At 35.3% G+C, this 56,714-nt stretch overlaps 1 long non-coding RNA gene across 1 annotated transcript; it reads left to right on the top strand.

Moving 5' to 3' along the window:
* The first annotated feature begins 20,057 nt into the window (after positions 1-20,057).
* On the top strand, positions 20,058-51,984 carry LOC138347218 (uncharacterized). The gene is made up of 2 exons (XR_011219976.1): positions 20,058-20,242; positions 51,361-51,984. It is a non-coding gene; the product is annotated as an uncharacterized lncRNA (long non-coding RNA).
* Positions 51,985-56,714: the final 4,730 nt, after the last annotated feature.

The raw sequence follows: 56,714 nt of genomic DNA, 5'->3' as shown, positions 1-56,714 counted from the left end.
AGGAGTTTATAGCATCAAAAGAAGAGCATCACATATTTGGGAACCTATCTTACCTCGGAGGTACAATGGTACAACTTGTGATTCAGACATCACATGCTAATCATCCGCAACAACTATTATTGGGATTGATAAGACCACCACTGAGGTGAGAATTGCGTGCACTGATACCGAACTACAGGTTGTCTCTTAGAGTTTGGATGCCCCGATAGGAGGAGAGGCCACATAGACATGATTTCTTTTCACCTTCCTTCTTTTTTGATTTTATTTTATTTTTTATACTAATACTCGCATTTGAGGACAAACACTTGTATTTGGTGGGGTGAGACCCAATCTTGTTTTGTCGTGCTGGATATTTATGTGTTTTGATATATGTTTGGGTTGTCTCTTTAAGCTATGGTTGTAAAATTGGTTTTGCATATGTTTGAGATTATGGCTCTCTTTTTGGGTCCTAATTTCATAATTATTTTTAACCATCCGAAAGATTTTTATATTTGAAAATTTCACCACCTTTTGTGTTGAAAGTGGCTGCTCTTGTACAAATTTAAGTCTCGGTATCGATAAATATCGATGACTTGAAAAGTTCTCTCAATCAAACAAACATGAATGTGCGGCTACAATGAGAACGAATGAAGTTACACAGGCAATATGTGAAATCTTTGCATCTAATTGTGATTAGCCATATCAAATGGGTTTCTTTCGGACACCCACTCGTCTAAACTAACTAGCCTATGCCTTACCCACACCCTAACCATTCGATAGAGGGTGATTGGATATTGTACTAGGGCTCACCCTCTCGGGCTGAATCTCGTGTTGGTCAACTCCTTAGGCCATCAGTCTAGTGGTTAGAGTTTCATGACCTTCCTCTCAAGCAAGGCGAAAACACATGGGTGATTTTGTATTTGCAACTACAAACCTATTAAATTAAACCACAACCACTAGGTGAAATCAACATTAAAATGCATCTAATCCTATCAGCAAGCAAGACCTAACAATTATATCAACACATATTTGCTAAATCACACCCCAAGTATTGGGATTTAGCCACACATCAAGCAATAATTAAATATACTTAAAATGATAAATGAATCAAATGGGTATAAGAGATTAAACCTTAAAAATGGAAATGGAATGTAAATGTAGAAGACCCACTTCCAAGATTGGAAGAAGAATTTTCTTCTTCAAGCTTCCTCAAAACCCTCTCCAAACTTGAGAGAAAAATGAAGAACATAGTTTCTAATATAAAATATTAAGTGTCTAATGTTTCACTCTATAAAATTTCTCTCCAAAAATCTCCTCCTCTAAATAATAAAAGAGTTTAGTATTTATAGGCTTTGAATTTAGTGCTGGTGGATCCATTCGGAGTTTTAGTCGTGAATCGCCGAGTAATTCGATGATTCACCTCTTTCTGGTTCATCGCCTTTTGTGCGTTGACTTTATATCCATGCATGCTGTAACATTGAGCAGAATAACTCTTGCTTCGTGGAATTATTCGGCGAAGAGTCCACTGCTTCTTTTCAATTCCTTTTGATCCTCTTATTCCAAGGATCACTTGTTGTAACATAAGGTGGAATTATGCTATACGACTTATCGTCAAGTGTGTTGGCGATGCACACTTTGAATCTTTAACTCCTTTCTTCTATTTTGCTGCCATTTTGAGCCTAAGTGTCCATGCTCCTACCAAATCCTCAAAATACTATAACTTAGAAGTTTTATTAGATATCGAGATAAAATACACAATCGAGGATACTATTTTCATTAAAATAAGGCCCTAGATGATTCCAGTTTGAGGACTTATCATGTATCTAGAGATAATGGAGTTCTTGAGGCACCACAATTTCAAAATCTTCACCAAAACCCGTGGTCTGTATATTCCAAGCTGGATCAAAGAATTTTATAGTGCAATGGTACCTCAGAGGAAGAGACTAGTAGCATCTTTCAAATCAGTTGACTACGTGGTTGTTAGAGGGAAGAAGTTAGATTGCGACAGTGATGTTATCAACACAATCTTGGGCATGTCCACTAAGATCAATGATCACTTCCAGCACTTGATCAGAACAAAGATGTTGGATATGATGAAAAAGTGGTTAACCCCGCTAATCGTAGATGATGCTCCATAGTGGCTAGCAGAAGGAGTTCCAATTAAAAAAAAGATCTGAACGTCACTGCCAGATACTAGTTTGTGTTTATCAATAACGCAATCATGCCATCCCAAAATGAATCAATCATTCTCCTTGCTTATGCAACTTATCTGGGGTGAATCATAGAGAAAACTAGAATAAATTTGGGGATGATCATTGCTTCGCACATCTATATGTGTGCAAAGCAGAGTCATACCTCTTTCTCTTTCCAAGTATTGATCACTGAGATATGCAAAAGGATCGGGTAACTAGAGATGCAAAAAAAGGATGTGAAAGTGTTTTTCACCTCCTCCACCGATATCCAAAGGATCGAAGATGAGTATATTAAGGATTAGGCGGAGAAGAAGCAGAAGGAAGTTGTGTCCACTATATCCATACTTGCAGGGACATCTTTGCATACTTTAACCCTATGGTCTTCAGGTACATCTATTCCCACTAGCACTCTTGCTGACACTCCAGGTTCTTCTATTGCCGCGGTACCGCCTAGACCTACTACTACTTTTGCCTCTTGTGCTCTGATCACTCAGGAATCTTTGATTAGGAAAGGAAAACTTGATTAATTTGGTGATTTCCGGGATGCCAAGCTTGAAACGTCCATTCCAAACATGATTCAGACTGCCTTCGCTGATGCCGTGACACCACTGAGTACTAACATTGATTCCCTAGCAATCAGGATAGCGGTGTATGAGCGTGACCAAGGAGCCATATAAAAGGTGAAATCTTTAAAAGCCTCCATTGCTGAGCTTAGAAAAGATGTGGACTATCTGAAGTCCACCGACATATCCATGGTCTTTGGAATAGTGGAGATTCTACATGTGCCCGAAATGCCTCTGACTACAACCAGACATAAGGATAAAATTAAGAAGGCCACTGATCCTGAATCAGATGCAGATACAAATGAAGAGATGTTTGAGGAGACCGAGGTAACTGTGGATGAGGACCTAATTGCGACTGAGGCAGTCATGATAGATGCCGATGTGCAGGATTTCTTGGCAAATGCACCTGATCCTGGATCCGGTGGTGGAGCTGGTCGTTCTGAAGTCACTTCGAGCACTGAGGCCCAAGTCCAGGCTATGCACCGAGAACTGAGGCCCCGACAGATAGAGAGGCTCCATAAACATGATCTTTTGTTTACATCCTTCTCTATCTTATTTTGACTCACTTCTTGGATACTTTTATATCATTTGCATTTGACGGCAAATAACTTTTATTTGTGGTGCGGTGAGCCTCAAATTTTATGTGTTATTTGTGTCTCGTGTTTTGTGTATATGTTTTTGGTTGTTTTGTTTTAAATTGTGTTTTATACTATTTTTGTGGATGTTTGAGCTTGTGACTCCTTTTAGTTAAATTGCAAATATTTTGACTCGTCCGAAAAATTATCTTCTTTCCACCTCTTACATCTACTTGAATGTGGTTGTTCTTAGGCAAATTTGAGTCTCGGTTTGATCAATACCTGTGACTTGAATAATGATTACAACCAAAAAGAACATGAATGTGCGGCTACAACGAGGTTAAATGAAGTTGCATAGACAATATGCGAACTCTTTGCATCTCGTTGTGATAAGACAATTGTCAAATCGAGTTTCTTGCAATGAACATTGCATGCTTGCAAAAGTGTGGAGTCTTGTTTGACTTGTGTGTCGATGCCTTGTGTGCTAAGCTTACTATGAACCGTACATGATGATACCTAGAATTTTCCCCATTAGTCTGGTCGACTAAGTGCGTGAACTCACGATATGATCTTAGGCACCTTTGAAAGAGTGTGAACTAATTCGACATATACGTCATTTGTATCTATGTTGTGAGAGTGTGAACCTCTTTTGAACACCCCTTGAAGCTTACCTTTCTTTGCATGAGACTTTATGAAAATAATCACTTCTCTCAATACTCTTGAATTTAGGGTTAATTGAATAGCCAACTTAGGCCAAAAACCAAAGTTGGGGGTGTGGTGGAAAGAGAATGAAAGTAATGAGTGCAAAAATATTCTCCCTTAACCCATGGTATTGATAAAAATGGAACCACTCCATACAAAAAAAAGAAAGAGAAAAAGAGAAGAAAAGAACGAAAAAGAGGAAGTTATGAAATAAAGTTATGAAAATACAAAAAGAAATGGGGTTTTCCAAATAATTCATGGAAAGTGAATAAAAGGGATGACTTATGAGCACTATATTTAAGAATGAAGGAAGGAGAAAGAAAGTTGTTATGAGCACCACATCTCATTAGGATAAAAGTCACTGTGCCTAAATGACCCTACCTATGCACTCATCCCCATTACGAGCCTAGAAAAGACTTTTTGATCTTAAGTGAGGTGAAGCAAAAGTCGATAGAAAAATACAAGCAAACCTATGAGTTAATTCACGTATTTTATTCATCTTTGTGAATGTGAGCGATGAAATTGATTTCAGAACTTCAAAATTGTGTACAATTGCGTGTCAATATGAAATCATTCTTTATGTGAGGGCATTTGATCACTTTGGGTGATCTTAAACTTGCATTTTAAGCAAGTATTGTGAGATTGAAAATCTTTGATAATAGTGTGTCATAACTTGAGTCTTTGAGTGCACATTTGATTCTTGCTTGAGTAAATTGAGTTTTATTGTGTGCATTCATGATTTAACCTTATGTAGCATTGTTTGACATCCCTTTTGAACTGCTGAACTTCAATTTACTTGAGGACAAGTAAAAGTTTAAGTTGGGGGTGTTGATGAGTCTACAATTTGGACCAATTTAGGGCTCTATTTTGATAGGTTTAGTGTCATTAAATTCATATTTTGTCTTGAAAACTGTTAAAATACCTTAAGATTCAGGTATATACACTTGGAGACAAATCATGGACACAATTGAGCTAAAAGGAACAAAGGCAGATGAAAGGATGAAGAAGTGAAGGCCTGAGGATTGCCAAACCCATGCTGGCATATCGTTAAAATATCCAATCCTCACCTTTTGTTGTAGTGAGCTGTGTTCTGAAGGAAAGAATCAAATCGGCGGAGTAGAGAAAAAGTTGGTGTGCTGCCAAGTAGTTTCGCGAAGCAGTACTGTGTCGCTTATGATCCAAAACATGAAGATGTTACAGGCTAGCACAAGATGGGATGAAGATACCAAAGAGCCGATCTCCGAGTGGATTGGCGATCCTGACTAACTATTCCAAGTGGTCCTTCGCAGCACAACTTTTTGAAAACTATAAATACTTGTTATTATTTTTAGCTTAATATTGTTTTTCATAGTATTGAACAATAATTTCAAACTTCGCTTTTTTTAGCCTTAAGTTTGAAGAGGGTTTTGAAGAACTTAGAGATTCAAAGGCTTTCATTTCCAAGAATTTGGGATTAGGTCTCTTGGATTTGGGATTAGGTCTCTTGGATTAATACATTGTGATATCACCGCTGCAATTGGTAGAGTTCAAAATGTTTATTACAATGATAAATCTAGACCTAGAAGGAGGAAACACAGTAATGTAAGATCATATTTGAAATGTGGTACCATTAATGGTTATTGTAATTCTTCTGATAATCTTGCAGATCCTTTTACTGAGGTCTTAACAAGAGAAAAGGTTTGGAGTACATCAAGGGGGTGGCATTGAAGCCTACAAATCCTTGATTCATATATGAGGAAACCCAACCTGGGACTAGAGATCCTATAACCAGGTTCAAAGGGAAAAACTAATCATATGATGCCTTATTGTGAAAAATGCACTATCTCTTTATTCACTTCCTATGATGTGAGTGTATTGTTTTGTGTAGTTTGTGAATGTTGAGTTGATGAAAATCTTAATGAATATTTGTAGCCATTATGGGTGGAGTGTTAAGCTTACAGGAGAACTCTCGATAGATTTCACCTCTGTGATATATGGAAATAGGTTGCTCCTATGAGAATTGGGCTTATTCTCAAAAGCACTTATGAAACCAGGATAGCACATGGACATAACATGTTGGCTTTAAAGCTCATGTCACCACCTTTATTATTGTGCGTGAGAAGTAATATTTTATTTCCTTTTAGCAATCATAGTTCAAGTCTTAGACCACTACAACATTGGAGTAAAAGTTACTGTTTCACTAAGTGGAGGTTCAATGTAGAACACAACTTCATTATGCATAGCTATCTTTCTTCAGCTGATATACTCTCTTAATTAATATTAATATGAGTGGGGTATTGTTAGTGTAGGGGCATTTTAATATTAATAGAAATATTACATTTTTCTGCATTGCCACACCGACCGTTTGCCTCTAAGTTGTTACTTCCTCTATTCATTATTGCATTAAAATAATGCATTGGTTGTCTTTGCATTTGTTGCTTCCATTTGAACGTTAAAATTGGTGCATTACTCCATATAGTAATAAAATATTACTAATTCATTGGTGCAACTGCAGAAGGTGCAAACCGTTGGTGGTTCTTTACATTGTATCTCATTTACTTTTTTCTCTTTATTCCTCCATTATACCTTGTAACATATGTAACTCCTAAGGTCATTATCTTCACTATTTACTACACCATTATCTTCCTATTCATTGTTAGGAAGATTTCTTCTTATATAAATAGTGGTGGTCTTCATTTGGTTTAGAAATACAATACACAGGAGAAAATATAGAGTGATAAAGTTTTTCAAAAAGGGAGTTCTTATTAGTTGAAGGGAGGTGTTCTTTTGTGGAGATTTAGACTTAACTGTTGTCCAGAGTTGTTGAGTTATCTTTTTGTGAATAAGTTGTTGTATCCTTGAGGGAACAAGTCAAATAGGACTACTGCTGGACCAGTGAAAATATTTGCTGCAGTGGGCTTAAATCTACTTAAAGAGAGCGAGATATCCGCTCCTCAGCCTAAAGAGATTTATTTCTTCATTGTATTTTCAATTGTAATCTTGCACTTTTATTTTATTTTAAGATTTTCAGTAACACTTAGTGATTTCATTTGGGGTAAGCTCCATTTTCCTACTCTTCATTGATTCCTTCAAGTTATAACGTACAAAAAACTCTTCTAAGCCTTTATTTTGAAGTGGATTTTTGGGTTCTTTCACTAAAATTTGTGATACAGTATTTTGATTATTTGGGACCCATTTCTTAATAGATTTTAATGGGATTTCAATCACAATTTTCTTTTAGCCTATGGAAAGTGTATTTCAACTAAAAATATTATTTCATTCCATTGAGTTTCGAAGTGATATTTGGATTATTTTACTCCCCCCTCCCCTCTCCGATTTCAAAACCCTGAAATATGGGTATCACAACACTTCTTTTAAACAACTTTTTACATTATTGAAGATTGGGGATCATTCAATTAGCGTGTAGTTGAGGATTTGCTCTGGTAGAGTTTTCATGTAAAGTTTTGACCTTTAGGTAGGTTTGATTATCCCTTTTAGATTGAGATGAGTAATTAACCCGTTTTTAGGAAGTTAACTATGGAATGAGTAGTTCTATATGCCTTAGAAGTGGGTAAGTGTTGATATCCCCATTTTATTTCATTTGATGTTTCATGTGATATTCAACATGCGTGGAGGCTTATGTGATATTTTTAAGTATCGTGGGAAGTCTTTGATACTAGAGAGATTGCTCAAGTTAGGGGATTGAGTTTGCTTATGAAAATCTTTAAATGAAAGAAAAGCATGTGAGTGGAGAAGATAGATTTTGAATGAACTCCTCTACTATCCCTATCATTGAGAGTACACTTCATGACTTGTTGAGTTGGAAACTTGATACTATTTCAACTCTCACTGATATGCTTATATCTTGTATTGTATGTGTTGTCAAACATTCATTCTCATGCAACATATCATGGTTCATGGAAATATGAGAAAGTAGAGGAATATTATCTTCTTGAGAAAGAAAATGTGACACCTTACTTATATCCTTGATCACGTTGAGCTGGAAAGTTGATGAGATATTGAGATATTAAGATTAGTATATGCATTGTGAGTCCCCATTAGGTCGTTGACTAGAAATTTGAGGCTCGACAAGGTGTATACAATAGGTTGTGCGATAACATTGGTACCACCACATGATTCAATCATTTTATTATCTCATTGCATCATTGATCAATATTTTGTCTTGTGTGACTTGTTTATGTATTGAGGCACTATTTTATGTTATTTATTTACCCACACCATTCTATATAAATTGACCACACTGATGTCAAAATGAGACTTTATTATGTGTAGGTGGAAGCTTTCTCAGTGATTCCTTAAGTTTTTTTAATTGCTTATACTCAGGAGGTCTAACCAATTGAGTATTTTGGTTTATACTCATCCTCTACCTCTGTTATCCCTTTGTTGCAGATCCTAGTCAGGGTGAACCTCGTAATGGCCAATTGGATTCCAACAGAGTTTCTTTTTTCGAAGTTGTGGTGAGGCCCAACTTTTCGTATCACCATTAGTCCCCCTCTTTTGTTCGAAGTCTTTAAGTTACTTCCCAAAACTTGTGATGTATATTAGATTTAAGGTTGTATTAGACTCTTTATACTTATGCTACCAGGTTTTGGGACATTATTTGTTACTTTCTATCTATTTTGTCCTGAATTATCTTCGAAATTATCGTGTGTGTATTTCTTTAGGCTTATACCCCTTTCTTTGGGGTTCTCAGGGTGTGTGCCATCATGACCTTGGCCTTTGGGTTGTGAAAAATTGATATCAGAGCGCTAGCTTTACCGATTCCATAAGTTAAAGAGAAGGATGTCTAGTAAAGTCTTATGGATCGGTATGTAGACGTTTGTACTTATCTTCGAGAGTCTATAAGATACCTAGTAGAAGAAATTTCTGTCCGTTGATTCTTTTTGTTCAAGTTGTTCATACAGAGTATTACATACCTCTAATTTATTTCTCTACACATATATCAAAGACTAGAGCCAGTGCTTTAAAGGGAGAGGTTGTACTAGGTGCCAAAGCCCCAGTTTGTGGGTGATGTATGGGATGCAATGGAGTCAGGGGGCCTTGGTCATGCGACAGGGGTACAACCTACTAGGACAACCTAAAGAGGCATCACCTGAGCACGTAGTTGAGCCGGATGATGTTATTGAGCAGCAGACTAAGGTAAGGGACCATCCTAACCTCCTTTGGTTCCCGACAGAACCCCTATTCTTAAGGAGTTGATCGTCCATTTACTGACTAGATTGGATAGCACCCCTACTTCTAGTAGTCGTCCAAGTACGTATTTCCTGAGTTAGGGGCTTGAGTTGACTCCTAAAAATAAAAATAATGCTTTCTAGTAGTGGTAAAGACTGATTTCAATTGAATTCCTCTATTATTCTTATAATTGAGAGTACATTTCATGACTTTTTTACTTGGGAACTTGATGCTATTTTCAACGTTACATTATCTGATTATATCTTATGTTGTATGTGTTGTAAAACATTCATCCTCATGCAGCGTATCATGGTTCATGAAAAAATACTATCTTTTTTTGAGAAAGAAAATGTGATGTCTTACTTATATCCTTGACCAAGTTGAGGTGGCAAGTTTAAGACATATTGAGATTGGTATATGAATTGTGAGTTCCTTGTGGGTCCTTTCTAGAATTAGAGGCTTAGCAAGGTGTATACGACAGATTTTGCAATGACATTGGTACCACCAGATCATTTCATAATCTCATTACATCATTGGCCAGTCTTGTTGTATTGTATGACTTATTTACGAGTTAAGTTGATGTTTGTGTAATCAAGACACAACTTCCAATGCAAGTGTCTACCATCGTACTATAGTAATGTAACTCAAACAAGGGTTAGGATCATTTCCATATGGAGTGGTTTTGAGAATTAATAGAAAACTTTTTAGTTCTAATTAGTTATAGCTCTAAACATTATCGAAACTAAACATTCTAGTGTAAAGGGGTGACTCAAGCGTTAATTATCAGGGGGGTTTGCATTAAAAATTTATAGCTAAAAATAGTAAAAATAATAAGAGATGATAATGGGAAATGAGATTTTTGGGATGTGATAGGAATACAGGATATACTTAGCTATTGTGTACATGATTTTGACGATAAGGTTTTTGAACATTTGTGAAAATGCTAGACTATAGTGGGGGTAAATTCTATCTCGAGCAACTTACCCCAAATAAAATGGGTTTTCTCTCAAACATCCATTTGTTGCATTAAGCACAAACTCTGTCTTATCTCACTCACTCTCTTGAACTGGTGGGTGGAAAAGGAGAAGGTTTCACTCTCTCGAGTTGAACCCCATTCCGACCTGATACCATCGACTATCAATTTAGTAGTCTTAGTTTTACGACCTCTCTCTCTCGCAAGCCAAAAATACAGAGGTGAAATTATATTTCAAACTACAACCCCATTAATTTCATACAAAAATACTAAAAAAAATCACATTCAAACAACAAATATAACATCAACAAGCAAGAGCCAATAGATAATCTAACCCATATTTACAAACTCACACCACCAAGAATTGGGGTTTAAGCTAGACATGTATAAGAGATGGAAATTTATACCAAAATGAGTTTGCATTCAAATAGATATGAAGATTTAAGTTTTCAACAATAAATATCTCAACCAATTTGCTTCCTCACTAGCCGAAGCTAAAGCAATCAGTTAAGCCTCCATGGTAGAGTTAGCAATTATAGTTTTCTTTTTTTGATTTCCAACAAACAATACCACCACCTAAAGTAAAGACATAACCAATGGTAAAACAGGAATCACCTGATAAAGTGTTCCAATCTGCATCACAAAAGCCTTCAAGTACAATAGGTTACCTCTTAAATAACAAACCACAATTTTCCGTTCCAATTAAATATCTCATACCTATAGTTACAACATGCCAATGTTCATTACCTAACTTGCTTGTAAGCCTGCCAAGTTGTCACATTCCGAAACCACACCCTAGAAGTTAGGGTCAATCTTGGATTGCAACCGACGTACTTGACCTCTGGGAGGTCTTTTACAAGCCCTTACATATCATTCATAACATATACATAATGAAAAGTAGTGCGGAATAAAACTTTTCACAAAACATTTCATTGTCTTCAAAAACTCTTTCATATAAAATCATAGGAAATACTAAGTCTCAGTCTCATCAAACTTAAGACACAAGAATACTTTTGTGACATAGCCCATACACAATGCTAATATAGAAATACTTAGTCTATCACAATACTTTGAAATAAAATACATAAAAGACATCTATATATGCCCTCGAGTCTATTGAGGACGTACTTCAACTTCACTTGAATAATGCTAAGATCCGAGTCTTGCTCCCCAAATTCTCCTCACCTACCAACAACTATAGAAATAGATAAAAGCATGGATTAGTACAATCTCATGTACTAAGTATGACATAATGCATGAAAATCATGAAAACGAACATTTATTAGAAATATGCATATTTTCATTTAAAAATCATATCATAATCATAAGAAAAATATTTAACAACTTAAAAACACATAAGGTAACATTTAAGAAATTAGTCATATTTTTGAGGTAACATTACAGTAAGCTATATTCACTGTGCAATGAATTTGCTTCACTACTATAGTGAAGTGCTTTCTTATTCCTTTTTAACATTTTCTAGCATGTAGTCTTCTCACTAAAAGCTATCCTAAGACTCACTTAAGCAATACAAAGAGAGACTGCCCATACAATAATCCTTAAGACTACCTAAGTTTAGATCATGTCTACATATTCAACCATTTTCCTTAATTAGAGTCATTCTTAAGACTCATCTAGGTAAGATACGAAGTGACCATTCCTATGCCCCCTTCACACCTTAAGTAGACAACCCTTAACTACTCTACATAAGTACTTATTCATTTAACATACTTTCTTAACTTAAGACATTACTTTCACTAGTTCATTTAGGAGACATTCAACTTATAAAGGACATTCAAGTAATGTTCTTGGACAAGACCTAGGAACTCCAACTAAAACTTTCAAAGTCTATTGTGAAATGTCTAGATAGAGTCCCATGCCACCACCTAAACTTCATAAAACTTATTTAATGCTAGTAGGTATCCCATATGATGAGAATAGGCAATTACCGACATAGACCATAATAGCAAAGCATGGAAAACGAAGTTTTAATCTACTGCAATGAGGGTGTTCTACTTGCCAACGAGATAACTTAGACACATCCCATGTAGGCACATAGTTAAGGAATATGAAGGGAATGCTTTGTAATCTAGTCTCATTCTTTAACTAGAACTACTTCCTCTGCCATACTCGCTCGGTGTAGCCTTTGTTCTCATAGAGTAATTTACACCTAAGGACTATATCAAGTTCATAACCCAATCATATTTACCCTACCAAAGAAAGGTCCACTAGGGCTACCTCACAATGGCGACAAGAAGCTCATTATGACTTTCCTAAGGATTAATATGAGGTCGTTCCAGCAAATTAACCTTAAGTCTATCATTCTTTTACTTGAAGAATACCATTACGACTTTCAACTTCAACATTTATAACCTTACCACTAGGTTCAAGGTTTCACATAAAGGACCCTCTTAACTTTATTTAAGGTCTCATGTCATTCATACATACAAGACTAAGAGAATTTAGCATTCTAAGTCAAGATATTTCATATTCACATTCATACATGCATCAAGTAAGGGACACAAGTCAAGTGAGACAACACAACATACTTCACCTTAACACATATTACATGTCATTCTAGAAACATAGAAATAATCCTTATCATCTTTAAGTCACCCTATATACTATCATATCATCATCAATATGACCATCATAGACTCATATAGTCAAGTAGGAATAACATACATCAACCCTAATACTATACACATAAAGCCAAAGTCATAGTCTAACATAATTACCTACATATCATCAATAGAATAGCACATATACTTTCATATTAATTATCTTGTATATAGACATTGTGATAATTCAAATAATCATCATAAAACTTCAAGTAGTTGCCAACAAGGACATGATCATTATATTACTTAAAATAAGCCGACAAGGCCACATCAATTGCAAGTAAAGCACATAACACCGCCACCATAAGTGGACCATACCAATCAAAACATAATTGAAGTCTAATTAACATAAAAATAAGGAAAATAGGGCAGTATACCACTACTCCATTCTCAACACCTTTATCCAATGCCAAATCACCCAATTCAATATCATAAGGCCCTTACCAATGCCATGAACAATAATTCAATACAATTATAAAAATAATCAATGAAACTAGGTCAATTCACTACATATTCATCAATATAATACAACCTATATATCAATTTACTACAATTATTACATAAATCAATAGCCCATAGAAAACTGCACTAGAATTTATAAACTTTAAGTCAATATCAAGTAACCCATAACTTAGTAAAAAATTAGGGTTCATCAAATTCATGGGTTCATAGGTTAATTGAGTTAAAATAACATAATTAATAAAATTTAATCCATAATCAATGTTTAAAAACCATTAATGCAAGAACCCATGTATAGATCATGAAATTTGACAATTCATCTTTGGAAACTTCAGAAAACATCTTAGAAAGTTGGGCTCCTTGATGAAGAGAGTTTAAAGGATCAAAATACATACCTCAATGAATATAATTCTTTAATTTGATGAAGAATCTCCAATCAATTCTTCAATCCAAGCCCTTCCTTGAGTTTTGGCTCCAATGGAGTTCTAGAGAAATTTCTAAAGGATTTGGGTTTTTGATTTTCGAAGAATGAAATCTTCTTAGTGTTTTAGGATTAAAACACATTTAAATAACCAAAAGAACCCGAATGAACCGCATATACTCTTATTTTGAGGTGAGGTGAATTTACAAGTTCACCCATTAACTTAACAGTGGCCTGCGCGCAGGGACAAACCCATCGACGATTTCCCATCAACGGCCCTTCCTGTTGGTCTATGGTATGGGACTGAGGCTTTTCCTTGGCTTCCTCTCCCCCACTCCTAAGTGTCCATCGACTATTCACCACCAACGAGGCGTCTACTGACCCACTGAGCGTCGATTCCCATCTGTTGGTTGGGCTGTCTTTGACAGTCTTGGCACTAACTTTGGGTCCTTCCTCAGGGACCCTTGGATGGTCCTTATGGATTTTTTCCCGGACTTTTCCAAACTAAACATGATATTATACGAGTTTAGCACCCCTCACATGAATATCATCAAAAACGAACATGTAAAACTTGACGAAACATGCCTAGACACATAAGGTTGTTTCAAGGCAAACCTTTCGAACGTCATGGACGTTCTTGGTCGTTTGACCTCCAAACTTCACGAAACTTTACCGACTGCCTATATATACCATAATAACTCATTTAAAAACCTTATAAACTCATGAATCACACATAAAAACATAGAACCACATATGAGGCACATAGGTGACTTAGTCGTTGAACGTCTTAGTCGTCCATTGACGTTTCACTTTCAAATAACCTAAACTCTTAGACACTGCCTCAATACCATATTTTAGACCAATTTAGGACCTTATTCCATCATGAAAACCATGTTAGGATCTATTTCACCTAAGTCATTATCGGGATCTTACACAAGTACTCCTACTGCATATGCAATATCAGGCCTAGTGCAATCATTCACATATCTCAAACTTCCGATTATACTAGCATATTCCTTTTGATTTATTACATAATTTCCACTTTCAACAGGAAATAAGTGATCAGTTGAATCAAAAGAAGTAGGGACATGCTTGTAATAACGAAAGGAAATAAGTGAACACTTGAATCAAAAGGAATAGCAACATGCTTGCAATCATGAAAGTTATATTTTTTCAAATTTTTCTCAAAAAAATGTAACTTGTCAAGGAAAATTACCTCACATGTTCTTGTTATTTTTATTCCAAGAATAAAATTTGCGTCACCAAGATCTTCCATATCAAAATGGATTCTAAGAACATTTTTAGCTTCATCAGTATCATTCATGTTAGAGCCAAAGATCAACAAATCATCAAAATATAGACAAATAATACATGTGAATTATTCCAAGACTTATGATATATGCACTTATCACATTCATTTGTCTTAAAACCATTTTCAATCATACAGGAATCAAAATTTTCATGTCATTGCTTTGGTTCCTGTTTCAAGCCATATATGGATTTAGTTAGTTTACATACTTTTCTTTCTTGGCCTACTTCAACAAAACACTCGGGTTGATCTATATAAATTTATTCATTTAGGACTCCATTTAGAACGACAGTTTTTACATCCATTTGATGAATTTGCAAATAAAAAATGCAGCCATAACAATTAAAAGTCTTATGGATGTAATTCTTGTTACTGGAGAAAAAGTGTTAAAAAAATTCTAGACCTTCTAGTTGTTTAAAACGTTTTGCAACTAGCCTAGCCTTATATTTATCAATAGATCCATCCGGTTTCAACTTTTTTCATAAGACCCATTTACAACCAAAAGTTTTACAACCAGGTGCTAAATTGACTAACTTTCAAATTTTATTAGAAATTAGAGATTCCATTTCATCATTTACAGCCTCTTTCCAAAAAATAGAATCATGTGAAGATAATGCTTCTTTCAAAGTTAGAGGGTCATCTTCAATATTAAACACATAAAAATCAGGACCAAGATCTTTTTCTACCCTAGATTTTTTACTTTTTCGTAACTCAAAATCATCAACTTCTTTATTTTTTAAAGTAGAAGTACAAGAACTAGATACTGACAAAATATTTTGTTCAATCCTTTGACCTTCACTATTTTTAGAATCAAAAGGAAATTTATTTTCATGAAAAATAGAATAACCAAATTCTATCACAATATTATCTTCAAGATTAAAAAATGTATAAGCTATACTATTTAAAGCATAACAAAGAAAAGCACAAACAGTAACTTTCTTACCCAATTTTGTAATCTTGGGATCCATTAGCCTCACAAAGGCTACACAACCCCAAACTCTTAGATATCCCAAACTTGGTTTGTAACCACTCCACAATTCAAAAAGTGTCAATTTAGACTTTTTATGAGGCACTCGATTAAACATATAACAAGAAGTTAAAAAGCTTCACCCCAAAAATTTAAAGGTGCATGTGACTCAATCAGCATGACATTAGTCAATTCAACCAAAGTTCTATTTTTTTCTACCAAATTGATTTTCAACTTCATGGAGATAATTTTTGAAATTTCAAAAGCTTCACTTTTATTTTTAACCAAATAAACATATTCTAACTTAGAAAAATCATCAATGTAAGTGATAAAATATCTATTACCTCCAAGAGTTAGAGTTCCACCAAATTCACAGATGTCAGTTTGAACTAATTCTAACAAATCATTTTTTCTTTCAACTTGAAAATGAGACCTTTAAGTGATCTTGACTTCACTACAAGCCTAACACTTTTCAATTTTTTTAATCATTGGATTTAATCTTAAACTACTCATGATTCCAACATAACAATCATTAATATAACACAAACGAGCATGCCAAAAATTGGTAGAAGGAAGCATATAAACACGTAGAAGTTCTATTCATTTCAACATTCAACTTAAACATCCCATCACATGCATACCCATTCCCCCAAAAAATTCCCTTCTTCACTATTACATATTAATAAGATTCAATAATTTTTTTAAAGACTTCTTTATTAAAAAGAAAACTAGACATCAAATTTTTTCTCAGAGGAGTATAAAGTACATCTTTCAAAGTTAATACCCTTCTCGAAGTAAAACACAATTCGACATCTTCCTTTTCAAGAACTTAAGTAGTGTGATCATCCCCAAGCATGATGGTTTTGGACTTGTCAAAATGAGTATATTTTTTAAGCCAGTCTTTGTCATAACAGACATGACAGTTTGCACCAGAATCAGCCCACCATCCATCAACATTTTCAACCATGTTTATGTCAGTAATCACTGCAACAAAAGGTTCTTTGTTAACATTTTTCTGAGGGTTAGGACCATATTTCTGAAATCTATAAAATTGAGCAATATGCATACTCTTACAACAAACAAAGAATGGTCTATTTTCTTGAACTTGCTGATTTTGTGCTTGGTTATTTTCACCATTATTTTTCTTGGGAGGTCTACCATTGTTTTTCTTGAATTTTTTTTCTTAGACTTTAAAGAAGTATTTTTGTGAGTTTCAAGAGTAGCATTAATTAAATTTACATCCGATATGATGTTGTCCTCTTCTGTTTATAAAACTGCATCTTGGCCCCTTACTTCTTCTTCCATGCAGATTTTCATTATCATGGTTTCAAGAGAGGTTTCCTTTTGTTTGCGACGAATAGTTTTTTTTTGAAATTCCTTTCTTGAAGGTGGAATTTTATCTACCATGTCACAAACAATAAGGTTATCTCCAATTTTAACCTCTTCGAACCTAAGCCTCAAACAATCATGATAAAGTTTTGAGCTTGGTCTACCACTAATTTATCGTCTAACAGTTGGAAACCAAAAAATCTACTAACCGAATATTTTTTCACTCCCGCTCTTCGGTATCGTACATACTCTGTAATGCTTTTCAAATTTCTTTGCACTAGAGTAAGTTCTATCATAATAATCATAAAAATTATCAGAAAGACAATTAAGAATATAATACCGACACTTATAAGAATCTCCCTCGTACTTTTTCCCTTTCTCTAGATGAGAGATAGTTTCATAATCACTCATAGAGGTGATGTCTACTTTATTCATATTTTCTTCTTAGTTAACACATAAGAAACATTGAGAAGACTTAATTAGAAAATTACTTTACCCTTCCATCTCTTGAAATAGTTACCATTGAATCGAAATGGTTTGTTCAGGTCTCCCTCTTGACATCCGCAGTTTTCTCAATTGTAGCCATAATGAATCTCCTTAAATTGTAAGTGAAAAACTTAAAATCTAATAAAATTACAAGATTACATTTGAAAATAAAATGAAGAAATAGCTGAAACACGGATTTCTCGCTCTCTTTAAGGAGATTCAAGCCCAATGTAGCAAATGTTTTCATTGATCCAACAGTAGTCCTCTTTGACTTGTCTCCTCCAGGATACAAAAACCTATTCACAAAAAGATAACTCAACAACTCTGGAAAAGAGTTGAGTTTAAAGCTCCAGAAAAGAACACCTCCCTTCAACTAATAAGAACTCTCTTTTTGACAAACTTTATCACTCTATATTGTCTCTTGTGTATTGTATTTCTAAACCAAATGAAGACCGCCACTATTTATACTAGAAGAAATCTTCCTAGCAATGAATAAGAAGATAATGGTGTAGTAAACCGTGAAGATAATGACCTTAGGAGTTACATGTATTACAAGGATTAATGTAGAATAACGAGATATAAGTAAACGAGATACAATGAAAACAACCACCAACGATTGCACCTTCTGCAGTTGCACCAATGAATTAGTAATATTTTATTACTATATGGAGTAGTGCACCAATTTTAACATCCAAATGGCAGCAAAAAATGCAAAGTCAACCTATGCATTATTTTCATGCAATAATGAATAGAGGAACTAATAACTTAGATGCAAACGGTCAGTGTGGCAATGCAGAAAAATGTAATATTTCTATTAATATTAAAATTACCCTACACTAACACTAAGAAATACGCAAGAATCACCTCCCAAAGCTCCAAGGGTCTAGAAATGTGATTTTTGGGAGAAATCCCGAATTTGAGTTCTGTCCAGGTGAATCTCACTTATCGCGATCACGAGCCACTAATTTTTGCAATTGCAAAAAGTCACGGAAGAAATATCGTTATCATGAGACACTTTGTCCAGGATTCTGAAGTCTTAGAGAAAAGGGAGCTCATCGTGAACGTCATCCTATGGACCGCGATAACAAAGGACATAAAGAAGACACATCGTGATCGTGACATAGAGGATTGTGATAATAAAGATAAAATATTACATGCACCAGAAGTTGAAAGTCAACAACTCCATTTCAAATAAAAAGTCTTTGACTAGACCCTCGAGAATCGTTTGGGGTCCAATAAAAATAACAAAATTACCCTCATGGACCACTCTTAAGAATGAAACTCAAAGTTCCTTCCAAACTTAATAAGGTCTCATAAACCTTACCAACTACCTAACTAGATCAAAATTAACATTTCATACGCGACGAAACAAACAAAAATCCAATCCAATGCTTGGAACTCCAACTGTTGACCAAAGTCATCTCTACCAAGAATTTTTAACTCACGAGGGGTCAAATTACTAAAAACACATTTGATCGCATCGGGGACTACAATAACCATTCCTAGAACACAAACTAAGCACGAAAACTCTAACGGAAAGGATAAAATGGTCAATTATTAATTAAAAATAATTCACAAGAAATGAGACATTACATATACTATACATAATTTAACTCAATAGGATTCTCAGCCCTCTTCTTTAAATCCCCAGAAGAAGTGTTTGAAAATATGACACAATGAACACATAAATAATATGCACATTAATGTAAGGCATAATACAAAAATATGTCCAGTAACTTGGTCTTATTTCACATTTATACCCTCAAATTAAAGAATACACAAGTTGGTACTTAAACTTGTATAAATTTGAATAGGTAGACACTAAGTCCTACATGATCTATTACACGCAGGACACCACGTAAGACACAAATTACCATGTAGGATGTCACATAGGACTTGTGTGTCTATTTATTCAACTTTATACAAATTTAAACATCTACTTGTGTACACCTGAAGTTGAATATAATAAACTTGAGTTGATGTCATGTGAAAAGATATATTGATGTATTATGCATAAATATAACTTATGAAAAATTGTCATATTTACTTCTATACTCTAACTAAAAGGGTTATATTCACCCTCCCTTATAATTTTTTTTAACATATTTGCTCTTTTCATCTAACTTTTAGTTCATATATACCCTTCATCCATTATCTAACTCGAGAAAACTGAGAGGAAGGTGACAAAAAGAATAGAAATTAAAATTGGTGACAAGTTTGACTGAGCAAAGTAAAATTCCTTTTTGATTGATGATTAAGATAATTGAGGTGTAAAATATAAGTTTTAAAACTTTTAGCTTTTAAAAGATATTCAAATAAACCCAATTCCCAATTTTCTTCGCTCTTCTCTTACAAGATGGGTATCTTCATTGTTGCGAAGATTTGTGTCTCCATTGTTGTGACTTCCCAATAACCTTCTTCTCTAGTTGAGACAACTTCGATCTATCATGTTCGTCTTAATATTGTTCTTCACCATCGTCATCTACCCCTCAAGGTAACAGTGTTTCCTTTTCTTTGATAGTTTGGGTTTTGAAATTGTAAAGGTTGAAGATTGATTGAGTTGTTTTTATATATAAATTTCTGTGTTATTTTGAATTATAATCTTTTGCTTCCATGGAAACTTCTCTTATAAATTATTCAACAAAACTCAAGCTAACAACTGAAGCAAAGAATCAAACATTTTAAAAAAAATCAACATATAACTAACCTCAATAGTTGTTCTAGAGGATATCAAACTAAATCTTGAATGTCTAAGCATGACTCATTAAAGGGAAATACTGAACTTTTATTTCCTTAAAGTCACATATGTCAAGGGAATAGATTAAAGCAAAAGAGACAAAGTCAGGTGATATCATACGACCAAGGTGGATATCTAACATGGGCTTTCCTTGAGAAAAACAAATTTGCAGAAAACAAATGCTGAAAAATCCACAACTAAGAATCAAAATATGAAGAATTAAAAAAGAATTTTTCAAAGCTAGCAAAAAATTACAATAAAATGGAGGTTCCAATGAATACTATTACTAGTACTAGTACTAAGTAGGCGTCTTTTTTTTTATTATTATATGAATTTTGTTGATATTTCAGATTTAGCCAAATGATACTGGTGGAAGGTAACCAAACTTCTGATTTATTACATGCATTTTTATAACAAAAATAGAAATGAATGGATAAGAGATTGCTCTTGTGACTTGGAATGAACCTTTATTGATAGAGGAAAGGAATAACGATGGATTTCTATAGGGCATCTTCAATTGGGTGGGTTTGAAATGACTTAAAGTTGATCAATATAGATTTAAATATTTTTTAGATTTATTTTAGTGTTCTGCAAATGCCAAAAAGTGTTTAAGCTAAAATAAGTATAAGTTGGGGTTGTCATGTTTTATTTTTATTTGGTATTATTATTAAAAAAATTAAGCCATGTTTTTTCATTTTAACTTTATGTTATACATTTGCATTGAAAATTTATATTTTTTACGTTATATCTTACTTAATTAGATCATAGAAGGAGTTCGTAAGAAGATGATGCATGTAACTACAAGAAGTGTTGTGATTAATACACTGAGTGTTATAATTATTACAATAAGTGTTGTGATTGTTACAATAAGTGCCGTGATTATTACAACAGTTTCTATAATATAATTTTGAAAAAGCACCAGTTGTTATATTTATAATTATTTACCCTATTTCATTATGTGGTTTAGAAAGTAACCTTCAAAGTTATCTGAATGGATAATGAATTTATTTTTTTATTACATTTTGATTTTATTACTTTTACATGTAAATTATGCATCCATGAGTCTAAGTAAAAAATGAACATCTCCTGCTAGAAGTATATATAAAAGAAGAATCAGTATACTGGTCGGCGATGCGCCGACTGCTCCTTTCAATGTCCTTCTTGGCATGGATTTTCACCACATATTTTTCATAACTTTATATGATCAAAGTCGACATCGCTGAACCATTCAACACGTCGATGAACCAAGTATTTTCGTTGAGTTGGTCTTATCCATGGATTGACTTGCTGAAGGTCCACTTGGCGAGTCGCTGAGTAGCTTTGACAAGTACCAACCTAGATTTTCTTCATATTTTTAAAACTTTTTTGCTCCTTTTTACCGGGTAACACCCTTGCCTTGCTATTTTGTCTTCATTATTGCAAATTAACATTTTAACATTAGTTTAGAGCATGAAATAGGTATTGAGGGCACTAAAACTTTGAATCTTGAGTTGAAATCGTGACTCATAACATACCCATTCCAAAAAAGGATACACATCCTATTGCTGAGTTATCTCCGGCCAATCCTTCACGCGATATGTGAAACCAATTAGGTATGCAAATAACAATTTGGAATAACTGGCTGATAGATATCCAAACTTAAGAGGTTCTTTAACTTTTAAGTTGGGATTATGTAAGTTTTTTCGTCTTTAGAAAGATTTAAATAAAATAAAAATTGGAATAGTTCTTTTGATCGTCTATTTTAAGAAGTTACTTATAAGTTGACGATACTAGTATAAGATTTCAAATGAGTTTAGTTTACCAAATTCTTTGACGTCAAACTTATAGACATCAAAAAGAAGAAATTTGGATGTATTATGGCATGAAAATTTGTTTTGGAATGAAAAAGTTTACTATTGACTTAAGTTGCCACAAGGAAATGTGTATGATGATGAAAAAATAATAACTAAGTTAAAGAGGTGACGATGAAAAATTCTTGAGGCGATGAGCAAGAGTTGTAAGAGAAATGAACATATCCAATCCAAATATCTTAGTAAAGGTGTAAAATATTGTTGTGCTTGCTTTATTTTGTTCATAGCATTCTTTGCGGAAAATATTTGAATACAAATATTCTAAAAAGATGGATTTTTCTCTCGGCTGATAGAGAAACATTTTTTTTCTTATCCATGGAGTTGTATTAGCTATGATATTACAATTTAGCATCTGTTGGAAACGGTGAACCACTTTGAAGCACTTTAGAGGTTGTGCGCACCCTGCTATGATGTCCACCAACCGATGAAGTGTGGCAAGCCTCGAGAATCACATATACTTTCACTTTAGATACACACCTTCTAATTGTGTGACCTGCACAATCTCTAAATAGGTATGGTTCATCACATAAGTACCTATTTAAATTGAACAAGAACCTCTTTTCTTTCAAAAATTAAAGCCTTTGGGCATAATCCCACGCACTACATAGTTAGAAGTCAGTATACAAAGGTGAATTTCCCTGGGTTATCCTCATGACTAATTCTTTGGGGAATTATGACACAATGTCCCTCTCATCAAGACAAAAAATATTGGTTTCTGGCTGAGACAAGTGATCTGCCACTTGGTTGTCACACCTCTTTCGATATTTTACCTTAAAATTTAACTCTTGAAACAAAAACACCGACCGAATTAACCTTGTCTTTGAATCTTTCTTATCTATCAAATATCTAATTACAACATGATCCATGTGCACCACCACTTTAGTTCCCAACAAATACTTTCTAAAATTTTAAAACACATACACACAACTAGCAATTCTTGCTCCGTGGTGATTTGATTATTTCAAGCCACATTTAAGGTCTTGATTGCATACTAAACATCATGAAATAGTTTTCCTCTTCGTTGATCAAGAATTGCCCTAAAAGAAACATTACTGGCATCACAAATGAGTTCAAACAGAATACTCCAATCGGGTGTAATAATGATTGGGGCTGACACTAGTGTTTCCTTCAAGCACAAACATGATTTTATGTAAGTGTCATTAAAGGTTAATGTAGATTCCTTATCTAGAGACTTCCAAATAGGGTGAGCTACTTTAGAAAAAATCCTTTATAAACCGCCTGTAGAAATCCAGATGGCCTAGAAAAATTTGGACACCTTTTACCAAAATAGGAGGAGGTAGTTAGCTTGATCCACTTAAATTCCTTCTCCTATAATTTTATGCCTCAAAACAATATCCACTTTAACCATGAAATGCCACCTTCCCCAATTTAGAACAAATTGGTTTCCACACACCTTTGTAGTACCTGACAAATGTGTTTAATACATGCTTCAAATGAATCACCAACAACCGGAAAATCATCATAAAGTCTTCCATTGAGTCTTCAACCATATCTGCAAAAATAGAAGGCATACATCGTTGGAATATTATCGAAGCATTGCCCAACCCATAAGACATTCTATTGAAAGAAAAATTTCCACAGAGACATGTAAAAGTAATTTTTTAATTAATTTTCTGATGCAATTAAAATCTTGTTGTATCCGAAATACCCATCTTAAAAGCCATACCATACAAGCCTCACAAGTCTATAAAGCATTTTTATCACACCCCGAGCCTACACCCTGGGCGGGACTAACACTTGAGAACCATTGCCGGCCCCAAGCAAACCCTTGATATGGCTTACTTACTCAGTGAAAGACTTCAGTTATCAAATATAACTTATATAAAACCTAGAGTGTTATAAAGAAAACATTAAACCCTCCAATAAGGCAAACTCATGTTTCAACAATAAGATAATGAAAATTAAAAGACTAAAGAACTAATATATGACTTTTTATGAAGCCTTTAAAACAAATGATATGGACGTCGGGGAAAGACCTACGACATCTGAATGAAGTATCTAATACAAAAAGGGATCCTCCGGAAAGCAAGGAAGCTCACCACAAAACTCTTAATGCTTAACTGGATCAATGAAGCATTGGATGTTGATCCTAGCTGCATATATATTCATCATAAAAAGACGCATGACAAATGGAATTAGTACATTATATCTACGTTCATCCGAGGGAAATACTAAAAAAAGACATAAGCTTGAAAGGATCTAAAGGAACAAACCTGGTCTCAACTAAACTGAACTCATTTCAATATAAAACAATAATGTAAATTTAATATAAAGAAAGCTTTTAAAACATGGATGGAAACTTTATGTACTTAGAAATACAATAATACTCTAGGTGCATGCAAAGATACAACATAAAATCTGAATGTATACAAAAATACAAAAATAGTGTTGTGGGATTTTTCTAATAGACAATTATCATGTAAGAGTTATTGTAATGATAGATTTTTCTAATAGACAATTATCATGTAAGAGTTATTGTAATGATACATCATTTTGCCTTACACTGCCAAGACTATCCTATACCTTGCCGAGGGTATAGAAACTTTTTACTTATTTGATCCACTAGTATATGTTAAAAAGAACTAAGAAATCATCTAAAAATTACAAAACTTTTCTACCCATGATGGCTACATAGTTTATGGGGGCTGGGAGTTGTTTGAACTCTCCTCCATATCGGTACTGAATACTACTCTCAAAATATAATACTAGCTCTTATGTTTCAAAAACATACTTCTTTCTATGATTTGAGATGATTTTATCAAAACCTTAGATCAAAGGATATCTTGAAAATCAAAATTTCCTCTCATTCTTAATTGTAAAAGCATTACTCTTTACTGAAAACTAGCTCAAAGGCTCTTTGGAAATCTGAGTTTCCTTTATTATTTATATGTGAAACGTTTTAAGATCTATGTGAATACATTGTTCCATATACTCTTTACTGAAATAAACTTCAATATTTACTCTTTTATCTTAATCAACTTGAACTTTGAGTTTTAAAACAAAGTAAAAACATTTGGAGAAGACTTTTGGAAAACTCTAAGAACTTCTCTTGACTTGACTCTTACTTCTCTTAACTTTCCTTGAATTGATTTATGGATTTAAGGGTCATGATGATTTCATGTTATTTTAGTGTACCTTAGAGTGTAGGAATCAAGTAGAAAATATAGGCACATTTCAAAGGAATTACTACAAAAAAATTGGGAAAGAAGTAGAAGACCGGGTGTCCCTGGCATGGGACGCCAAACCCAAAAGTTTAGTGTTGAAGATTTTGTGTCAAAATTTTAGAGAATTCGTTTGAGCGCGTTGAGATACGCCGCACCCCACCCCTTTTCCCCAGATTTTTGACGAACTTCATTGGTCGTATTTAAATCTAAACCTTCTTAACTCAATTGAGTATTTTTTCAACCACTTAGGTTCGACTATATAACAAAAATATGCAAGAATCTCATCAAAGCAACACCTAATTTCATGAATTTGAACCCAAAAACTTCCCAAGAACTCATCTGTCAAGATTCAAACAAAACTTTGAATAATATTCATCAAGAACTCAATTTCACTTATCGCAAGAACGATAATATGCTAAAATAAATCATGATTGGTATGTTGGTGAACTGACCCTATGCTATGTGATCTCATATACCTCGTAGGGATCACCACTTTACGAAATCCGCAAGCAATTCTTCAAGAACTTGATGATTTCCTTGCTTTTCCTTGTCTTTTCTCCTTTTCTTTTTATCTTTTCTCAAAACTGTAACTTGCTTTTAAAAAGCGTCAATTGAATCCAATCATCTTAGACCCCAACTTAATTACCATAAATGAAAACGATTAATTAGGCGGTGAAAAAACCATAATGCCTTTCAAAAATCTGGTTTTGACTGTTGTTTATCTAGACAACCCAACATCAAATGGACATATCTCATTTATACGAACTCGAAACTGAGCAAACTCACTAGCGTTGGAAGGATAATCCAAATATATTAGTACGGTATATTTTAGCCCACCTAACTTATCCTGATCTAAGAGTTATGGTCTTTTATAGTTGACCCAAAACTCTTAATTTTCTCAAATATCCAGATTTTTCATTTTCTTTAAATTGACTCTTTCTAATTCTATCTCTTTCTAGTTCTTTTAAATAGAGAGATGTTACTAAATATTCTCCTAGAAAAAATTCATTGTTGAATGAGATTAATCTTAATAGTCTAAGGATGTAATATCAACCATTCTGTTCAAACACCTAACAAGCAAATCTAGCACATCAAGCATATAAAATTAAAGAGTACTAAGAAGATAATTTGTAACTTAATTTGGAAATTCTCCGGATTAAAAAAGATGTGGATATGTCTTATTCATATCTTTCTCAGCTTTCCAAGTAGCTTTCTCAAAAAAAGAAGGTTCCTCTAAAGAACTTTGACTGATGCTACCTTTTTTGTTCTCAACTAGCAAACTTGGCAATCTAGAATCTGAACAAGAATATCCTCATAAAAGAAGCTATACATTATACCAATATCTTCCGTTGGTATGATTAGTTAAGGATCTCCCATGCATATCTTCAATAAGGAAACATGAAATATCGAATGAACCGCTACTAACTCTTGTGGTAGATCCAACCTGTTAGCTACATTACTGATCCTTTCCGATGTTCTTTAAAGGACAATATAAGAGGGAGTAATCTTTCCCTTCTAACCAAATCTCATAATATATTTCATGGATGAAACTTTCAAGTAGACCCATAATCTAATTCAAATTCTAACTCCCTTCTCCTAACATCAATATATGATTTATGACAACTCTGCGATGTTTTCTACCTCTCTTGAATAACTTTAATCTTCTCCATAACTTGATAATCTAAGTTTGGTACTTTCAGCCTAGCTTCACCAACCTAAAACCATTCAATAGGAGATATAAAGTTTCTCCTATATAGAGATTCAAAAGGAGCCATTTGGATGCTAGAGTGATAACTATTATTGTAAGCAAACTCAATGACAGGTAGGTGATCATGCCAATTACCTTTGAAATCAAACACACAGGCCCTTATCGTATATTCTAAAGTCTTGATAGTGTGCTCTACTCGACCATCTGTTTGAGGATGAAAATCAGTACTTAAGTTTACCTTTGAACCGAAGCCTTTCTAGAATAACTTCCAAAAACAATGCAGTAAATGGCACACCTTCACTAAAATAATGGAAATGGAATTCCATGAAGTATTAATACCTCTTGAATGTATAACTTGGCATAGTCCTCTGCTAAATGAGTAGTCTTTACCGGCAAAAAGTAGGCTGATTTTGTCATTTTATCGACAATTCCCAATACGAATCATGTTGCCTGCGAGACCTTGGTAAGCCTGTGATGAAGTCCTTATTAATCATCTCTCACTTCTATTCTGGAAGTTCTATATTCTAAACCATACCACTCCACCAGTAAACTTCTCTCAAGTCGCGATACATATTTATGGAACCCAGATGAATCTAATATCTGGAGATATAATGTTTCTCCATGATCCCTTTTTAGAGTTCATCCACCTTGGTTCACACAACCTACCTTGATACCTCAATACACCATCTCCTCCTTGTTCGAAATTCAATACTTTTGCTTATGAACATTTGCCTTCAATTAAAGCAAAATAGGATCTTTGTCTTGATTTCTTTTATACTTCTGACACTAATGATGATCCATCCCCATTCATTACCTCTACGCCTTCTTTTGTTGAATCCATTAGTCGAACTCTTAACAATGTAAGTTTGTGCTCATATTTTACTAGCTCTTTCTTATCTTTCTCGAAAAAGGCGGTACTACCCATAGATAACCTACTCAACGTATCAACAACATTTGCCTTATCTGGGTGGTAAAGAATACAAATGTCATAATCCTTGAGTAATCCTAACCACCTCTTTTATCTGAGATTAAGATCTTTCTAATTAAACACATATTGAAGAATCTTATGATAAGTGAACACATCCAAATGAACACCATAAAGATAATGGCGCCATATTTCTAAAGCAAAAACTACGACATTCAACTCTAGATCATGGGTTGGGTAGTACCTATCATGAACTTCTAACCGTCTGGAGCATAAGCTATAACTTTGTCATTCTACATTAAAACACAACCCAAACCAACTCTAAGCGCATCATAATAAACAACGAAGCCTTGCGTACCTTCTTGTAAGGTCAAACTTGGGAAGTAGCCAATCTCTTTTTAAATTTTTGAAAGCTTTTTCCCAAGCTTCAGACATTGAAACTTTACTGTCTTCTGAGTTAGCTTGGCCAAAGGCTATGAAATATATGAGATCCTCTCTAGAGACCTTCTATAATAGCTAGACAAACCCAAGAAAATCCTAATAACAGTTGGAGATGTGGGTCTAGGCCAATCATGCACTGCCACTATTTTTTGAGTATTGACATTAATTACCTCTCTTGACATAATATGGCCTAAGAATGCCATATACTCAAGAGAAAACTTACACTTAGAGAACTTGACATACAAATCTCTATCGTTTAGAGTTTGGAATACTATTCTAAGATGACTAGCATGATCTTCTTCATTTCTTGAATATATTAGTATGTAATCAATCAATATGACAATAAACATATCTAAATAACGTTTAAATACTCTACTCATAAGGTCCATGAGTGCTGGATGTGCATTGGTCAAACCAAATGACAAACTAGGAACTCATAATGACCATAACGAGTCCCAAATTTTGTCTTTGGAATATCACATTCCCTTACTCTTAACTAATGGCAGCCTGATATGAGGTATATCTTAGAGAAACAAGTATCACCCTAAAAGTGATTGAGAAGATTATCAATTCTCGGAAGATGATATTATTCTTGATGGTAACCTTATTTAACTGACGTTAATATTTATACATCCTAAAGGAACCATCCTTCTTGTTTACAAAAAAGACCAGAGTGCCCCAAGGTGAGACACTTGGTCAAATAAAATCCTTATCAAGGAGATTTTTCAACTGCTTCTTCAAATTTTTTAACTCTGCAGGTGCCATTTTATATGGAAGAAAATATATAGGACAAGTATCTTGAAGAATGTCTATACTGAAGTCTATTGCTCTCTCAGGAGGGACTCTGAGAAGATCATATGGAAAGACTTCTAGAAAATCTTTTACTACTGAAATTAATAAGAAGTATCTCAACACTAGAATCATCAACTCGGTCTAAGTAATAGACACACCCCTTGGAAACCAACTTTTTTTCCTTAAGGTACGAAATGAAATCATCCTTGGGCACTGCTGAACTACAATTCAACTCTAAGACTGGTTTGGAAAGTAAAACTTGAAAACTCAAGTTATTTAATCAATTGAGGCATAACATGCATGAATTCTTTATATACCAAAAAAGACATCAAATATACCATTTTTAACTTAACTTAATCAGCCATGGTGCTCTTGTGATTGATGAAAACATGACAATCACAATAGACTTTCTCTGCTGAATACACTCACCAACAGGTGTAAAAACACTGAAGGGCTCACTAAGTTTCTAAGGTATAACATTAAGACTCATTGCCAACATACGGAGTTACAATGGTAAAACTCACTCCTAGATCTAGCAAAGCATAAACATTAAATTTAAAGACTTGGATCATACCAGTGATAAAATCTGAAAAGTTCTCTTGATCTTGGCGACTAGTGATAGAACATAGGAGGTTTACTCTTCCACCAGTACCTGAACTAGCCCCTCTAGGTACAACTCTGTCTGCTGGAGCAACTAAAGAAGACTGGGCTCTATTGCCACCAGTACCATTACACTGCTTGTTCTTTAGACACTCTATCATAAAATTACCATTATCGTCACACTTAAAGCAACCAATGAAGCCATCAAGACACACCCATGAGTGGTTCTTACCACTCTGACCAAATGCAGGAGGCATACTACCCCCTTGTGCCATACTACCATGAGAATAGGAAGGTTTAGCTCTGAAATTCTTTTTATTGTACTCCCTTTTGTTCTTTGGTGAAGGTGCACTAGCAAATGATAGAGCAATTCACTTCTGTTTCTGTTGGAAGGATGACGGATTGACATTACTCTTCTTCTGCCTAGACTCATTCCCTGATGTCTTATCACTCTTATTCTTAAAATCTTCTCTATCCCTCAACGTTTTCTCCTGAACATGTTGCACATTGATCATAAGACAGATGAGATAACTTAACACTAATTATACTCATTCTACTCCTCATGTTAGCAACCATCTCAGGAGCATAGCGAGCAAGTTGTGTGAACCTCCAACTATAATAATGAAAAATTAAAGAATCTTGCTTAAGTGTGAGGAAATCTCGTACGTTAGCCTCTCTAAGTTCTTTGCGAAGTAAATTCCCCAAAAAGGCCTCCTCAAAGTAAGCCCAACTCGTAAGTGGTGCTCCGTCAACTCAGGTCTTCTTCCATTGGTCGAACCATATCCTAGAGGCACCCTTCATTTGGTATGAAATTAGCTCCACCCTTTCAGTATTAGCAATGTGCATGATTTCAAAAACTTTTCAAAGCTCATCAACAAAATTATTTGGATCCTCAGTAACACTAGAACACCAGTGAAGCTTGGAGGATTTATTCTTAAGAACTCTCGAATCCTTGAAGTTTTATCCACTTTATATCGATTCCCTATCTGTTGCCCAACTTGATTGGTCACTACTTGTCTCAACATTCGGATAGCTACACAGAATTCAGCATTGGTGACCTCTCCTTGGGGTTGCACTCCTGGGGCATTAGGTACCCCTTATTTCTGTGGTTCAACATTCCTTCTAGCTTGATGACCATTGACAACTCTTCGTGGAGGCATCACCTGAAATACATGCACAAACATAGATCAAATTCTAGCACACAAAATGAGTGTCAAAGAAGTGAAATAATTTCCTAAGTGTTGCGGTTTTCTAATAGTAGATGTGGTGCGCTTCACAGCCATAACGAAGACTCTATAAACACATATACAGACTCACTAGGACTTTTTAACTCTGTTCTAGGATATCAAATTTTTCACGCCCTGATCCTACACTCTAGGAGGGAATGACTTGAGAATCAATGCTAACCCAAGAAAACCCTTGGCCTGAGTTACTTACCTAGTGGAAGACATCACTTATTAAATATAACTCATATAAAACTTAGATTTTTATAAAGAAAACATTCAACTATCCAATAAGGTAAACTCAAGTCTCAACATAAGATAATTAAAATGAAAAGACTAAAGAAGAATACTCTAACTATCTATGAAGCCTATAAACAAATGAGATGGACGTCAGGACAAGATACACAAAATCCGAATTAACTAATTAACAATGAAAGCAATAAAAGGGATCCTCTGGAAAGCAACTAGGCTCACTACAAAACTCTGAATGCTCAACTAGATCAATGAAACACTAGATGTTGATACTGGTTACTTCTATCTTCATCATAAAATAGTTTTTCCTAAATTACTTTGATTCATTCATATATTGTATGTACATATATATATATATATATATATATGTATATACATATATATATGTATATACATATTGAGATATATATAAGATGAAGGCCAATTGACATTATTACATTGAATGTATGAGTATGCGAGTTGGAATTCTAAAATAAATTAGGCTTGAAAAAGAGTAAAAAGAAACACTTACCTTGGATCTACTCAACTCAAGAATACTTTAACCCAATATAAATAAGTAAGACACATGAGGTATATATATAAAGGTTGTAAAACAATGTAAATAACTTAATTCGTTAAAGAAACACAATAACAAACTCAAGTTTACTTATACATGAAGTAATATAGTTTCTGTAGAATATTCTCTAACCGACAACCATCATTATGAGCCTAAGTGATGGTACAACGTTTTACCTCACATTGCAAGAGGACCGTCCTATACCTTTTGTTGTCAATATAGGACCTGAATTACTAAGTGAATCCACTAGTCTATTTCAAAAAGCACTAAGGAATCATCTAAAAAGTATGACCCTTCTTCTGTCCATGATGACTACATAGTCTATGGGGGCTTGTGTTATTTTGAACTCGCATCCCTATATCGGTACTCAATACTACTTAGCTCATATGTTTTTAAAATAACTTCTTCTTTGATTTTTGATAATTGCTCAAACTTAACTTAAAATATCTCTTGGAAATTAACATTTCCTCTTTACAAAAAACTAGCCCAAAGGCTCTGTTGGAAATCTCAGTTTCCTTTCTTGCTCGAAATGTGAAAACATTTATAACTATTAGGGAATACTTAGTTCCCTTATAACTTTTTAGAAATGAACTCAAATTTTTACTCTTTTCTTAACTTTCAACTTGAGACTTAAAACAAACTTAAAACGTTTGTTAAAGACTCTAGAAACTCTAACAACTCACTTTGACTTATTCCTTGACTTTTAAACTTGGCTCTTAACTTCCCTTAAATTTGATATTTTTTATTAAAGGATGAAACTCATGTTCTTAGATGACTTTTATATGTTTAGAAGTCATTTAAAGTAGTTAGAATCAATAGGAAGTGTAAAAACACTTTAGAACGACTAAATAAATTGAACAATGGCATTTAGGAGAAAAACGAGGATTTAGGCACATCCGGGCGCGCCACGCCAGCCCCAAATGTCTGGGTCTTGATCATGGAACACTGGTGACACACACTGATAGGCCTCAGGTTCAGTGGCCACTTTTATGCACAGTGCAGGCACACCACGCCAACGTTTCTGGCACTATGTGGGCGTGTCGCGCTACTTGTTACTTCAGGTAAATTCTGAAAACTTTTACTCCCATTTTCTGATCTTAAATCATTTTAAATCGATTCTTTTTGTACAATTCTCCTTATATTAATGTACCCAAATCATACACAAGGATCTAACTCAAATAATTCAAGAAACAACACTGTAATCCTCAAGGAACTCCTAAATCTCAACCAATGTTCAAGAACAGATGCAATTCAAGAACAACATTCAATAACATTCAAAATACAATCTTTTAGGTTAAAATCACATTGAATAAAACATGTTTGTCACGTGGGTGAATGAACCCAACGTTAACATAGACTCACATACCCTGATAGGGATCACCCCGACGAATTCCACTCGCAAAGCTTGATGTTCTTGGCAAATAATTGACTTCTCTCCCTTATTTTCTTCTTTTTTCTCTTCTTCAAGCCCTATGAATAATTTTAAGTTTTCCAAACTTAACTAATTTAATTTTTACCCCAATAAATCCCAAAACGAATAAGGAAATTATTTAGAGAAAAGACTAGTTTGCCCTTCCCTAAATCCGGATTTGGACTTCCCTCAATCCAACAACACAACTTTTAAAAGGCATATCTTACTAACACGATATCGAAATCACGCAAATTCTACGACGTTGGAAAAATTATTCCAAGATATTTCCACTCATATACTGAAGCACCTCCAAGTCATCCTGATCTAGAAGTTATGACTTTTTGAAAATGACCAAAAACTCAATTTCTTAACTTCAATTTTTTTCCAGGTTTTCTTTCCCTTTCTATCCAAAAATGATTAATTTTAGTTTCTTAGCTTATTCTTAGCTAGTTGAAGTTGAGAGATGTTACAATATCTCCCCCTTGGGAACATTCATACTGAATGATATTTTTTTTACAAAGCTAAGGGTAGCAACATCATATTCAGCATTCAATCAAGCACAAACTAGTAACAACATGCTTACTCAAAATATAAATAGTTTAAGAAAAGAATTAGTACCTTGATCTACATCTTTTCCGGATTCAAGGACATGTGGATAAATTTTCATCATATCCTTTTCAACTTCCTAAATACTTTTTCAACAAATTTGTTCCTCCATAGGACTTTAACTGATGTTGCCTTTTTTTTCTAAACTTTCGAACTTGGCAATCAAAAATTTGAACCTGAATCTCCTCATAAGATAAGATATCCTTAATCCCAACATTCTCAGTTGTACAATCAATGAATGATCACCCATGAACTTTTTCAACATAGATATTTGAAACACTAGATGAACTGTTGCTAACTCTTGTTGTAGCTCTAACTCATAAGCAACATTATCAATCTTTTTGGCTATGCGATAAGGTCCAATATATGGGGCACTAAGTTTTCCCTTCTTACCAAACCTCATAACACCTTCCATGGGTGAAACCTTCAAGTATACCCAGTTATCCACTTTGAACTCCAATAGTCTTCTCCTGACATTTGTGTAGGATTTTTGACTACTCTATGCCGTTTTCAATCTCTCATGAATCACTTTCACCTTCTCCATAGATTGGTGAACTATATCTGGTCCTATCAATCATGCTTCACCAACATTGGACCACCCAATAGAAGATCTACATCTTCTCCCATAAAGATATTCATATGGAGCCATTTGGATGCTTGAATGATAATTGTTATTGTAATCAAACTCAATGACAGGTAGGTGATCATTCCAATTTCCCAAGAAATCAATAACACAAGCCCTTAACATATCTTCAAATATCTGGATGGTACGCTCTACTTCCCATCGGACTGAGGATGAAACATAGTACTTAAGTTCACCTTTGAACCCTAACATTTCTGAAAGGATCTTCAAAACTGTGCAGTAAATTGTGCACCTCTATCTGAAATGATACAGACAGGAACTTTATGAAGTTTTAAAACCTCTTGAACATAAAACTTGGGATAATATTATACTAAATAGGGAGTCTTTACAGACAGAAAATGGGATAATTTTCATTTTGTCGATAGTCACCCAAATAGAATCACACTATTTGCGAGACTTAGGAAAACTGTGATGAAATCCATGTTAATCATCTCCCACTTCCATTCTGGATGTTCAATATCCTGCACCCAACTATTAGGACTTTGGTGTACTACTTTCACTTGTTGGCAGTTCAAACACTAGGCTTGGGTATTCAACAATACCCTTCTTCATACCATTCCACCAACATACCTTAGTCAAATCGTGGTACATCTTTTTGGAATGTGGATGAATGGAATATCTTGAGCAATGAGCTTTCTCCATGATCCACTCTTGGATCTTATCAACCTTGGTAAGTACAACCTACCCTGATACTTCAACACGCCATTTCCCTCTTATTCAAAAGCTAATACCCTTTGCATATGAAGATTTGCCTTCAAATCAAGCAAAAGTAGGTCTTGGTCTTGTTTTTGTTTCACCTTTGAAACAAGTTATGATTCATAACCGTTTGTCACTATTATTCTTCCTTTTGTGGAATTCATAAATCTGACTCCCAGACGGTCAAGTTTATGTATATCTTTGGCTAACTCCCTCTTTTTTCCCTTGACATGGGCGATGCTCCCATAGATAACCTTCTTTAAGAATTAGCAACCACATTAGCCTTACCTGGGTGGTAAAGAATATTCATGTCATAATCCTTGAGTAATTCTAACCACCTCCTTTGTTAGATATTGAGCTCTTTCTAGGTGAACGCATATATTAATCTCTTGTGATTAGCGAATATATCAACATGAACACCATACAAGTATTGTTGCCATATCCTTAGAGCAAAAACTACGACAACCAATTATAAGTTATGGGTCAGGTGATTCTTTTTGTGAAGTTTCAACTGCTAGGAGGCGTAAGCTATAACTTTTCCATTCTACATCAAAACACAACCCAACCAAGCCTAGATGCATTAAAATACACCACGAAATGTTGAGTATCTTATGGTAAGGTAAAAAATGGGCCAGTAGTTCACTTCTTTTCCAATTTCTCAAAGCTTTTCTCACAAGCCTCAGACCATTAAAACTTCACTGTTTTCTGAGTCAATTTCATAAAAGGAGACGAAATGGATGAGAAACCCTCTACAAATCTCCTATAATATCCAACAAAACCCAAGAAACTATTAATGTTAGTTGTAGATGTGGGTCTAGCACAATTCTACACTAACTGAATTTTCTGAGTGTCCACTTTAATTTCCTCCCTATAAACAATGTGGCCTTAATATGTCTCAAACTCTAGCCAAAACTCACACTTAGAGAACTTGGATTAGGACTCTCTTTCCATTAAAGTATGAAGAACTAATATGACATGACTAGCATGATCTACTTCATTCCTCGAAATGATTATTATGTAATCAATTGAAATGATTACAAACATATCTAAATAACGTTTGAAGATTCTGTTCATAAGGTCCATGAACGATGCTGGTGAATTAGTCAAACCAAATGACATGACCAAAACCTCATAATGTTCATATCTGGTTCTAAAAGTTTTCTTTCTTCCGAATATCACATTCTTTAACTTTCAACTCATGATAGCCAGATTTAAGGTCTATTTTCAATAAATAAGTGGCACCCTGAAGTTGATTGAATAAATCATATATACTTGCAAGAGGATACTTATTCTTGATGGTAACCTTATTCAAATGATGGTAGTCTATACACATCCTAAGGGAACCATCTTTCTTTATCACAAACAAGACTTGAGCGCCCCAAGGAGAGACACTTGATCGAATTAAGATCTTACCTAACAAATCTTTTAACTGTTCTTTCTAATCTTTCAACTCTTTTGGTGCCAGTCTATATGGCAGAATAGATGTAGGAAGAGCATCTAGAATGATGTTTATGACGAAGTCTATTTCCCTCTTAGGAGGTACTCCGGGTAGATCATCAGGAAAAACTTCTGGAAACTCTTTTACTATAGGAACTGATTGAATAGGAAGTACCTCGACACTTGAGTCATTAACTCAGACTAAGTGATAGATACAACCCTTTGAAACTAACTTTCTCGCCTTAAGGTACGAAATAAAATGAACCTTACGCATTGATGAACTACTACTTCACTATATAACTAGCTCATTAGGAATATGAAACATGACAACTCGAGTTTTACAATCTATTGACATATAACAGGCATGAAGTCAGTTCATACCTAAAATGACATCAAAATCTACCATGTCTAACTCAGGTAGGTAAGACATGTTGTTCTTGTGATTGATAGAAACGCTGAAATCACTATTGGACTCTTTCTACTAGAATAGACTCCCCAACAGGTGTAGAAACACTGAAGGGTTTACAAAGTTTCTTAGAAAAAATTTAAAGCTTATTTGTAACATAATGAGTTACAAAATAGAAACTTTTCCCTAGTCTAGAAAAAAATAAAGATCAAAAGTAAAGACTTAAATCATACCAGTGATAACATTTGGATAGTTCTCTTGCTCTTGGCGACTAGTGATTGCATGGAGGTGTTTTGCCCCTCCACAGTGCCGGTAGTAGCTCCTCAAGGTTCAACACTTTCTGGTGGAGCAACTAATGTAAACTAGGCTCTATTGCCCAAATTTCCAATACTTTTCTTATTCTTGCGAAACTCTTTCATGAATTGTCCCTCCTGCCCACACTTGAAACAACCCCACTAGCCATCACGATACTTAACAACGTGGTTTCTACCAAATCTACCATATACATGAGCCCAACTACCTCCTTGTGCCACATTACCTTGGGACTATGTTGGTCTAGCTTTGAAGTTCTGTGAATTTTGTCCATTAAACTCACCTCGTTTCTAGGTGCAAGTAAACTAGAAGATAATGGCGCATGTCCCTTTTGTTTTTGAAAAGATGGACGGTTCATACTACCTTTTTGCTATCCATATTCATTCCCTTTCATAGATTTCATGCTTCTACACTTTTCTCTGTCACTCAACTTATCCTCTTCAACGTGCTGCATATAAACCATCAACCTTGATATGTCCATGTCGCCTATCAACATTGCAACCCTGCTCTCTTTGCTTGATGCATTTGACCCATGCCAGCGACAAACAAGCTCATTCTGCTCCTCATGTCCTTAACCATTTCAAGAGCATAGAGGGTCTGCTGGGGGAACCTCAAACCATACTCGTGCACAATTAAAGATTCATGTTTTAGCTTAAGAAACCCTTGTACTGTAGCCTCTTTCAGTTCTCAGATAAAAGAAATTTCTCAAGAAAGTTTTTTCAAAACAGGTGTAACGATCCGAGAATACACCCTATAAGTTAGCGCACTCTTAAGTTGTCACACGATATACTTGAACTCTCGGAGGTCTTGTACAAGCCTCTTAGCTTTAATTCATCACATAGGTATGAAAAGTAGTGTGAAATTAAAACTTTTGACAACACAAGTAAATAAGAAAATCTTTTATAAAAACTAAGTTACAAATCTCATCATCATAATCCAACTTAGACATGTCTTAATATTATTGGGCCACGAACCTTTACACCGAAAGATACTAAAATAAACATGGTTTGTCCTCAAACATATAAGGACATACTAATCTTGAGAGAATGAACTTCCCAATCTTTGCCTTCTAAGAACCTTCACTTGACTTCCACCTATACTTATAGTATATGGAAGAATATGGGTTTAGTACAAAATTCCACCTATACTTATAGTATATGGAAGAATATGGGTTTAGTACAAACATTATACTAAATATGGAATATGCAAAATCATGCTAAATAGGAAATTTTAGTTGAAATAAACATTTCATGCCATTTTAATAAAACCTTCATGAATCAAGTTAAAAAGCACCATACAATTCATCATTTAGCATACAACATAAAACTTCTATAGTTCTGAACATGTAGTCATATTCATCAAGAAATTCATTTATCATATAGACCTTCCTATCCAAAGTTATCCTAAGACTCACCTAGGTAAGACATGAAGAGACCGCCCATACAACATCTTTAATACACACCTAATAGATCCTTCAGACAACCAAATATAAGCATGCTTCATTTCAATTCAACAAGTCAACATTCATTACTAAAGATACTAGATGGAACATACATGCATTTAGGAACTTCACACAAAGACCATCCTCCAAGAAAACCCCCAAGTTACACTTAGTGCAATGTGAAAGTAGCACCACTTACTACTACTTAAGAATCACTTTAGATTAGGCATATCACATTCATAATTTACATAACTTCATCAGAAATTGACATAATATCAACATGGTTCAATAACATAATACATAAGTCAACTTACTTCATATACATTACATAATAACCCATTCATAATTTTTATAAAAGGACAAACCAAGACTTCCTCCAAATGTCTACTTGGGCAATGGATAGATAGTGTCCCATTCCACCACCTATCCTAAGTAGTAAACCCATAAGGAGACTTAGTTCATTTACATTTATTTGTGGGGGATAGCTTTAACCGACATAAACCATGATATGTAGACATGTAATCCCGGTATTCACCCCTACCAGATGAGTATCCCCACTTGCGTATGGTAGGGTCGTTCACTTAGCCCTTACATGTATCTCCATTAGCTAAATCTATGCGGGCGCATTGTTAAGGGATAAGGAGATTTCCTTGAAGTACTACATCTCAACTCATGAAGTATACTCATTTCAAGAGGTACATTAAATACAACATATTTACTCATGAAGTGTATCCACCCCTTCTTCAAATCCTCTCGGTGATGAGCATAAGTCCCTACAGAGTTCTAGACATTCATTACATTCATTAGCTATTGGATAAGAGATTCTACCAAGTACTACATCTCAACTCAATAAGGGTATTCATATCTAGAGGTTACTTTTGAATACTACATATCAACTCATGAAGAGTATCCAACCTCCAACCTTTCTCTAGAAAGCTCCAGGGGATAGTGAGGTTGCCACTAAACACTTCATTTCAACTCCCGAAGAATGTCCTCGCCAAATTACCCCTTATTCATTCACTAGAGTTCCTAGGAATAGTAGAGTTGGTATTAGACACTTCATCTCTACTCACGAATGGTGTCTACCCTATAATCCTCATTGTCATTCATTAACTTTATTCATTCATTCAAAGTGTGTGTGTGAGTATATGTAAGAACACTGTTCACATAACCACCATATTTATAACTTTGACTTCTAAACATAATTATGCTACAATCATCATAAATCACACACGATCATGTTTCACTTTCACATTATACTTCATTTAGACATAGCATCTTCAAGACACACATTGACAACTTCACGATACAACTTATATTATAACATCACTTTAATACTCCCTCAAAACGTCTTGAAGGACTATATATATATATATATATATATATATATATATATAAACACCGCCACCAAAGGTGGACCATACCACTCGAGATCAATTCAATAAAAACCAATAAAGATAGATCAACTTACCATTCATTCAATCCTTTACCACCTTTTCTCAATCCTTCGTAAAAATCATCATAATAAAGAACAAAAAATCAGTACATAATCACAATACAACATAACAAAAAGCACAACTCTAACATTATCTAATCATACACATTAAACCCACTTCGTAAGTCAAAAGTTGAGAATTTTCATGAGCATGGGTTCATTGAGTTTTTGACCTTAAATAATCAACTACATTGAAAATATCCTATTTCATTCATTAAAACATTTTCATGCAAAGACTCATGCTTAGAATTCAAAATAGAAGAATTTAGAATTTGAAACCCTTTTTGAAAAGCCTTTGGATTGGATCCTTGAATGAGCGAGGAATCAAGGATGAACTACCCTAACTTATATGAATAAAAATAACAAAATTTGGTTAAGCAATCGTCCCAAACCTTCAATCCAAGATCTACCTTGAGTCAAGCTTCAATGGGTTTTTTGATAGATTTTTCCTTGGGTGGGATGTTTTAAATTTTAAAAGTGAAGACTAACGTAGGTTCTAGGAGTATAAACCAACTTAAAGTACCTAAAACCCTTAAACCAACCGTCCATACCTTTTAAAATACTCGGGGGTGAATTTTCCCCAAAGCATGGCCGAATTGCAGACACCTTTTGCAAGCTTCCAAAACACGGACCTATCTATTGGACGTTGTTTGAATGACGTCCCATCATGATGGAAGGCGTTTGTTTCAGAGAGTCAATTATTGGGGGCTAATATCCCACCACTAAGTGTGGATATACGCCCCCAAACAATGGGGCATCATTCAATCTACTGCCGTCGACTAGGGTCGTTGTTTGGAAAGTGCTTGGCAGCTTTCTTTCCAAGTCTTGGGTCCTCCTAAATGACCCAAAGGGTGGTCCTTGGGAAATCGTAGGCGGACATAAAGTCCCTAAAAATGTTAATATAGGTCTTATGGTCATCTCTTATCAATATGAAACGCAAACAACACATAAAACATGCAAAGGCACATAACAACACATGCAAGCACATAGACTTCTAGTCAGCGAACGTCTTGGTCGTCCCTTGACATTTGACTTCCAAACGTAAAAAAATGACATCTAATGCTGAATTAATTATTATATGCATTATAAACTCATGATACATATGTAAAGCTCTCGTTTTACCTATTTCATTTTAAGGGTCATTACAACTTCCCAATTAAAACAACATTTGGCCTTGAATGACAGTAAAGACTTTCAAGGAAATAAAGGACTCAACTAGAAGATCACAACACATATCATCATGGACATAACATTCATAGTCAATGGACCAAACTTACAAGGAATACCAACTTCATATAACTAAGCACTCTAAGAAACACAAGCAAACATGGAACTAATTCCACAATTCAAAGGGCACACTTACTTCATCATTTTCTTTGCATTTATGGAGGAACTACCTTCTCCAATCATTAGACATGGTAATCATATCATTATAAAGCTCAACATGTAATAACTTTAAAATCACACATTGGCACATAAACATAAAAACTTTTGAAGAAATTAAGCAAATATCATTAGCTACACATTGACATGAGAAATATATATTAATTACTAATCTACTCATATAACTGTGATTTCACTACAACAAAATGATCATTAGCGGCAATTAATTATTAATTGACTTTAAATATATATTTTAAGCCGCAATTGTCACTCTTTGTATATGTCCCTAAAGCCTTTAGCGACATCAGTTCTAATGGCACTTAACTAATGTCGGTAAAGACTTTAGCACTCTTTATTAATGTCAATATTTAATGCAACTAAAATTTTTTTTTCTTGTAGTGTGTCATCAAGAGAATGAAAAACATCATATCATCAATGACACCCATAACATAAGGAGACATGCCACTCATAATCATATGCAAGACTCCAAAACATGACAAAATCACTAAGAATTTTGGTCTCAATCTTGAGTAAGAATAGAAGTAAAATATAAGGATATCAACCACCTTACTACTCAACTCATTCTCCCCCACTTAGGGTAAACCCATCTAGGAAAAAAATCAAAACAACCATAAGGAACTATGACTTATCGGGGCCTTTATTCTGAATCAGCTCCTTTACACATTCTCATTAATGCTTGTTAGGACCATTACCAAGCATCTTCAAGGTCTCATACTTCATAATCCCACTATACCTATGATAAGGTGGGAACTCATACTAACCTAACTTATGAACATCAAGACTAACAATCAACCTTACTAGTCAAGCATAACATCCTTCTCTTAGGATTTAAGCTTAGATAAACTCTCTTAAACATCACCTCATTCAACTCTTAGGAACCACATAACTGAAACTCATGGAATAAAGATTCCTCTTTCTCTTTCCACCTATAAGGTAGATCCATTTGGCAACCAAAAATCTAGCTATATGGATTCTAACATTTTCTAGCATAACCTCATCATCACCTTCCTAGGTAAGCTCACTATCTCCGGTTCTTAGGACTAAGCCTATACAAGAATTTCGATCCAACACAAGGAAAACTATGAAAAATCACCCACACAAGAGGTCAAGCTTCAACTCTTACAATTTACCACAATCCTTCAACACTTCTCAAATCTACACCTTAATTTTATACTATCAATGAACATAACGGTAAATAAATCATTTCCCCCAAAAGGAATTCATTCAACCATTATAACTCTTATCGTGATAGAGATACATCATAATACCTACAATCTCATGGATCACACATAGCCATAAATGGCATCACATCACAATCTGCCAAATCCACCTTTCCATATATTTATCTAGTCACAAAACCACAATATGCATCAAAACTCATATTTTTCTCCCTCTATCCTTTTAACATCACCCCTACGAAGTAATCACATCAACAAGACCACCAACCAAAGTAAATAAGAGTGATATCCCATTGATTTAATCTCTATGGAATGACCCAAGAGAAATAAAGAAAGTGAAACTTCTATCGTTCTATAGCCTCTTGCTCATAGATGTGACGCGACTCAAACCAATGAAAAAGACTCTATTAGACGTGGTTTGTGGGACTTTGGACCCTAAACTATTTCTCAAAACCTTATGCTCTTATACCAAGTTTGTAACGACCCAAGAATACACCCTAGAAATTAGAGCACTCTTAAGCCGCCACATGGCGTACTTGACCTCTCGGAGGTCCTGTACAAGCCTCTTAGTTTTCATTCATATGTACGAAAAATAGTGCGGAATTAAAACTTTTCACAACATTAATAAAAAGTAAACTCTTCTATAAAAACTAAGTAACAAGGCTCATAATCACAAGCCAAGTTAGACACGTCTTAATATCATAGGGTCACGACGCTTTACACTGAAAGAAAACATACTAAGTATTATACAAGGCTTTAAAACAAAGAAACTAAAAGAAACATAGTGTATGTCCTCAAATATATGAGGACATAACAATCCTGAGAGAATCAACTTCCCAAGCTATGACTTCTAAGAACCGTCACTTGCCTTCCACCTATACTTATAGAAATATAGAAGAGTATGGGTCTAGTACAAACATTGTACTAAGTATGGCATATGCAAAGCATGCTAAAGATGTCAATTTAGTTGAAATAAACCTTTCATGCCATTATAGTAAAACCTTCATCAATCAAGTTACAAAGCATCATAAAATTCATCATTTAGCATACAAGGTAAAACTTCCGTACTTCTCAATTTATAGTCATATTCAACAAGAAATCCATTTATTATATGGACCTTCCTATCAAAAGTTATCCTACGACTCACCTAGGTAAGACATGAAGAGACCGCCCACACAACCTCTTCAATACACACTTAAGAGATCCTTAAGACTACCAAAGATAACCATGCTTCATTTCAATTCAACAAGTCAACATTCATTCCTAAAGATACAAGAAGGAACAAACATGCATTTAGGAAATTCACATAAAGACCCCCACTTTCCTAGGGTCGTTCTTAAATGGATCTCCAATAACTAAACCTATGTGGGCGCATAGTTTAGGGATAAGGATATTGTTTCTAAGTATAACGTCTCAACTCGCAAAGAGTACTTATCTCAAGAGGTACATTGTATATCATCTCTACTCACAAAGAGTATCCACCCCTTCTGCAAATCCTCTCGGTGCTAAGCATAATTTCCCATGGAGTTCTAGACAATCATTACATTCATTAGCTATAGGTCAAGAGATTCTACCAAGTACTACATCTCAACTCAAGAAGAGTAATAATCTCTAGAGGTTGCTTTTGAATACTACATATAACCTCATGAAGAGTATCCAACCTCCAACCTTTTTTTAGAAAGATCTAGGGGATTATGAGGTTGCTACTAAACACTTCATTTCAACTCCCGAAGAATGTCCTCCCCAAATTACCCCTTCTTCATTCACTAGAGTTCTTAGGAATAGTAGGGTTGGTATTAGACACTTCATCTCTACTCACGAATGGTGTCTACCCTAGAATCCCTCATTTTCATTCATTAACTTCATTCATTCATTCAAAGTCTGTGTGAGTATATGTAAGAACACTCTTCACATAACCACCATATTCATAACTTTGAATTCTTAACATATTCATGCTATAATCATCCTTATTCACGCACTATCATATCTCACATTCACATTATACTTCATTTTGACATAGCATATTTAAGACACACATTAATAACTTAACAATACAACTCTCTCTCTCTCTCTCTCTCTCTCACACACACACACACACACATATATATATATATTGTTAGAGAGAGAGAGAGAGAGAGAGATATCGTAACATCACTTTACTACACCCTCAATGCCTTCAAGTACATATACTTTAAGTAAACACCTCCACCAAAGGTGGACCATACCACTCAAGATCAATTTAATAAAAATTAAGCATGATAGATCAACTTACCTTCATTCAAGCCTTTACCTTCTTTACCACATTTTTTCGATCCTCCATAAAAATCATCATAATGAAGAATAGAAAGACAACACATAAACATAATACAACATAAGGAAAAGCACAACCTTAACATTATCTAATAATACACATTAAACCCACTTCATAAGTTGAAAGTTGAGAATTTCATGAGCATGGGGTCATTGAGTTTTTAATTTAAAACTAACATTGAAAATATCAAATATCATTCGTTAAAATATTTTCATGCAAAGACTCATATTAGAATTCAAAATAGAAGAATTAGGAATTTGAAACCCTTTTTGAAAAGCCTTCGGATTGGATCCTTGATTGAGCGAGGAATTAGGATGAATTTCCGTACCTTATATGAGAAAACCCACGAAATTTGGTGAATAAATCATCCAAAACGTTCGATCCAAGCTCTACCTTGAGTTCAAGCTTCAATGGGGCTTCGAGAGAGTTTTTATTGGGTAGGAGGTTTTGATTCTTAAAAGTGAAGACTAACTTAGGTTCTAGGAGTATAAACTAATTTAAAATGCCTAAAACCCCTTAAAAACCCGTCCATAACTTTGAAAAGTTTTGGAGTAAATTTACCAAAACACCCCAAGCATGGACGAATTGCAGACAAATTTTGTAGGCTTCCAAACGACGGACCCATCAACTTGGCGTCCTTTGAACGATGAATGTCCTACTAGGCGTCATTTGGTTCAGAGAGTCATTTCTTGGGGGCTATGGTCCCATCACTATGTTTGGAGCTACTCTTCTAAACAACTGGGCGTCATTCAATCTACTGCCCGTCGATTCCTGGCCAACTTGATTAGTTACGACTTGGATCGAATCCTGATAGCCTCACAAAATTCAACATTAGTGACTTCGCCTTGAGGTTACACATTTGGTACATTAGCTACCCTTGGATCTTTTGGTGTGACTTTCCACCTAGCAGGATGACCTCGAACTTAACTTCATGGAGGCATGGTTATATGAAATACACATAATCAGAAATGAGAGGGAAACTTTTAGAGATAAAATATAAAGAACGAAATGGATATGAAAAATTCCTAAATGTTTCATCCTCCTAATTATAGATGTGGCACGCTTCACACTGATAACTAGAACTCTACAGACACGGCGTCATAGACTCCCTAGAACTCTTGAACTATTTGCTTGAATACTAAGTTTGTCACGCCCCAACCTACAACCTGGGTGAAAATGGCACGCAAGACCATTACTAGCCTCATTTTTACCCTTGGCCTGGCTTACTTCCAGAGCAGAAGGCTTAACTTAATTAAAATCAATCTCATATAATAACATAAAGAAATATAATCTATCTAATTGGCAACTTAGACATCAAAAGATTTGTAATAAAAAAAATTAGAGACTCATAACTATTTGTTTGACTGTCTATGAAGCCTCTATAAAATTAATATGGAAGTTGGGACAGACCCCAAACCGCCCTATAAAAGAAAGAGTAAAAGAGAACAAAAGTGTCCTCTGAAATGCAAGGAGGCTCACCACTGACTCTGAATGCTCAATTGGATCAACCAGGAGCTGGATAATGTTGATCCTAGTTACCTTTGTCTGCATCATAATAAGATGTAGGCCAACCAAAATCACTACATTTAATGCACGAGTATGCGATTTGGAATGCTTAAGCTTGCAAAAGAGTAAGAAGGAACACTTACCTTGCCTCTGCTCAACTCAAGAATAATTACTTACCTTAGCTCTACTCAACTCAAGAATAATTTAACTCAATATAAAGTAGTAAGAAGCATGCAGTATATATATAAAGATTTTGAAAGAGTGTAAACAACTTAGTTCTTTAAATAAATGCAATAACAAACTCAACTTTACTTATATATGAAGTGATATAGTTTCTGTGGGAGATTTTCTAACCGACAACCATTAGTATGAGTCTAAGTGATGGTTCGACATCTTACCTCATGATGCAAGAGGACCATACTATATATAGCCCTCACTGTATAACCTGTACTACTAAGTGGATCCATTAGTATATGCTAAAAAGCACTAAGGAATCATCTAAAAGTATGACCCTTCTTCTATCCATGAAGGTACATGGTTTATGGAGGCTTGAATTATTATGAAATCGCATCCCCATATCGGTGTGCAATAGTCCCAAAAATAATTAGCTCATATATTTTAAAAACAAATTCTTCTCTGGTTTGAGATAATTTTTCAAACTTATCTTAAAAGCTCTCTTGTAAATATTAGTTTTCTATTTACTAAAAACTAGACCAAAGGCTCTTTTGGAAATCTCAGTTCCTTTCTTGCTCGAAGTGTGAAAACATTTGTAATTGTTAGGAAATACTTAGTTCCCTTATAAGTTTTTAGAAATGAACTCAACTCTATACTCTTTGATTAACTTGAAACTTGAGCCTTAAAACAAAGTGACAACATTTGTTAAAGACTATATAAACTTTAAGAAATTGATTTGACTTGCTTCTTAACTTCTAAACACGGTTCTTAACTTCCCTTGAATTAAAGTTTTGGATTCAAGGTTGAAATTCATGTTCTTAGATGACTTTTATATGTTTAGAAGTCATCTATAGTAGTTAGAATCAAAAAAATTGTTAAAACACTTTCAAAGGACTAAATGGACTGAACGATGAAATCTAGGTGAAAAATGCCAATTTTTCCTTTGTTATCCCTTATATAGTAATTAAGTTTGATGTTAGTCCATAAACCCTGTAAGAACCTTTGTCAATCTCTACTCTAGTCGGTAACCCAGTATAGGTAGACGAGTATACCAAAATTACCTCTTCATAGTCTCTTATAGAGTTACCTCAAAAGATCTTGTAGAATTAGAAATGGTAGACTTCGATGTCATTCTAGGAGTAGATTGGTTACATTCATGTTATGCCTCAGTCAATTATAGAACTAAGATTGTCCGTTTTCAATTTCTTGACGAACCAATCTTAGAATGGAAGGGTAGTAGCTTAGCACCTATGGGTCGATTCATTTCTTACCTTAAGGATAGAAAGATGATCTTTATGGGTTATATCTATCATCTAGTTGGGATAATGGATTAAAGCTCTAAAATCCCAATTCTTTTTAGTTAGTCATTGTAGGGAATGAGTTTCTTGAAGTGTTTCTAGAAGATCTTCCAAGAGGTACTCCCGAGAGGGAAATTGACTTTGAAATTGATCTTCTTTCGGATACCCAACCTATGTCGATTTATCCATACATAATGTCTCCAAAAAATCTAAAGGAATTGAATAAGCAGTTTAGGTACCTTCTATATAAGGGCTTTATTAACCTTGTATTTCCCGATTGGGTGCACCAGTGTTATTCATAAGGAAGAAAGATGGTTCTCTTAGAATGTGCATTGATTATAGACAGTTGGACAATGTCAAAATCAAGAATAAGTTACCCATCCCCAGGATAGTTGACTTGTTTGACAAACTTCTGGGTGTCAGTCATTTCTCAATGCTAGACTTTAGATTCGGTTATCATCAGGTTAGAGTAAGAGATAGTGACATTCCAAAAATAGCCTTTAGAACTCAGTATGGTCAATATGAATTTTTAGTTATGTCATTTGGACTAGCCAATGCTCCTGCACTGGATTTATGAATAGAGTGTTCAAGAACTATTTGGACTTGTTCTTCATCATCTTTATTGATGATATCCTCATTTACTATAGGAGTGGGGAAGAACATCCAAGTCATTTGAGGGTTGTTTTGCAAACAATCAAGGATATCCAGTTATTCGCTAATTTTAGCAAATAATATTTTTTGTTGTGGTTAGTTGCTTTCCTTTAGCATATTATGTCTAGTTAAAGGATTCAAGTATATTCCCACAAAATAGAAGCAGTGAAACAATGGGCTAATCCTACCTCTCCTATAGATATTAGAAGTTTCTTGGGTCTAGCGAGTCATTACAAAAGGTTGGTGGAAAAATTTTCATCCATAGACATTTCATTGACTAAGTTTACTTAGAAAAAGGTTAAGTTTCAGTTGTTAGATAATTTTGATAAAAGCATAGCGGAACTGAAAACAAGGTTGACTACAACTCCTGTTTTGACTCTACCAGAGAGTTCATAAGGTTATGTGATTTATCGTGATGCATCACGGTTGGCCTAGGTTGTTTGTTGATGCAGCGAGATAAGGTTATTTCTTATGCTTCCAAACAATATAAGGTGCATGATAAGAATTATCCAACTCATGACCACAAGCTTGAAGAAGTGGCATTTGCACTTAAGATTCGGAGAAAATACTTGTATGGTGTTCATGTAGATGTGTTCACTAACCATACGACCCTTCAATATGTGTTCACCTAGTAATAGTTCAATGTTTGTCATAAAAAAAGGCTTGAGTTCCTCAAGGATTATAACATGACTATGAATTACCATCCCGGTAAGACAAATGAAGTAGAACATTCCCTTTGTAGATTATATATGGTTAGTGTAGCACATGTTGAGAAAGAAAGAAAAGAGTTAATAAGGGATGTTCACAGGCTTGCTCGTTTAGGAGTTGGTCTCGTGAGAATATTAAATGGTGGTGTGACAGGTCATAACGGATCAAAATCTCATTAGTAGCGGAGGTTAAGGAAAAGCAAGACGGTGATCCATAATTCTAGGTAGTTTATTCATCCTGGTGCCACTAAGATATACTGTGATTTGTGGGAAGTCTATTTGTGGAATCGTATGAAAAGGGATATAGAATATTTTGTGGCTAAGTGACCCAATTGCCAACAAGTTAAGGTAGAACCAAAGAAACCACGAGTATGACTCAAGAGATCAACATTCCTACTTAGAAGAGGGAAGTTATCAACAAAGATTCATTACATGATTACATTATACTCGCAGGGAGCATAACATATTTGGGTGATAGTTGACAAAGTTATTAAGAATCCTCGCCTTTTGCGGTTAAGACTACTAATTTGGCAAACGAATACGTCAAACCTTACATTAATGGTATTGTGAGGTTGCATGGGGTTGCTTTGTCTATCATCTCAGATAAAGGTCCTCAGTTTACCTCTTATTTTTGGAAGTCATTTCAGAAAGGTATTGGTACACAGATTAATCTTAGCATAGCATCTCATCCACAAACAGATGGTCAGGCAGAGCATACCATTCAGACCGTAGAGGACATACTGATAGCAAAGCTCTGTCCCAGATATGTAGGCCCTTATTATATCTTGAAAAGGATTGGTAAAGTGGCTTATGAGTTAGAGTTGCTAGAAGAATTAGCAGCAGTGAATCCACTCATTCATAATTCACTAATGAAGAAGTGTGTGGGTGATACAACATCCCTAGTGCCATTAAAGAATGTGTCAATGAAAGACAGTATTTCCTATGAGGATGTACAAGAAGAGATTCTTGATCGTCAAGTTAGGAGATTAAGAAACAACGAAGTCACTTCATTCAAGGTTTTGTGGAGGAGTCAATCCATAGAGGGAGCTACTTGGGTAGCAGAAACAACCATGAAGTCCATGTATCCTCACCTCTTTCCTTCTTATTCCGCTTCAGCTTGAGGTATCAGTTCCTTTTAAGTTTTTCTGTCATTCATGCATAAAATTTATTTTAGAATCATGTTCCTTCAGTTTGTACTTGCATTTTCTGCGTATTTTCATGTTTAAGAAATTCATTTTTGTCAAAAATTAGTCTTCAATGTTTGGTGGTAGGGTTGTACCTCTTTCCATCTATTTTAGCTAGTTTAGTCTTCATTCGAGGACGATGATCCCAAGGTGGAGATATTGTAACACAAAAAAAACTAGAAAAAAAACAGAACTCACCTCAAGTGATGAACTATGGCAGAATTCATGAACCGTGATTGGTTCCCTATTCCATAAACCTACCCATGGTCCATAGTTGGACTCCATCATATTTAGATATTATTCAATGGGACCCTTATCGTGTCATGGTCTAGATGACGGGTCGTGCTGACATATGTGATGATCAAACCACCGCACCCTGATATACCGTGGTTTCACGGTATTATGAATACTTTTTCCTTAAGTTTAGTGTGTCCAAAAGCCTTTTTGTCCTAATGTTTATATAAGTTTCTCTTTATTTTACAGGAAATCTGTCCAAAGATGAATGCAGATATTTTGAGCGAAGAAATGCAGAAGAGACCACCTACGGAGCTTGTGATGGTCCGTAGGTGGCAGCGTAGTGCAGTCGCTGAAAGAAGGTGGGGAAGTCTGACCAAGTGTGGGGTTACGAAGCTTGTGACGGTCCGTCGTGTCTATGACGGTCTATCCTGCAGGTTCGTCATGAAGTTCAGAGAAGTAATCCCAGTACCCATAATCCAAGAGTTGAAGTGTTTTGGAACGAAGACCCTCGACGGACCGTTGTGCCTATGACGGTCCGTCATACTTGCCGTCGAGGGTAATGAAGTGAGAAACAGAAGAAATTGCATAAGTATGGGACGACAGAGTCCATGACGGTCCGTCATGACCATGACCATCCGTCGCGAGGTCCGTCGACCCAGCCGCGTTTTGGCAGATTTCCACCAAATAGAGTCCTTATTTAATTAGGCTTTTATTTTCAATAAATAGTTTGAAAAACCTCGTTTTTGGGGTTAGACTCGGGATCATTGTTATATTCTTTGATTGTTAGACACCGTATTAGTAAACGTTGTATTGTTAGACTTTTAATTATCATTAGACTTTTTATGAGACGATTGATTACTTTGAGATTCTTGCAAGTGATTTTTGGTGATTAATCAAGCAAAATTTCAGATTTTACTCTTTCTCATTGAAGTAAGTACATGAATTCTTATTTAATATATTTGAATATTGTGATTATGACTATGACCAACTAAACTCCATAACTAGGGTTGTGGGTACCATAGGCAAATAATGAGATAAAACCTAACTAAAATAAAAATTCTAGAATGGTGTCTTGCATGGATTAATAATTCTTTCGCTTAGAAGTCTTTTTAACGGATGGACAACGTTAGAACTCACCTTAATGCTACTTGCCGGACCAAGGAGGTAGATAATAGAAAATAATTATCAACATAGATTTAGTGTACACTATCTAATAGGCTAGTATTGATTGGTACGAGGTAATAACTTAGTCAAATATCGAATACGATGCTTAATATGAGGTAAAGATAAGGGTTAGGATAGCAAAATACGTAGCCGGATCAAGGTGCGGAGTGAGATTTTCTAGATGCCGGACCAAGGATTTAGAAATACATAACTTATCACTTTGCATGCCAGATACTAGGAAAGAATTGTTATAGTTAGAATTATCAAGTTATGAACCTGTGGGGAACATGTAAACCCTAGTTACTTTAATTAATTGATTAAAAAAGTTCTTAAGTGTCTCTTTCAATTGCGTTAGTTATTTTCATTCATTTAGAAATAGAAACCCCCTTTTATTGTTTTTACTTTTCAAGGAAGTCATTGACCAAACAATAGTAATAACAGGTTGAAGTTAAGTCTAGACTATTTTTCTCGTGGGAATGATCCCAACCTCACTAGTTGGGTTATTTAATTGACAGGACCTCTTTACTTCTTATTTGAGAAGTAAGTTTGAGCGTATCAAATTTTGGCGCCGCTGCTGGGGAAAGTAGCTTTCAGATTAACTTGAACATATTACTATAATTTAGTTGATATTTTCTTGATTTTACTTTGTTTTATTGTTTTTGATTTTTTGCAGAACTATCCTCTTTGTATGCCAATACACGGAGAGTAAGAGAACCCTTTTTTCCATACGATCTCGAATAAGAGCGTACACTGCAATATGAATCGAAACTTGGGAATAAATTATGATGATCCGAACCAGAACATCCCAGCTCCGGTTGATGTTCATGGTCAGTTGTTACCCGATGCTCCGGGTGAACACCAACAGAGGGGACAAAATCCCGCTCCACGGCCCCAAGCATACTACAGAGGCTATGATAACATAGCAGACTCCGATGGTCCACTGGTTTTGCCTCCTCTACCCACAGGCCACACTTTTGTGGTAACTAGTAGCCTGATGCAAATGCTCTCTGCCGGAGGTTTCTTTTAAGGTCTACCCTCTGAGGATCCACATGCCCATATAGCTAAGGTAAGGGCAGTGTGTAAAAGCTATGTAGGGAGGCCTGATTTGGATTTAGATCTAATAGGGCTCAGAGTGTTTCCTCTCTCACTAATGGGAGAGGCTGCTATATCATTCACTAAGATCCCATACAACTCAATCTTCACTTGGAACCAACTAAGGGATGTTTTCTTAGCACGCTACTATCCGGTGTCCAAGAAACTAAACCACAAAGACAGAGTGAATAACTTTATGGCACTACCAGGAGAGTCAGTGAGTAGTTCTTGGGATAGATTCACCTTATTCTTAAGAAGTGTTCCAAATCACTGTATAGATGATGAGTCACTGAACGAATACTTCTATCGGGGACAGGATGATAATAATAAAGCGGTGTTGGACACGATAGCAGGTGGATCTTATGGGGAGTGTCTTTATGCTGAGATTGCCAAAAAATTAGAGAAAATCTCCCGAAATAATAAAGCTTGGAGTACTAGGAAGTCTGATACAAGGAGAAACACATTCGCAGTGTAGTCCACTCACAACCCAGCCACAGATGAGATTCGTGAAGAAATGGCTCAGATGAGAACTGAGCTTGGGTTGGTACTAAAACATGTCACTGGGGTGCAAAAAAGATAAATGCAGTCAACTACTTGGCTAAACCACCACATCCTAATGATGAATGCTATTACGCGGAGGACACTTATGCAGTAAATGAGCAGATGGGGGGTTTCCGACCAAGCGCCCAAGGCTCAAATCAGGATAACTAGCGCCAAGGTCAAGGGAACCAAGGTCGGAACTATGGTAACTATAACCGTGAGGGTCATTATGTCCGAGATGGAAACTACAACCGCGACAACAACTTCAACAGGGGTAACTATGGTAACAGAAATGATAGGAATGGGCCCTATGTCCCTCCTCAAAATCATAAAGTTACTCCTAGGGATGGAGGAGGTAGTATGGCGCGAGTTGAGGATATGTTGCACAAAATGATGAGGAGGTTCGATGCTAGTGATGAGCAAATTAAAGAGTTAAGGTGTGATTTAGCTAGTATTTGGCAAAAAGTTGATACATATGCAATATCGATTAAACAGAGCGAGTTGCGAATGGTACAGTTATCTGTGACAGTGAACACACGGCAACCGGGCACTCTTCCTAGTAACACTGTCAAAAATCCAAAAAATGATGCGCACTGTATGGCGATCACTACTCGGGGTGGTAAGAAAACCATTGACCCACCTATGCCGTCTGATGAGGAAAATGTGAGGAAGGATGATGATAAGGTGGTAAAGGGTAGTGTTGAGGAAGAAGAGCGCACTGGAAAAGATGCAGAAGTCCATATGAAGGTAATTCCCATTCCTAGAACACCACCACCCTTCCCTCAGAGATTAGTGAAAAAGACCGATGATGGTAAATATCGACATTTTATAACAATGCTAAAGCAACTCTCTATCAATGTCCCTTTGGTAGAAGCTCTAGAACAAATGCCCGGTTATGCCAAGTTTATGAAAGATCTGGTCACAAAGAAAAGATCGATCACTTTTGAGGATGATGATAGACTGCAACATTGTAGTGCTATTGCTACAAGATCCCTCGTACAAAAGAAAGAAGATCCGGGTGCGTTCACTATTCCTTGTACATTTGGGTCATTACATTTTGCGAAAGCATTATGTGATCTGGGGGCAAACATAAATCTCATGCCCCTCCCAATTTACAAGAAAATGGGTTTGGGGGATCCAAAATCCACTGCAATGCGGCTACTGATGGCTGATCGGACAATGAAAAGGCCTATAGGGATACTCCAAGATGTGCTAGTAAAAGTAGAGTCATTCATCTTTCAAGCTGATTTTGTTAGTTTTGATGGCGAAGTCGATTTTGAAGTGCCTATTATTCTTGGGAGGCCATTCCTTGCTACAGGTAGAGCATTAGTTGATATGGAGAAGGGGCAGATGAAATTTTGGTTAAACAATGAAAAATCGACCTTCAACGTGTGTAGGACTATGAGGCAGAGTGGTGAGCTCCAATCGGTATCCACCATATCCCACAAAGAAAAGATGAAGAAGGAGAATGAACAAAAAAGTGAAAAACAAGAGTTTAGGGTTGGGGTTTTAGTGCTTGTAGACAGTTCTGGGTCACCTTGTCTTCCGGGCAAGCTCAAGTATTCCCTCATGGAGCAGTTGAGTTAAAAGCCAAGGAGGGAGTGCGGTTTAAGATGAATAGAGATCGAATAAAAGTCTATTTTGGGCATAAAGCAGCGGGGAATGAAGTGATAGAGGCATACAATCTTGATGATGTCTGAGTAATCAAGTGTCCCCAGTCGTGCCGCGACATTAAATCAGGTGTTTGTTGGGAGGCAACCCAATACTTATAGTCTTTTTTAGTAATGGTAGCGTTTTTCTACTAATGGGTTTTTAAATTTGCAGGCACATCACCAGGAAATTCTGCAGAAAATTACTCTGCAGCAAACACTAATGGATACATTGACGTACATTTGCGCCTGCGACGGACCGTCGTATGCCTCTATCATACCAGGTACGTCTTTCTGTTATTTTCAAACTAGGGCACACACGATGGAACCAACAACGGGTCGTCACAACTGTGACAGACCATTGTCGGGGAATCGTCGCCTGATTAATGAGGCGTACTCGACCCGACCCGGTTGGAGTTTATTATAAAATTTCACCATTTAAACTCCCCAACCCCTCATTTCACCCCCATTCATTTATTATTCCTCCCATTACCCTCTCTTTTCAACTTCCACAATCTCTCCATCTATCAACTGATCATTGCCCCCCCTTCAATTCTCCAAAGCCCTAAAAGTGATAATCTACTAGTCGGAGTTGCTACTGTGGGTGTCTTCCTTGTCACCGAGTACTTGTCCTTTTTGTTTTCCCAATTCTAAGGTATGTGTCTCTAATTTCTACTCATTTATCTTGCATTTTTGTTTATTAATTAGCATTATCTTAGTTGTTCGTGATATGTTCGTTTCTTTTATATAAGATTCTTTCTAACCTAGGTTAAAAATGTTCGAAATTGACATGTTTACAACCCTAAACATAGGTGCTTTCGCATTACTAGTTTCCTAGGTAGTTGGGTTAGGTAAATGTAGGTCCAAAACACTACAAGTTCGATTTGGGTTCAGGGGGGATGAATGGGGTACACAAGTTTTGTCATTGATCTACAGAACGAGACCCCGATGACAGACCGTCGTGTTCACGACGGACCGTCGTAGGGTCCATTTCACAAGCCCTAACACCCCACTGCCCATATTTTTCCAAGTGTCCCCCAACAGACACATGTGACGGACCGTCGTCTTCATGACGGTCCGTCCTGCATAACCGTTCTGGTTGTCAGAGACCCTGTTTTTGAGGGTCTCTCACTTTTCCTAAGTGTCCTTCAACGG

The sequence above is a fragment of the Solanum lycopersicum genome, chromosome 3 (assembly GCF_036512215.1).
Source record: "Solanum lycopersicum chromosome 3, SLM_r2.1".
In the NCBI taxonomy this organism is placed as follows: Eukaryota; Viridiplantae; Streptophyta; class Magnoliopsida; order Solanales; family Solanaceae; genus Solanum; species Solanum lycopersicum.
Note: the sequence above shows the minus strand (reverse complement) of the source record. Positions and strands in the feature narration are given on the sequence as shown.